This window comes from Mixophyes fleayi, chromosome 2, assembly GCF_038048845.1.
Source record: "Mixophyes fleayi isolate aMixFle1 chromosome 2, aMixFle1.hap1, whole genome shotgun sequence".
Classification (NCBI taxonomy): domain Eukaryota; kingdom Metazoa; phylum Chordata; class Amphibia; order Anura; family Limnodynastidae; genus Mixophyes; species Mixophyes fleayi.
Genome location: NC_134403.1, coordinates 253,208,293 through 253,280,381, shown reverse-complemented (window position 1 = coordinate 253,280,381; position 72,089 = coordinate 253,208,293). Strand labels below are relative to the sequence as shown.

At 41.0% G+C, this 72,089-nt stretch overlaps 1 protein-coding gene across 1 annotated transcript; it reads right to left on the bottom strand.

Annotated features, from left to right (window-relative positions):
- Positions 1–34,372: 34,372 nt before the first annotated feature.
- On the bottom strand, positions 34,373–71,580 carry LOC142138848 (cAMP-dependent protein kinase inhibitor beta-like). The gene is made up of 3 exons (XM_075195884.1): positions 71,349–71,580; positions 45,205–45,355; positions 34,373–38,623 (listed from the first exon to the last, which is right to left on the bottom strand). Exons 2-3 carry the CDS (start codon positions 45,347–45,349, stop codon positions 38,541–38,543), a joined length of 228 nt encoding a protein of 75 aa, XP_075051985.1. The 5' UTR covers positions 45,350–45,355; positions 71,349–71,580; the 3' UTR covers positions 34,373–38,540.
- Positions 71,581–72,089: the final 509 nt, after the last annotated feature.

Sequence of the window (72,089 nt, the reverse complement as noted above, 5' to 3'; positions counted from 1 at the left end):
GAGTCCCCATAATGATAAAGAAGAGCCCCTGATAGTAAAAAGAAAAAAAGAAAAAAGGAGGGAGGCAATAAAGAACTGGGGTCGCATCCAAAGCAGTGTGGAGCCAATTAATAGTGGCAGAATTGAGCAGTTGCCACTTAGAGCCCCCATGTCTGAGGGTAGAGCATGTAAAGAGACCATATGGAGAGGGCTGGTGCATGATGTAGTGTAGCAGGGGCAGATCCAGAGTGGGGAGTAATTGGGGCTATAACTCCCTAGCACACTGCCATGACCAGTGCTGGCTCAAGGTACGATCAGACAGTGCCTCGCTTACATTTCTGCATCCATTGGTGGTGTGGGCTCCGGTGATCTGCTCCCTCCTTCTCACTGACTGTCAGGCATGATGTCATCATCACATCCAGATGAGAGGAGTTGCTGACATAAGAGAAGAAGATAGAAGGAAAGAATGTCATATAAAGGTAAGCAAAGAATGGAGGAGTACAGTGTGATTAAGGGGCACAGTGTGATGAAGGGGGAACGGTCATATGAAGGGGCACAGTGTCATGAAGGGGAAATAGTTTGATGAAGGGGAAGTAGTGTGATAAAGGGGGAACAGTGTGATGAAGGGGGAATGGTCAGATAAAGGCTCACAGTGTGATGAAGGGGGAATAGTGTGATGAAGGGGAAGCAGTGTGATGAAGGGGGAGCAGTGTGGTGAAGGGGGAGCAGTTTGGTGAAGGGGGAGCAGTTTGGTGAAGGGGGAGCAGTGTGATGAAGGGGTTGCAGTGTGTTGAAGGGGGAGCAGTTTGGTGAAGGGAGAGCAGTCTGATGAAGGGGGAGCTGTGTCAGGACAAGAAGAGATATTTTATTAATTGGAGAGCTGTTGATGTTGCCCAGGATAGCTTCTCCAGAATCACTTTGGTTCTGGTATTTCTCCATTCTGGGAGCACTGCCTAATAAATTGATTTGGTTATGTTTTAACTAAAATGACATTATCATGTAGTAGTGCTTTTCCATTCAGGTGAGCAGTTATAGAACCTCATACTAAAAGTATAAGGTGAAGGTAATTTACAGATATCAGAAAACATTCCTTGTATCTACATATCGGTCATGGTAAACAGCTATGTTTCACAAGAGGTTTGTGATATGGAATGATAAAATTATGTCTAATATTCCATTATTGTTGCTGAAAACTTCTAATCTATATGCACTTTTCCTGACTTGATCCTTGCCTTTTTCATATCTAAATTGTATGTCATAATATGACACATCAGCAGAAATATATTATAAGGTGTTGAGGGTTGGTCTTGTGATCTTAAAGGTGCATTAAGGTGGAACTAATCCAATATATGCTGCAACATCTCAAAAATAAGTTATTTTGATATGTGCAGCTGAAAACAACACTTTACTCCAAAAATCATTTAAAATTTGCTCACAGATTGCTGCCATATTTACATGAAAGTTTGTCCCTTGTATATAATGCTGCAACAGGCTTTTCTTAATCTCCTATACATGTATAAATAATACTTGCTCTTGGGAGACGCAGTGGTAAAGTATTAAAAGAAGTGGGTGAGCTTGATGATTTCATTCATGTCAAGTGTGTAGGGCAAAGTGTTTGATGACACAAAGTGGAGGTGGTCACCAAGGTGGACAGGGCTTGATTATACCATTTGTGTCACATCTCTGCCTATCTTGTGGCAGTAAGCGAATTCTCGGGAGTCTGAGAGATTTACACCCAATACAGTAGGCTCCCTGATATTCTGTAATAGTGGGCACATATGGTATAAACATGACTAAGCTTTGGTATTGGAGAAAAGAGGTGGATTCTGCGCTCCCCATCAATGTAAATAGGCTGCCTATAGGATATGTGAAAAGGAGGGGTGGGCTTCATCCCTCCATGATAATGGTAAAACAAGGGGTTTCCAAAAGCGCCAAGGTGGTAATCAATGTACAATTACACAATGATTTTGAATATGGTATAAGGATTTATACAGCATATATAAATCAGTGCACTGATAATAAAACCATAACAATAAATCACATGTATACATATACATCAAGTCCTAGAAGGAAGGACAGATAAGCATAATATGTAGCACGCCACTCTTGGTGTAGTCCGTGATATATTGTATTAGTATCAAATTAAAGTCCAAAACAAGCAGCTTGAAAGTTATTCCACAAGCAGTGCTGGTCAATGGCCGGTTAGTTGAATCGGTGTCCCGATAAACAAAGTGCCGCCTTTTACTGGTATGACTAAAGATAGCCTCTGGTAAAATAGTCACTCTGATTGCAGGGCTATATCCAAATACAAGGGTTTCTAATGTCTCAATTCAGGCTAGCGTTTGTGTAAATCCCTCACTGTAAGCTCCATGTATACAGCAGCTTAGGCTGTGGGATGAGCTATGGGTAATTCCCGAACTACTTTGTAGTAGAAGTTGATCCATATGCATCAAAATATCTAGGCATGCACTCCTAAGCATTCTGGGGGTATCCCACTTTGTTTATTGGGACACCGATTCAACTATCCGGCCATTGACCAGCACTGCTTGTGGAATAACTTTTAAGCTGCTTGTTTTGGACTTTAATTTGTTACTAATACAATATATTCTAGGACTTGATGTATATGTATACATGTGATTTATTGTTATGGTTTTATTATCAGTGCACTGATTTATATATGCTGTATAAATCCTTATACCATATTCAAAATTATCATGACTAAGCTTTGTTTCCTAATTTTACTAGGATAACCTGTTTCTGATTGTGGAAATTTGCATTTCATCATTATCATCATCATCATCATCTATTTATATAGCACCACTAACAGTGTTGTACAGAGAATTCACCCACATCAGTCCCTGCCCTATTGGAGCTTACAGTCTAAATTCCTAACACACACACACACACACACACACACAAGCTAGGGTCAATTTGATAGGGGAGAACATACAAACGCCACACAGATAAGGCCATGGTCGGGAATTTAACACATGACCCCAGTGCTGTGAGGCAGAAGTACTAACCACTAAGCCACCGTGCTGCTCGTGGTTTATATATCCTAGAAGTAGGAGGCGTGGCATGGATTCCATAAACCGTTCATTAGCGTGTGAACTAGTCTTGGACTGACTCTGCTTGCCGTTGTTTTCAGGTTGTCAGAAGAAGACTTTGTTGTCAAATATCTCTCTCCACCATGTCCTAGGGGCCAGTGAAAAAGTCAAATGTGGTCAGCAAGTGTATGAAGCCATTATTGTACAATCTGATGCTCTGCTTCCACTCGTGCTTCACTACATGTGCTCTGAGGAAATACTGGGTGCAGGCAATGCCAGAACTATCACCATTAATGCCTGCACCCACTAATAATAACTACTGCTGTTGCAGGGTGTGCAGCAGCTAAGAATTCTTCTCACCTCCAGGCCCCATAGCTGCTGCAGCTCCTGCAATGATGCTGTGGATGGCTAATACTTTAGATGATACTTTGAAATCCACAATCAAAAGATATATTAGGTGATAAAGGGAAAGTAATTGTCACAGAATTTCAGAGATGGGCGCTAACCGGTATTAGCGCAACTGAACAAGGAGGCACATAGTCTAATGTAACCCCGGTATTCACCAGGACCCCTGAATGGGAGTTTGGGCTTAGGTGCAGAAAGTACGCAGGTCGCGGTTCTCTAAGACAGTCACCGATGTAGCGACAGTAGTAGACAGGCGTAGTCAGGCAGTCCAGGTCAAATCCAAATGACCGGTGCGGTACACAGGGAGGTTCCAGAGAGAAGTCAGGTTAAGCCAAATAGTCAAACCAGCCGGGCAGCGGGGTACTAAAACGAAACACAGGAGAATAGTAACAGGAAGCCAAGTCAGAACTGAAGAACTACTGGATAAGAAGTTCAGGAAGTGCTGGGGCAAGAGTGAACCAATACTCTGGCACCCAACATGCATAAGAGGTTGCTCTATAAACCATAAGGTGCATTCTGATTGAGTGATGAAGATTTAGCGGTCAGACACGCTGACCGCTGACAGGTGAGCGGAGATAGGCAATGGGACGCAACTGAACAGAGCAAGCGCACGCATTGCGTGAAAGGAATAAGGAGCTAGGCAACGGGATGCGGCTGCCGAGAAGGTACAGGCGTCCGTCTACTGCACCAAATGTCAGTGCGGAGACGGTGCCTGACAGTAATGCATAAATATGGGCAGTTTGTATCAGTTTATAGCCTTCCTGATTCACTGATAGCATATACTGGAGTTTGTGAATCCCGCTTATTGAGATTTCTTTATCTGGAACCAGTAAATTTAGAGCCTACCCTCTGTTCATCAATTATTGTGGTGAGACATTCCATATCAGTAATTTTAGCTAGTAGATGGGCATTAGCAGTATCGGACTGGAACATGAAGGGCCCACCGGGGGATGTCATGGTAGGAGGGGGTGTGGCCAGCAACCTGAGTGTGTGACTAGAGGGGTCATGGTCATCCCACCCAGGACATGGCTGGTGCCATATTGTAACATATAAAAATGCAGTATATGCAAAAGTGCACAGTCTGGGCCCCAGCCTCTAGATCGGTACAAAGAGGAATAGTCACCCAAAATCAGGACTGCGCCACTATCCTGATCTCTCCTACCTGTTCTTTCAGCTTTCACTTCCTGGTGTCTTAGGCTCAGCAGTTGCTTGTCTTGATTCTGGAATGTTGGGCTCCTATTTGGGAAAAAAGAATAGGTAGAAGAAATATGAAGAGACGAGCCATGAGTGAAAACTCTAGCCTCCACTTCCCAACCAGCCCAGATGTTAAATCAATAGCAACACACGGACACACACTAATACATTTCTCATGCACACTGACACATCCTAATGCATTTCTCATGCACACTAATAAAACTCTCAAACACACTGACTCACACCCCTTCTCTCATACACACATTTGTCATACAAACTGATTCACACTCTGATACACACAAACTGAGTCACATCATCATCATCAATTTATATAGCACCACCAATTCCGCAGCGCTGTATAGCGAATATTTTGTCATTCACATCGGTCTGCCTTGATATTTGCCGATATTGCCGGCCAGATTTAAAATGGCAATTTAATTAAAGGCAGATATTGGGCCTGAGTCATTAAGGAGAGCAAATCAAATAAAGGAAAAAATGTTAGTCGGGACAAACCATGTTGCAATGCAAGGGGTACAAATTAGTTTATTATTTTGCACATAAGTTAAATACTGGCTGCCTTTATATGTAGCACACAAATAATCGATAGCTTTATTTTTACACTGAAATTTAAAGTTGATCTAGGACATGCCCTATCCCAACTATAAATCTGACCCCACATTTTACATTTACCTCCCCCTCCAATGCAACATGGTTTTGCCCTGGTTCAAAGTTAATCCTTTTTTATGCTTTGCTCTCCTTGATGACTCAGGCCCATTGTCTAAGTCTTTAATCAAAAATACCATCCTAAATCTAGCTGGCAATATTGTTGAATATCAGTGGTTTGCCAGAATCTCACTTTGATACATTTTTCCCTTCTTTTGCTCTCAGTCAGTTTAACTGTCATTTGAATATACTTAATAAACAGGCAGCTTAACTTGTAAGTAATAATTGATATAATGTAATACAAAACAATGAGTTAAAGCAAAGTTTAGAAAATTTGCAGTTTTTGGAAATGATAATGAAATCAATTGGATTGCATGAGAACCTGCCAAAAATGTGGGGGTGTTGTATAGGTATCTAGAACAATATGGTGAATGCCCAGTTCACATCACTGTACACAATGTAGCTCCCAAGTAGAATTGTTCTCCTTTGATGATAATGCTTGGAATTTGTACACTACTCTAGTGACAATAAAAGTTTTATCACCTGGATAACATCAGTGTGATAAAAGTAAAAAGAAAAATAATATCTTCAAAACTATAAAATATGAACAAAAAGTGCCTTTAAAGTACCTTCTTAAAATACTGCAAGGTTCAAAGCACATATATAAAAATCAAGGCACTGTGAGAAAAATGCTATTGACAACTTGTTTTGTGTATGTTCAGCAGAAACAATTGATGTAACTGTCCTGTTATTGAGCAGTAGCCTTACAATTGCAATATCAGTTATTATAAATCAGAACAAGTAATATATTTAATATTATTTATTTAGTACATGTTCGACTGCATATGTGTCTTCTTTTACAATCACGGTATTAATAATATCCTTAGGGTATATCTGCCTTGGCTATATTTTGCTTTTATAGTATTACTGTTGTAATAAAGTGCATTTTATGATGCCAGATATTAAAATATGTTCCCCCCATACGGCATTGGATGATTCTTTGCATGTCTCATTGCACATTCACTCTCATACACACTGACACACATTCTCTCACTCATACACAAAGTCATACACACTGACACACATGCTCTCACTCACACACACAGTCATACACACTGACACACATTCTCTCACTCACACACACAGTCATACACACTGACACACATTCTCTCACTCACACACACAGTCATACACACTGACACACATTCTCTCACTCATACACAAAGTCATACACACTGACACACATTTTCTCACTCATACACACTGACACACATTCTCTCACTCATACACACAGTCATACACATTGACACACATTCTCTCACTCATACACAAAGTCATACACACTGACACACATTCTCTCACTCACACACAAAGTCATACACACTGACACACATGCTCTCACTCACACACACAGTCATACACACTGACACACATTCTCTCACTCACACACACAGTCATACACACTGACACACATTCTCTCACTCACACACACAGTCATACACACTGACACACATTCTCTCACTCACACACACAGTCATACACACTGACACACATTCTCTCACTCACACACACAGTCATACACACTGACACACATTCTCTCACTCACACACAAAGTCATACACACTGACACACATTCTCTCACTCATACACACAGTCATACACACTGACACACATGCTCTCACTCATACACACAGTCATACACACTGACACACATTTTCTCACTCATACACAAAGTCATACACACTGACACACATTCTCTCACTCATACACAAAGTCATACACACTGACACACATTCTCTCACTCATACACACAGTCATACACACTGACACACATTCTCTCACTCATACACACAGTCATACACACTGACACGCATGCTCTCACTCATACACATAGTCATACACACTGACACACATTCTCTCACTCATACACACAGTTATACACACTGACCATACTTGCCAACATTGGCAAGTTGTTTACCGGGAAGTCTGGGGGCAGGTGGGTGTGTGGGGGCGGTGGTCGATAAATCGCGTCATTACCCCCTTCTTCAAACTGCCATCAGTATGTTCAATCAATAAAAATGGGGCGGGGCCACAATGATGCATGCACGATGTCACTAAGCCCCCTCCGTTTAAATTTACAGAGCTGGCCGGGATGACTTCCAGAAATTCGGGAGTCTCCGGGACATTCCAGGAGAGTAGGCAACTATGACACTGACACACATTCTCTCACTCATACACACTGACACACACTAATACACACTGACACACGTTCTCCAATCACACACACAGTCATGCACACTGAAACACACATATAAACACTCACACACTCTCTCACTCACACACACAGTCATACATACTGACACACACATATAAACACTGACACACATTCTCTCACTTATGCACACAGTCATACACACAGACACACACTAATATACACTGACACATTCTCCTACTCATACACACTCTCATACATACTGACACATACACTTACTTTTTCCTGCAGTGCTGCCTCTAGATTCCTCAATGGCAGGATTGGTAACGGGGGTGTCTGTGCTCTGATTGGCTGACACAGTCACTCAGCCAATCAGAGCGCTGCAAAGACAGGAAACTCCACTGCATTGATGAGCAGCACAGGCTGCTATTACACATCTACATCTTAGAGGGCCTTGGTAATCGCATTCTGGTTCGGCCCTTAGCAAAAAGGGGGCGGGGCATTGAGCAGTAGAGCCAACCGGGGATTAGGGTACTAGTACGAGTAAACTTACATGTTTTACGGGTCAAATTGAAAATTAGTCAATATGCCTAGATCCAGATACTGGCTCGCGAATGGCCAAGGTAAAATCACTGTCACTGTGTATTTAAGTTAAACAATTTGCAAATGTTGGAACTTATGAAGAGTTTAATGCATGTTTTTTCCCCCTAAAGATATGCATTTCCTTACTGGTCAAGTGTTAAAAGACAGATCAAAGATTTCTAAACAGACTTCTGATAATGTATGTGGATGCACTGAATAATATATTTCTTCAGAGAAGACATAGGATCAGGTTATTTTAGACTTTTGAATCTACATCCAGGAATAACAGGAGAGTTAATAACTCTTCTCAGCTTTTTTATTTATTTATTTTTTTACTTAAAGAGTCTTTATTAAATTTTATAAAATGTTACGGAAGTGTACAGAAAAAAGAGAAGGGTTGCTGGCAGAGGGTCTCCAGTCTCTAGGCACTCATAAGAGGTCTACCAAGGGGAATTCTAAATTACACGTCGACTCCAGGTCGACCCATGGCTTCTTCCCCTTTGGGAGAGACCAGTCTCTCATCTGGGATGGCAGGCATGCTTCATGGTATTTTCTCAGACTGGGAAGGGCTAGTCCCCCTTGTAGTTTCGCTCGAGTGATACGTTGCATTGCTATGCGTGGAGGCTTGTCTCTCCATATATATGACTTCACGCAGTAAGGCAAACGGCTGCATGCGGAACAAGTACATCAGCTTCGGGTAGAGGATCATCTTGAACGCTGAAATTCTGCCCAAACAGGACACCTTGAAGCACATCCATGTAGCCATTAATGTGAAAAGTTGCTGTTGAAGTAGGGAAGAGTTTTTATCTATATGATAGTTCAGTAGATATCCATGTATAATTAAATTTGTCTTTCAAACTCTGCACTCTCTCTGGAGAAATGTTAATTTGAAGTGTCTCTGTCTTAAAGGTATTACGTTTATATAGAGGTGCTCTGCTAAATTGAGACAATATACTCTGGATCACTGGCAACAAGGTTTCTGGGTATGTGATGAACAGCATGACATTGTCGCCGAATAAACATAATTTGTGTGACACTCCCCCCAAAACCATGCCTCTACATCTCCACTCAAGCCTCACCGTGCGGCTAATGGTTCTATTGCCCATTGGTAACCAGAAGGGTCAGTGGGCAGCTGAGGCAAAGTCCCTTCGCCATCGTCTGGCTCTTCGTCCCAGTCATCCCTTGATGTTTCTTCTGGCCCTTGGTCTGGCCTTGGGCGGAGCTTGATATGGGTTCGGCCGTAATCACATACGGGTTCAACTTCCACTTGGGATCCAGCTTACTCCGGGGTCGATTATTCTTCTTGAGGACGATGCTCCTTTCTGGCAGCCGACAGGCCTGCGCATCCCGGTCGTAGTCTTTCTTCTGCCGTTTGTAGAATAACGGAGGAGGGCGCCTGTGCTGAACAGGTCTCTGCTGAGGGGACACTTCCTCTGCTCTCACTCCCTCGCTCACTTGCTCTGCACTTACTTCTCCACCAGATTCTGCAGCATTCTCTCCTCTTGGCCGGTAGAAACATCTGCGGAACCTTCGTTGGTAGGGTGCAAATCTGCTTCCTTTTACTGGTACACCACCAGGGCCAGTTACGTTTGCTGCCTCGGCACCCTTCTCTCCCTCCACATCATCAAATTCCACAGTCTCCAACACTGCGCAGAAACTTCCATGGGTTATTTCGCTTTATTGCTGTCTGGTGGACAAAGACATCTTCTTTGGTGTCATTTCTGTTGATGAAGCCATATCCATTCCGCACATTAAACCACTTGACAGTGCCCAAAACCTTTACATGGGGACCAGCGGACTTTTGATGACCTTGTAGGAGCTGAACAGTATGTTGAAAGGCCTGATGACCGGGGGACGCCGCTTAGGTTAATTTACCCTTCAAAGTTGCCACTAGCTTATCCGGGCATCTTTGCAGCACATTCATCCCCAGGATGATGGGGGCTATGTTCGCTTCACAGGGGGCGGTGACAAGACAGCCTTGTCTTGGCAACAAGGTCGCTCCGATCTGGATGTCCGCTTCCCAATACCCTTCACACGCAATCTCGAGGCCGTTACTGGTGGTCAGCCGCAGCCAGGTTGGGGGTGGTGATAACAGCTGCTCTTTGCCCCAATACTTGTGGAATGTAGGCAGCCGGATGATCGTAATCTGCGACCCCGTGTCAAGCATAGCCAGGGTCTCCACTCCATTAGTTGTAACGGGTAACGTGGGACATTGTCCGATGAACTGGGGCCACCAGTTTTCTGGATCCGGATCTATTCCCGGGGCTCGCCCCGAGATTCGGCCCTCAATCTCGGGGTGTCGGAGTTTAAATGTCCGTTTTGGTCGCAGTTTCGTTCTATGTGTCCTATCCCATGGCACTGGCGGCATATTGAGCGCCCTTGACAATCGCATTGGTTGGGCGATCGCCGTACATACTCGCGAGGTGGTTCCCACCTGCCTCGGGCTGGTCTTTGTCTTTCGGGCCTCCACTCTGGTTCCCCGTAGGTCGGTGCCGGTGGCCTCGCCATTTGGCGCATCTCTCGCTGAATTTCTGCCATTCCGACGGCCAGCTCCTCCATTTGCTCTTTGAGCATTTACATTGGGTCTCCGGTGGGATACTGACCGCTCTGTATTACCGATTCTTGGGCCGTGTTAATTTTTCTGTGCTGCTTGCCATGGCTCCCCTCGAGCTTGCGCTTTATCTGAAGCCCACCAATTCAGGGTATTCTTCCTCCCTTCTCCGTTGGTTACCGACAATGGCGATGGCGGTCTCTTTAAACTCTCGGAAGGTTTTGCCTGGCATCTGTGCCTTCATCAGTCATAGCTGAATCTTAACGCTTTCTTGGGCGACTCCTTCTACGAACTGTACGGTCAGGGCTTCATCCGCGTTTCATACTTCCTCTTTGTCCACTGCCTGAATGGCTCTTAGCATCTCTTGTAGGCTCAGGGCATAGTCCCGCAGTGTCTCGTTCGGTTGTTGCTTGCGAGCATATAGTTTCATCTTCAGCTCCGGAAGAGTTCTTGTCTCAAACGTTGTGGAATTTTTTTTTAAAACTTGTGCCGCTTCTTTCTTGTCGTCCCTCGGCCATGAGATTACTTCTCTGAGCGCCGACCCTGTGAGTTGCCCTATTACGATCTCCACTTTCTGCTGTTCATTCCAGTTTGTTCTTGAATTCTGTGAATGAAGTCGTCTGTAGCTTGTCGTCGTCTCCGCTGTACTTCGGGAGCCATGGGGCCCCGAAATAGTATGGTAGGGTTATGGGCATATTTGGTGTTGCTGCTGGGGCGGCCTGCTCTGGGTTTTGTGGCCCTGCTGGTTGCTGATCCATTTTTCACTGAGGGTATTACTCTCCTGATGCACTCGGATCCTGTTCGTGACGCCAAAGTTTATGTGGTGGTCGAGTACTGATGGGAAATCCTTCCCTTACCTTGTCTTCTAGATACGAGTCAGATTCTTTTCTCTTTTGGATATCCGTTGGTCAGGAGGTAAATACTTCAATGAAAGGGACAAAGATTGGTCAAACAACTTGATTTTATTGAGAATGCGGTAAGGATAGTTTTGGTAAGCCACCGCGCCACTGACCCCTTCAGCTCAATAGTAATGACAAAATAATGCGTCTGATCAGCATAGAGCACAATAGCATTTAACATATAACATACACCTGGTGAGTATAAGGCAGAATAACGATAACATCTTCAATACACATTGTCTAATAAGGCACACTGGTAATCACAGTTACTACTTTCACGTTAACAATATCTGACTGGTGATGATGCAATAACCATCAATAATAACCCACTAGAGGACTACTTCTTATTCAGGTGTTTGGGGTACCGTGCTATTCCCTATGGGTCAGGCGCCCCACTTTTAGCATCTACTGCTGAGTTAACTTGAATTGTAGCGGTACCACTAACACTGAATGTCACACCTTCAATATTAATAAATCAATTCTTAGGTAAATCACATAACATTAACATCATCTAAAACATTTGGTGCACCAATATTACCATATTTTCTACTCAGTCCTGGGCTGACCTGTGCGCAGAAATTTGGGTAGTGTTCCAATGTCCTGCAGAGGTTTCCATCAAGTGTTAAGTATTATAGTAGAAAGCAGGGCTGTTGCTCATTTCAGCCACAAGATGGCGCTGTTCTCTCAACAGTCAATGAATCTCTATCAGCACATGTGCTCTGCAGCAGGGTATAATGTCCAGATATCAGCACACACACACACACACACACACACACACACAGGATATAGCTGAAACGACCGTCTTAATTGTTCCCTGCAGCCTGTGTATAGGTATGATCTGGGGAAAAGCTCTCACAATCCTTCCTGGTACAAGAATGCAATGTCAGTTTTGGATAGATTCTCTCATCTCTCTTCCCTCTGACACTGGGGTGTGTGCAATACACTGCAGGCTAGGGTTTTACCTGGAGACAGTTCTGCAGTTAGTGGAGATTGTCTTTGGCGCCCCGCTGCGTGTCCCCAGCTGTTCTCCGTCCGCTTTGCTGGCAATGTCACAGTTCTGGCAGCAGCTTATCTTCTCTCTGCTCGGCTGCACATCCTCCCCCTTGTTCCTTCTACCATGCTGCTCTCTCTCTTCTCCTTCCTGCACAACCTCTTCCTGTTACTCCCCCAGCCAATCAGGGCCTTCATCCTCCTTCTGTCAATCACTCCTGGGCACAAGTTTTCAGGAGCACAATTAACCCCTTGTAGCCCTGCGTTTTAAAAGCGTTTATGCACTCCTCTGTGCTGTTCAACAGGGCTTTGGGGTACCACACATATTCAGTTTCCTGTATTGAGCACATTAATAAAGAGAGAAATAGACTTTTCTCTTGTAGGGTTTTTCTTTTCCACTCCCAATTTTTCAGCATGTCTGAGAGAGGTCCTGATTGTGAAAGATATAGATTAGATTTCATTAGGTCTGGTGATTGCTGATGTAGGTGTGGAGGAGCTCATCAGGTCCTGGTGGGGATGTTGTCACCAGAACCACTTGGTTTCCAGGTCTTGTGAGAGGTCTGTGTGTATGCACTGTAGAAGTTGTGGAGACAGCATTTAAAGGTGTGTCTCTTTTGGAGGGAGCAGGCTTCAGGATGCAAGCATTCTTACCTCTTAAGCTTGTCCTTCCCTACATCATTGCTGTGATATGTCAGTGTACTGCCAAACTGATTCTGCTCTTAAGTGGGGAAACCGTTTCAGTGCTCTAATCAGCCTTCCACTGTACCCCTAGTTTGATATACAGCTTGGCTCAGACTATGCTCTCTGGATTGTATTATTAAGTGTAACCCAGTCACTTCTGTTCTGCATCCTTGTGTTTCTATGTCATCCAAGACTACTGCTGCTTGCAAATAAAATAGATATGAAAGAGCAAAAATTGCTACCTATAAAATCGGCATTAATAGATCATCAAAATCTGGACTACTAGGAAATGCAAAATGTCCCAATCCTCTGCAAACCTTGTGTGTGCAGCTTTTCAGCTGTTATTATTTGTTTATTTAAATATAAGGCTCCACAGATTCTGTACCACTGGATACAGTAAGCAAATCACAAATACAAAAGACATGACAGGATATATGAGGCAGATGGACAGTATACAGATATGAGACAATGGGTAGAGAGTACCTTGCCCGTGAGGGCTTACATGGACCCTGCACATGACAGCTTATATTCTAGAGTGAGGGGTGGTGAGAGACAGTAGGATCAGGAGATGGTGGGTGAAGAAAGAGGAGGTGATGGAAAATATAATCAGGGATAGAATAGCCGAGCTTGAAAAGTTGTGTTTTGAGTGTATGTTTGAAGGTTTGGTTGGGGGAAAGTAGAGTAATGTGGGGTAGAGAGTACCATCTGTAGGGAGCAGCATGGAAGCAGTTTTGGAGCTGAGCGTTGGAGGAGGCAATGGGAGGTGAGTAGATGCAGAGTGAAGTGGATGGTTGTGGGGGAAGGGTATCTTGAGACAAGTTCAGAGATGTATAGGGAAGAAGAATTGGTGAGGGCTTTGTAAGTGAGGGCAATGCTTGAACTGAATTCTGAAATGGATAGGGAACTAATGAAGGTATTTACGTAGCAGACCAGTGGAAGAGGAGGCTATCCGCAGCATTCTGGATGGACTGAAGGTGAGAAAGGTGGGAATCAGGAATGGCCTTCCTGACTTGCAACTTTGAGAAGGAGGTTGCAGTAGTTGAGACGAGAAATAATGAGCGAATAGACCAGAATTTTGGTTGCTTCCTGAGAGAGGAAAAGGCAAATGTGGCTGCTTCACTTATAAATAACTTATGGTATAAATTTATTTAAAGGAAATAGCACAGGACACTTATTTAAATATCATTGCAATGTACTTATTTTACTATACCGTGTGGCATTTTGCATAGGAAATGCATTAGTTTCTGAGGTTTTGATTTCTGATGCAATAAGCATTTGTTAAGGAAGTCTATTGTGCAGCTTTGAGAGGAAGTCCTCGTTAAGGCTAATTAAGTCTATTCATGTGAGTAACCAACATGTCCTTTTTAGTCTAAATGTACCACAGGAGGTTGTTAAAGTGTTTCTGAGTGGCCTTTTGTCCAGTGTGTTAGAACCTGTCTGAACATTGTAAACAGCACGTGATGTATGATATCACAGATAAGTGTAAATTTTGTTAAGTATAAAGTGCATTTAAATCCATCTTTGGGGAAACATATTGCATCCTGCTACTAGATACAACTCAGACTTCTTGGGGCCAATTCAGGGGGCTGGCTTACCCTCTGCTAGGCTGTGTCCAAAACTGTATAAAACAGCACTGGTTTGTACTGAAATGTATCATTATTGTTCCATCTGACTTTCTGATCACTGGTACCCTCAACCACTGTCCTTGTCAGGACACTTGGGCTAAAAATAAACATCACTTGCTTCAAGACCTGCTTGACAACTTCTGTAATCAATTTCTGGCTGTTCTGAAAATTGGACCCAGCTCCTAGTACCACCGCTCTGCCCGCTACCCAGCAGCTTTGGTCAGTGTGATAGGCCGGGGGGAATCTATCCGCAGCAACCCTGATCTATAGGAAGAGGTCAGGGTACAAGTCCAGGTGCACCAGCAAAGGGGTGCACTAGCAGTGACAGTTACCTGGAAGGAACATGGCTCTGGATGCAGTTAGGAAGTCCAGTGGTGGCAGCATTGTAAGCCCCTCCTATTATGGCGAAGGCATAATTGGGATAAAGAAAGGGAGCGGTGGCAAAGTAAGACCAGGCAGTTCCCAGCAACAACAGACAGGGTGGCATAGGTGGTCTAATCTATCAAAGCGGACTTTAGCAATATTACGGAGGAGGTAACAGAAATTGATCTGCATATGGGAAATAAAGCTGAGAGCAGAGTCAAGGGTGACTCAAAGGTAGGGGACTTGAGTGACAGGAAAGAGAGTTATATTATCAGCCGAGAGGAAAATATTCAGGGGGATAGCAACATGTCAGGATCTGCCTTTGCTTGTACTACAGAATCACCTTAGGATGCTTCTTTGTCCCGGCAGCTCCTGTCTCTTGGACTATGTTGGACTTGATATTATTTGTATTTGGCTTGCAGTACCGCTGACACACCAGAAGTGCTGCTATTGTATTCTTGTCTCTTCCCTCACTAGCAGGAGTTAACTGGCTGCTCCTGCTAATTACTGCACCTATTCTCTGCCTATTTATACCTGTTTACCTCAGTTCACCTTGCTGATTATGATGTTGTTATTGCATTGCTGCTGTTACTATTGCTCTTGTTTCCTTGCAAGTTGCTAACTCATCCCTGATCCTGGTTTCATCTCACTCAGCCAGTTCACCTGTACCAGTCATTTTCTCTGTTATTTTACTTGCTTTCAGCCTCACACAGAGATTCATTGTTCAGTCTCAGCAACATCTGGTGTGTACATTTTACTGTACTATTCTGGACTATGATTGCTCAATAAATTGTTATATTTTCACCATACTCTGGCTCAATAGTTGTCATTTCCAGCCTTTAGCACAGAAGGGTAACACAACATTGGCAGGAGGAAAGATGATGAGCTTGGATTTGAAGATGTTTAGTTTGAGAAAGTGCTGTGACATATCTCTAGTACCAGCAGAGAGACAGCTAGATACCTGGGATAGGAAGAAGGGAGAGAGGTAGGGAGGAGAGATAGCTTTGTGTGTCATCAGCATAGGTTGTATTGGAGGCCAAATGATTGAATAAGTTCACAGAGAGAGGTAGCAGGGCAAACCAGCAGAGGCCAGTTTCACAAAAACCTTGTGAGTGAGTGGTGATGAGGAGAGGAGAATGGTAGATGGTATCCAAAGCAGCAGAGAATTCGAGGAGTATGAGAAGACTTATCTTTGAGTAAGTCATTTGTCACTTTAGTGAGGGCATCTTCAGTTGAGTGAAGGGGATGGAAGTCCGACTGGAGATGGTCAAGAAGACAGTGGGAAGAGAGAAAGTTGGACAGGCTATTGAAAAGGTAGTTCAAGAATTTTAGAAACAAGGGGAAGCAGAGATATGGGGTGGTAGTTGGAGAGAGAAGATGGGTCAATGGAGGGTTTCTTGATAATAAGGAAATTTAGAGCATGCTTGATGGCAAAGGGGAAGACACTAGTGGAGAGAGAGAGAAGTTAAAGAGGTGAGCAAGGTGATGACAGGCATTGGGTGATAGGATGCGGTGAAACTTGGAGGAAATAGTGACAAGGGAACAGGTTGTAATAGAAGAGAAAGAGAGAAGGATTTCAGACACAAATACAGGAGGGACGTAGCAGAGGGAGTGATAGGATGTTCAGGGAAGGTAAATCTGGCAAGAACATATTTAATTGTGGATAGAGTCAATTTTGTCTTTAAGGTAGGTGGTAAAGTCAAGAATGGTGATGGATGTTGGGGGGGGGGGGCTGAGGGAGGACACAGAAGAGAATTATTGGTAACAATGAGACATTGGGGGTTGTTGGACATGGAGGAGATGAGGGATGTGAAAAAGTTTGTTTGGCAAAAGAGAAACCAGAACAGTAGGAAGAAAGAATGAATTTAAAGTGGATGAAGTCAGCGTTGGAGCGGGATTTATGCTATTTTAACTTATGGATCTTCTACTCTCCAAGGATACAGAAATCATGAAGCCCTCGCTCTATATAATTCAACTGATTATTTAAGTAATCTTTCCAAAAAACAAAATTATTACACCAGCAATAATATACATTTTTGATATTATTTGTGAAACAATGCCCCTTTAGATAAATATTTTTTTCATCATTCAGTTTAGTTTCTGGTCATCTAGGTAATCAGAATTGATTCAGATGGAATTTGCTTAGCCAAAAAGAGCTGTGTAATTTGCAAGCCTCCCTCCTGTATGCCAGCCCTCCTAGAGCTTCTTCCCATTGGGAGAGTTGACAGAGGAGGTGGCTGGCTCAAAAGAACGCTGCCCATTTATTCGGTCTGTAAATGGTCAGTTCCACTCCTAGGTGAACAGAGTGAAAGATTTTTTTTTTTTTTAGAAAACACATTAACAAATAATAAACTTTATATTAAAGGGTGCATCTGTATGCATTCCAAATGTGTGGGATGCCACAGAACGCCTGGGAGGACTGCCAGCATGGTCACCGCAGAGAGGAGAACCAACAACTATGGCAGACATAGAATTGCATATGACACATACCTGTCATTCCAGGTATTCAGATTTCTTATGTAAAGTTGCTAAAAATGACTGAAAAATTTAAATGGAGTTCATAAAATGATATATTATATAACATGATTTTTTGGGAGGTTGGGGGAGTGAATTTCTTAATATGCCCATGACATCTGGATACTGATTGTTGACACTATATAATACGTGATTAGGGGATACTATGGCTTAAGTTATGACTAAAGTAATTAGAGATGCTCAGGCTCAGTTCCCCGAGAACTGAACCCACCCGAACTTAGCAGATCCGAGTTACGAGCTGAGCCGGCTCGGTACATTCGCATGCCTTCGGAATTGAAAACGAGGCAAAGCTTCATAGTTATATCGTCAGATCTATCCAGGACTACTCAGAAGAATCCTTGAGCGTTAGGCCCACTGCTGCTTCTCCTGCTGCTGGGGTGGATCTTCAACCCAGAAGCAGACCAAGAAGAAGACTACTAGTGGTTTACAACAATTGACTGTTAAACAATCCTTAGCAAGAATGAAAGCTGTCATCCAGTCGCAAAGCAGATCACAGACGCCATGGCGACTATGCTAGCATTAGATCTGCGTCCAATATCCACTATTAATGCAGCTGCTGTTAAACAATTACTTGAGGTCTTGTGTCCCCATTACCAAATTCCATCACAACATCATTTCACTTGAAAAGCTATTCCTCATCTCTACCAGAAGATTTGTAAAAAATTAATTATTGGGCTACAAAATGCCATTCTACACACTGTACACTTAACCACAGATATGTGGACAAGCAGAACTGGGCAAACTAAAGATTATATGACTGTGACAGCCCACTGGGTTGGTAATGCGCCTTCACCAGCAGGAACAGCAGCAGCATGTACCCAAGAACGTCACATTTTTCAGAGGCAGGCTACTCTGTGTATCACCAGCTTCACTAAGAGGCATACAGCTGACAATCTGTTACAAAAACTAAGGGATGTCATTGCAACATGGGTTATCTTGCTTGGATTCTCCTCAGGATATGTCATTTCTGATAACACCATCAATATTGTGAGAGCATTACAGCTGGGTGAATTCCATCACATTCCCTGTTTTGCTTACACAATAAACTTGGTGGTGTAGAGCTTTTAAAAAAAATGACAGGGACGTGCAGGAGATGCTGTCTGTGGCCTGTAAAATATCCGGACATTTCCGGCATTCGGCAACAGCATGTAGGAGATTGCAGCAGCTACAAGAGCAATTTAATTTACCCTGCCACCAACTGAAGCAAGAGGTGGTGACAAGGTGAAATTCCACCCTGTATATGCTTCTGAGGATGGAGGAACAGCGAAAAGCCAGCCACGCTTACTCCACAACACATGAAATTGGGAAAGGAGAGCGGATGTATTTTACTCAAGTACAGTGGAGAATACATTCCGTGTTGTGCAAGGTGCTGAAACCATTCGAAGTAGTCACCTGTGAAGTGAGTTCATACACTGCTTTCTTCAGTTAAGTGATTCCCTTAATTAAACTTTTGGAAAAGCAGCTCGAGAAACTGAAGGAGGAGAATAAACAATGCAATTACGCTAAGTATGTCGGACTTGTAGATCAAGTACTCTATTCGCTTCACCAGGATTCAAGAGTTATCAAAATCTTGAAAATCGGATCACTACATTTTGGCGACTGTGCTTGATCCTCGGGTTAAGAGCTATGTCTTCACTTTATTTCCAACTGACACATATCTCAAGAGATGCAAGGAGCTCCTGGTGAGCAAGATGACAGCTCAAGTGTCATATGACAGGATGGCGTCTCCTCCTTCAGTTTCTCACTCAACTGCTGTTAGGAAAAAAACTTAGCTTTCCCAAGAGACCCAGGGATGATGCAGATGGCTCAGCACAACATTTTGACATCTGGTCTGGTCTAAAAGTATTGACCAAAAAATGTGATACCTCTGCCGTAACTCCACCTGATCCTACTATCAACATCCAAAGAATGGTGGAGGATTATTTTTTTCACGACAGCATAGAAATAGACACATCAGACAGTCCCTTTACATACTGTGAGAAAAAAAAGGGAATTTGGAGACCCATGTACCAACTCACTTTGCACTGCCTTAGCTGCCCACCCTCCAGTGTGTACCTGAAAAGAGCTTTCAGCACAGCCGGGAACTTTGTCAGCGATCGGCGTAGGAGGCTACTTCCTCAAAATGTGGAAAAGATGATGTCCATAAAAATGAACTACAATTTCCATGAGGAAGACCTTCTGTAACGGTGGATTCCAGTGGTGATGAATTAATAATGTGTTATTATGCTGTACACACTGAGGAAGGTAAGGATGAGGCTGAGGATGATGACAACAACATCTTTCCACAGTAGAGTTCATTAACAGCACTGTTACCTTAGGTGCCTTAAGCCCATTGTTAGCTTGTTTTGTGGGGGCCCAAACAAACCAATCACATCAGCCACTCCTTGTCTCTGTAGTGTTTGGTTTGTTAAAGTGTGCATGTCCTTTTTAAGATCCAACATAAGGGTGGGTGGGAGGGCCAAAGGACAATTCCATCTTGCACCACTCTTCCTTTCAGCTACCGCTGTGTGCCAATGTTACCTACATGTACTATATATTGTTGTGTGCTTTGCAACAATCAAAGACACCCATTGATGATGCAGATGACTCAGCACAACTTTTTGACATCTGGTCTTGTCTACTGTAAAAGAATTGACCAAAGTTAGTGACACCTCTGCTGCAAATCCACCTGATCCTACTATCAACTATCAACATCCAAAGAATGGGGGAGGATTATTTTTAATTTTTTTGAACGGTATAAAGACAACAGTTGTATTAACAAATAACAATGTTGCCTGCAAAAGTATTGTAAGCATGGTTGTATAAATAGACTTGTATATCTATTACTCAAACCTTCCACTTTGCTACTGTTTGATCAGTATTGTACAAAGTGTTTGTAATCTGCACTTTACGTCAAGGTACCTAACTATATTATATTTTTTGGGGAATTGGGGCGTATTCGAAGCTCAGTGATGACCTTGCTTTTGCTGTGAATTTCAATGGCTCTTTTTAGTGCATTGTTTGGAACACGATCCGATATACTCATGTCAGAGTGATCAAAGCCGATTTTTGGACACCTGATTTACTTTTCTGAAGTTTGTTTTCAATCATTCTTTCAATTGCTTGTCTCTCGTGCTTCTGACCACATACCTTGTTTTTCAATGGGGTTCACCATCTCCAACCCACCGAAGCACCCTAAATTGGTCTTGGTCTGATAAATGCACGCATCCCGGGGAAGATGTCAACGCTCGTCGCCATGTATTAGCTTTAGAATTACCTTACCACAATTATCCAAGGTACGGGTGGAGCGATCAAATGAACCAGAACTGATTTCATGAGCCATTCTCAATTTCACTGTATCGGCCGTGGGCTCAGGGTGACGGCGATCTCCTCGTCCTTATCTTCCAAAGCTTAGTCTCATTTGTTTTCTCAGGTCTCTTAGCTGTTCTTTAAACTGGACATATTTATCGTCCTGTCTCTGGGCCTCTTCTGTATTATTCATCTGAGTGTATCTCTCGTGTACAAGCTCTCTTAAATCCGGGATCTCATTTGGTGGGTCACGTTTTAAGTTAAGTACGGTCTCCTCAACTGCGTCTATATATTGCTTTAAATCTCTGTTCAATGCAGCGTATTCCAACATGACAGATTCCATGCTGCCCACAAATTTCGTGTCACAGTCTGTCTGAAGCAGATGTAATGCCACTCCAGTTGTAATATTCCTGTGTCTACATAAGTTTGGCAGTTCTTCAGGGATGAGAAGGAGGTATGCACAGAGGAGAAGGAGATTAAGTGGCACTGCCTGTCGCTAGAGTGCTTGTTTTGTTAAACTGTACATGTCCTTTTCAATATCTTACATAAGGGTTGCTGGGAGGGCCCAAGGACAATACCATTTTGCACTACTTTTCTTCTCTGCCACTGCTGTGTGGCAATGTTTCCTAGACGTGCAATGAACTGCCGTGTGTTTGTGTCGATGCTCTGTCGCTTAGCATCCAGCCAGGTCGCAGTCTTTATCTGAAAATGTATGAAAATAATATTGTAACCTGTGAGGTGGTCAAAATTGACTGCAAATGACTTGAAATTAGTGTTATTGAGGTTAATAATAAGGTAGGAACAAAAAAGAAGTAAAATTATGTGATTTTAGCATATTTTAGCAATTTTTCTAAAAAATACAGATCCAAAGCCAAAACCAAAACACACAAAAGCGGTTTTGCCAAAACCAAAACACAAAGTTAATCCAGATTCAAAGCCAAAACCAGAACACGGGGGTCCGTGAACATCTCTAAAAGCAATATAACTAGGTTAAAGTGCAGATTGTGGTGTGCTCCTCCAATTAGCAGCTCTAGATGTGACTGACCGAGGTCTCGGCTATATGTAACTGCTAGGACCCTGTAGAATATGAGTGATGGGGACAACACAAAAGTACTATTATCGGTAATGGTGACATATGGGCAACATCATTTGTAGCAGTGAACATGCACCCAAGCTCTTTTTCACTAACAATTAATTTGTGTTGTAATGGACGCAAGTCTTTGTTGTTTTCATCAATTTTAAATCAAGTAACAAATAATAAAAATAATAGCTATTTGAAACTTCCATGTGCTACAAGAATAGATTATTAACAGACAAAAATTGCATTTGTGTGCATGAAAATATGAAAAATATATAAAACATTGATGCTCTCACTTTTTAAATACTGTATCTAGGAACACACATATGTATTCCAACAGGGTGCGTGAGAAAACAGCTGTGATCTTTGCAAGGGCCTCTAATGTTTATAGCTATGTTCACTTTTCTATAACTATAAATGGTAATTACCTACCTAATATAAAGAGTATAATTCAGTCTGTAATTGCTACCCTTTATAGCATCTGTCCCACACTCGCAAGGCTCCCAGCTTTCTTCTTCTTCTTGTTCCTGGTTGCCAGTGACTACTGTATACCATGTTCTTGGCAGGGTGAATGTAATTCTGTCCCTGCATCATTGGCTGACTGACAGCCCCAACTCCATACCCTTTATTTTATTAGATGATACAATGAAAACTGATTGATACAATAAATTAATGTAATATCAAAATGTCTGGTAAAGATAAAACTGACAGGTATCATTTCTAGGCAATACTGTTGAGAATAACCTGGAAAAGACCTGTAGAGCCACATTTAGACACCATGGGGCCATAAGCAAGATACTGGTTTCGGACCCCCCTCCTGAAATCCATCTTGTCACGAACAGCACTCACCTGAGTCTGCGTGATGCTTATGTGACACAGGGTTAACCAAACAACAACCACCTGGTCTGTCTAAAATGATTAAATCCTTCCCTATCTATGCCACACACTAGCTTTGCAATACTAATTACCACCACCAAGGTTTTTCAGACAAGAGCTGACACTCTTATTTAGGAAGCCTTCAGTTCTCCCTAGCATTAATCTAGCACAATTTACTTTAATCAGAGTTCACATAAACCACAAGGTTTGCACAGTTTCAATTAGGTAGCGTCTGGACCAAACTGTCGCGTGAATTCGTAAGAACACAGAGACTAGAACTTATTAAGTGTAATTTAATATGGAAAATACATCCACAATGCTTAAGATAAAGATAATAAAAGACATACAAATATAGTGCAATTGTTTCTTATAAAATAAAAAGGATAAAACACAGAATTGATACCTCACTTAGAATCAAGTTTCTGGTGCTGGGAGACGCAGAAAAAATGGAACCTCTTCAATCAAATGACTCCCTCAGAGAGAACCCCCGAGTTACATTTTCAATACAGTTTTAAAACCAAGCTACATGCCCCCCCCCCAGCCCCCCTTCCTGTGACCTTATTCAGCTTGAATCTGTCATTAACTGTCACGGGCACTAGGAGTCTTTACCCAGGGATCACCAGGTGATAGGCTTACCAGAGCAGTATAGGTGGTAATATGGTACTCTGGTAGCAGGGTGATCACGGAACAGGAAATAGCAGATGATGAGATGCTCAGGAAAGTCTATGACTAGCAGCACTGGCAATATGGAGGTAGTAATACACGAGGAACTGTATGGACAAAGGACACGTGAAGGTAGTCAGTGGTCTGCGGTAGCAAGTTGTACCACTGCTATAGTGAGGAGGAATGTCCAACAGAAACGAGGAGGTGATGAGAGTCAGCGGTCTGCGGATAGCAAGTTGTACCGCTGTCTGAGTGAAGGAATGGAATCCAGGTGGAGGTATCCGGGGAGTCAGTGGTCTGCGTTAGCAAGTTGTACCACTGCTATGTGAGAGGATACTGGAGCAGGTGAAACTGGAAACAGGGGTCAGTGGTCTGCCACTAGCAAGTTGTACCACTGAATATATATGTGAGGAGGTGCACGGGGAGAGACTGCAACACAATATATACACGGGCACCTTGACTTTGATCCACAGTAATATGCACAATATAAATGTATAAATGACTGAACAACACTGCCAATATAGAAAGTCTCTTGAAGTAATCCAGCATGAGATAACACAGTCAATGATGGCAATAGACTCAGCGGATAGTACACTCCAGAGGAGAACCAACACAGTCCAGCAAGGTATGCAATACACAGCACAGTCAATGGGAAGTATGCGTACCGTGGTTCAGGAGAAGGCAGTCAGACAGAAGTGCAGAGATACCTGAACGGCAGGAGGCCGGCAGGATGCAAAGTCCCTGGATGGGTGAAGCGGTGGTCTAGCAGGTGCAGCGCACAGGTAGGTAGACCAGCAGGGAACCCAGGAAGGCGTGGAGAGCGGATCAGCAGTAGATGGATGCGTAGCGCTGAGAAGTAACAGCAGCGGGTCTCTGCGGGAACACGGAGGTAGCCAATAGCAACCAGCAGGTGCAGTAACGATGGGACACCAGAGCAGAGTTGAACTGGAACAGTTGATCACGGAGAGTAGCGGGTAGCAATAGTGGCAGCAGACTCAAGGAAACACGGGAGAGTTGACCAGGGCTGAAGACTGAAGCGCACAGAGGCGGATAGGAATCAGCTAAACAGTCACGATGAAACACAGACGGGTTGCAGGTTGAAGACTGTAGTGCACGGAGGCAGCGGATAGGAATCAGCTAGCAGTCACGATGATGAAACACAGACGAGTTGCAGGTTGAAGCCTGTAGTGCACGGAGGCAGCGGATAGGCATCAGCTAACAGTCCCAATGATACAAGGTAGAGTTGAAGTGGTTAGAAGACTGTAGTGCACGGAGGCAGCGGATAGGAATCAGCTCACAGTCACGATGATACAGTAGATGGTAGAAGTGGTATGGGAACCACAGTAGTAGAAGTGGTTTGGAAACCACAGAGGTAGAAGTGGTTTGGAAACCACAGGAATCAGCTGGGCTGAATAAACGAGGAAACACAGGAACACCTTCAGAGACTCATGGGGAATGAGACTCCAAGATCAGGCCATGTGGTGATGGCCACAGGTGCTTAATATAGGGAGGTTGCCTGATCTACCAATTAAGTTAAAGGAACATACACTGGAGGTATAGAAAGGGCTGCGCATGCGCAGTCCCTCAGGATGGAGGACGGCCACGGTTCCTAAATGTCCGGGAAGAAGCACTCACAGTCCGGTGAGTGACAGTACCCCCCCTTTTAAAGGTGGGCACAGAACGCCTGGAACCGGGCTTGTCCGGATTTTTGGAATAAAACTTCTTCAGAAGGGCAGGAGCATTAAGATCTTCAGCTTTGATCCATGAACGCTCTTCAGGACCAAAGCCCTTCCAATGAACGAGGAAACGGAGGACTCCTCGCGAAATTTTTGCATCCAATACCTCAGTAATCTCGAAATCCTCCTCCTGATGAACTTGAACTGGCTGCGGTGCTGAGGGAGGAGTCGAGAAACGGTTGATGATGAGAGGTTTGAGCAAGGACACATGGAAGGCATTGGAAATCCGAAGATTCTTAGGAAGAAGAAGTTTAACACATACTGGATTGATAACTTGAATGATCCTATATGGACCAATAAAACGAGGGGCGAATTTCATAGATGGAACCTTCAAACGAATATTTTTGGTAGATAACCAGACACGATCTCCAATTTTTAGTGGTGGAATAGCCCGCCTCTTCTTATCTGCGAAAGACTTATATTTATTAGATGTCTTCTTTAAACAGGTTTTGACCTGAGACCAGATATTTTTGAAGGTTTGACAAGCAGTCTCCACAGCAGGAACTTGGGTGGGCGGGAGGGCAGGAAATTCCGGAAAAGACGGATGGTGACCGTAGACCACAAAGAATGGAGTTTTGGATGATGACTCATGGTACATGTTGTTATGGGCGAATTCAGCCCAAGGGAGCAATTCTACCCAGTTGTCTTGGTTGGCTGAAGAGAACATCCTAATAAAAGTCTCAAGATCTTGATTGACTCGTTCCGTTTGTCCGTTAGATTGCGGATGGTAAGACGATGAGAGTGCTAATCGTATGCCCAAGGTTTTACAAAGGGCCCGCCAGAATCTGGAAACGAATTGTACTCCTCTATCCGACACAATCTCAGATGGACATCCATGGATGCGGAAGATTTCTTTAATGAAATGTTCAGCCAGAGTAGACGAGGAAGGTAAACCGGACAGAGGGACGAAATGGGCCATCTTCGAAAATCTGTCTACCACTACCCAAATAGTATTGTGATTCTTACTTGGTGGCAAATCAGTAACGAAATCCATACTAATATGGGTCCAAGGCTTGGACGGAATGGGTAGTGGTCGCAGCAACCCTGCTGGAGTTCTGCGGGAGGATTTGAACTGAGAACATAAATCACAGGAAGCAATAAACTCTTTGACGTCTCTCCTCATTGAAGGCCACCAGTAACTACGAGAGAGAATCTCAAAGGTCTTGTGTTCACCGGCGTGTCCAGAAAAACGAGAGGCATGGAACCACGAAAGGATTTTCCTCCTCAGAGTAGGAGGCACAAGGGTCTTCCCAAATGGTAGCATTTTGGTGGATGAAGCAGCCAGAGAAATACATTTGGGGTCTAGAATAGCATGGTTGGGAACCTCTTCTACATCAGAGGACGTCACAAAAGCTCGAGATAGAGCGTCAGCTTTCTTGTTCTTAGCGGCTGGTTTGAAGGTTATAATTAATTCAAAACGGGAAAAGAAAAGAGACCATCTTGCTTGACGAGGGTTCAAGCATTGAGCAGATTGCAAATATGACAAGTTCTTATGATCCGTGAAGATCGTCACCGGATGGCGAGCTCCTTCCAACAAGTATCTCCATTCCTCTAATGCAGCTTTGATGGCCAGCAACTCCTTGTCCCCGATAGTATAATTTTTCTCTGCGGGCAGAAGACCCCGAGAGTAGAAGGCACAAGGATGTAATTTTTGTTGCTCCGAGCGTTGGGAGAGAATAGCTCCTAAGCCCACATTAGAGGCATCTACTTCTAGGAAGAAGGGGAGTGTCACATCAGGCTGTCGCAGAATGGGAGCAGACGAGAAGGCCTCTTTGAGGATTTGAAAGGCTTGGAGAGCCTCAGATGACCATTGCTTAGTATTAGCCCCTTTCCGAGTTAGGGCCACAATGGGAGATGCAATGGATGAAAAGTCTTGAATGAAGCGTCTATAGTAATTGGCAAAACCTAAAAAACGCTGGATGGCACGAAGAGTAGTTGGCTGAGGCCAATGTAGTACAGCATTTACTTTGTCTGGATCCATCTTCAGGCCAACTCCGGAAACTATATACCCCAAGAATGGAATCTGGGGTAACTCGAATGAACATTTTTCCAATTTACAGAACAACGAGTTTTTCCGTAGTCTGGAGAGGACCTCTGCCACATGTTGGTGATGAGAAGGCAGGTCCTGTGAAAAGATCAATATGTCGTCTAGGTAGACAACGACACATACATATAATAAGTCCCGAAAGATCTCATTGATGAAACCCTGGAAAACAGCGGGGGCATTACACAGCCCGAAGGGCATTACTAAATATTCGTAATGCCCATCTCTGGTGTTAAACGCGGTCTTCCATTCGTCACCGGAACGGATTCTAATTAAATTGTAGGCACCACGAAGATCCAACTTAGTAAATATCCGAGCTCCCTTGATGCGATCAAATAGCTCAGTGATCAGCGGAATGGGATACCGATTCTTGATAGTAATGGCGTTGAGTCCACGAAAATCTATACAAGGGCGTAATGATCCATCCTTCTTTTTGACGAAGAAGAACCCAGCTCCAGCGGGAGAGGTGGAAGGTCGAATGAACCCACGCTGGAGATTCTCCTGTATGTACTCAGATGTAGCTTGAGTTTCAGGTAACGAGAGAGGATAGACCCGACCCCTGGGAGGAGTCTTGCCAGGTAGAAGGTCGATCGGACAATCCCAAGAACGATGAGGAGGAAGACGTTCAGACTGAGCTTTATCAAACACATCGGCAAATGAAGCATACTGAGGAGGGAGTCCCGGGGAGGAAGATGAGATGGAAGATCGCTGTACTTTAAGAGGAATAACTTGAGAGAGACAACGATGGTGACATTCAGACCCCCAAGACGTAACTTGAGGGGTGCGCCAGTCAATCTGGGGAGAGTGACACTGAAGCCATGGAAGGCCTAAGACAATCGGACTTGTCGTAACTGGAAGAATTAAAAACGAAATTTCTTCATGGTGTAGTACACCAATCTGAAGGGTTACTGGAGACGTACTCTGGGTGATGAGACCATTGATGAGGCGTGATCCATCTATAGCCGTCACAGTAATGGGTGTTTTTAAAGTGATCACTGGTAGGGACCATTGATTCACTAGTGATTTAGAAATGAAATTTCCTGCTGCTCCGGAATCAATCAATGCCTGTGACTCAAAGGATTTGGTAGCAAAGGAAATCGTAACATCAAAAGCGCAGACTTTAGATTTCATAGACAATGGAGAGGACTCCAGGGACCCTAACTTCACCTCTCCAGAACTAGTTAGGGCCTGGCATTTCCCGATCTCTTAGGGCAAGAGCTGAGCATATGCGTGGAATCAGCACAATAGATACAGAGTCTATTCTTTACTCTTCGTTTCCTTTCCTCTGAAGATAATTTAGAACGTCCTATCTCCATGGGAATCACAGAGGATGGAGCTGGACGAAATTGAGGGTTTAAACGAAGAGGTGCTTTGACAGCTGTTGTTTTCTCAGACTCTCTTTCACGAAATCTCATATCTACACGATGGCAAAGAGAGATCAAATCTTCTAGTGACGAAGGAAGCTCTTGGGTAGTCAGTGCATCTTTAATTTTATCGGAGAGCCCCTGCCAGAAGGCGGCAACTAATGCTTCAGTGTTCCACTGAAGTTCAGAGGCTAAGATCCTAAATTGAATGACATACTGTCCTACTGTATGGGAGCCTTGTCGCAAACGAAGAATGCTGGAAGCAGCGGAGGTCACACGACCTGGTTCATCGAACACACTTCGGAACGTGGAAATGAATTTGGCACTATCTTGTAGAATTGGATCGTTTCTTTCCCACAGGGGGGAGGCCCAAGCCAGGGCTTGACCCGAAAACAATGAGATAAGATAGGCCACTCTGGAACGATGGGTAGAAAAATTTTGAGGTTGGAGTTCAAAATGGACTGAACATTGGTTAAGGAAACCTCTACAAGTTTTGGGGTCCCCGTCATATTTTGACGGAGTAGGCAGGTGAAGCGTAGGAGCTGTAGACACCTGGGATGGCACTGGGGAAACGGAGGAAAGCACAGGAGCTTCAATATTAGCTGTAACAGTCTGTCCAGATGTTCCTTGGGAGGTTAATGATTGGTAACATTGAAGTAACAGCTGTTGGCGAGCATCCTGTTGCTCCACACGGCTGACCAGATGCTGCAGCATCTCTTTAGCGGTAGGTTCCGTATCTGGGTCTGTCATGGCCTGATCTTACTGTCACGGGCACTAGGAGTCTTTACCCAGGGATCACCAGGTGATAGGCTTACCAGAGCAGTATAGGTGGTAATATGGTACTCTGGTAGCAGGGTGATCACGGAACAGGAAATAGCAGATGATGAGATGCTCAGGAAAGTCTATGACTAGCAGCACTGGCAATATGGAGGTAGTAATACACGAGGAACTGTATGGACAAAGGACACGTGAAGGTAGTCAGTGGTCTGCGGTAGCAAGTTGTACCACTGCTATAGTGAGGAGGAATGTCCAACAGAAACGAGGAGGTGATAAGAGTCAGCGGTCTGCGGATAGCAAGTTGTACCGCTGTCTGAGTGAAGGAATGGAATCCAGGTGGAGGTATCCGGGGAGTCAGTGGTCTGCGTTAGCAAGTTGTACCACTGCTATGTGAGAGGATACTGGAGCAGGTGAAACTGGAAACAGGGGTCAGTGGTCTGCCACTAGCAAGTTGTACCACTGAATATATATGTGAGGAGGTGCACGGGGAGAGACTGCAACACAATATATACACGGGCACCTTGACTTTGATCCACAGTAATATGCACAATATAAATGTATAAATGACTGAACAACACTGCCAATATAGAAAGTCTCTTGAAGTAATCCAGCATGAGATAACACAGTCAATGATGGCAATAGACTCAGCGGATAGTACACTCCAGAGGAGAACCAACACAGTCCAGCAAGGTATGCAATACACAGCACAGTCAATGGGAAGTATGCGTACCGTGGTTCAGGAGAAGGCAGTCAGACAGAAGTGCAGAGATACCTGAACGGCAGGAGGCCGGCAGGATGCAAAGTCCCTGGATGGGTGAAGCGGTGGTCTAGCAGGTGCAGCGCACAGGTAGGTAGACCAGCAGGGAACCCAGGAAGGCGTGGAGAGCGGATCAGCAGTAGATGGATGCGTAGAGCTGAGAAGTAACAGCAGCGGGTCTCTGCGGGAACACGGAGGTAGCCAATAGCAACCAGCAGGTGCAGTAACGATGGGACACCAGAGCAGAGTTGAACTGGAACAGTTGATCACGGAGAGTAGCGGGTAGCAATAGTGGCAGCAGACTCAAGGAAACACGGGAGAGTTGACCAGGGCTGAAGACTGAAGCGCACAGAGGCGGATAGGAATCAGCTAAACAGTCACGATGAAACACAGACGGGTTGCAGGTTGAAGACTGTAGTGCACGGAGGCAGCGGATAGGAATCAGCTAGCAGTCACGATGATGAAACACAGACGAGTTGCAGGTTGAAGCCTGTAGTGCACGGAGGCAGCGGATAGGCATCAGCTAACAGTCCCAATGATACAAGGTAGAGTTGAAGTGGTTAGAAGACTGTAGTGCACGGAGGCAGCGGATAGGAATCAGCTCACAGTCACGATGATACAGTAGATGGTAGAAGTGGTATGGGAACCACAGTAGTAGAAGTGGTTTGGAAACCACAGAGGTAGAAGTGGTTTGGAAACCACAGGAATCAGCTGGGCTGAATAAACGAGGAAACACAGGAACACCTTCAGAGACTCATGGGGAATGAGACTCCAAGATCAGGCCATGTGGTGATGGCCACAGGTGCTTAATATAGGGAGGTTGCCTGATCTACCAATTAAGTTAAAGGAACATACACTGGAGGTATAGAAAGGGCTGCGCATGCGCAGTCCCTCAGGATGGAGGACGGCCACGGTTCCTAAATGTCCGGGAAGAAGCACTCACAGTCCGGTGAGTGACATTAACATACAACCCAGTCTCTGCAGTCGGCATGTCTGGGGCCTCCCAAACATGTGTTAGATTTCATTGTCTTGCAAGAGATATCCTCAAAGGCTTTCACATTTGCGTCCTGCCATAAATGGTATAAGGTGCTACCCTTATCTACCAGCCCCCTCTGGGTAGCTTAACATACACAAAACCCATTGATCTAACAGCTTCAAAAAGAACCATGTCACACTAATTTATCAATGGATTCATTTGATACAACCTATTTACACTGCAGTTATGAATTATCCCTTATAAATAACTACAAGCTCTCTATGTTCACGACACATCTATACCACACTATACACAGGTTACAACAATATCACACACCTGGTACACATAGATCATTATACACAGATCACACCTGATAAACACTGAGTAGTATACACAATTCACACAATTACCATACACCTGATATACACTGACCTCTATACACAGGTCACACTGACATCACACACTGATCTATATACACACAAAGATGGAGGCACCTTGCATAGATATTAATATAAAATATAATTTACAGCACTCCTCTAGAGGGAATGGGGGGCAGCTTGCTTCTCTGCTTCAACGGTCAGCACTGGGAGGTAGTGGCAACTGGATATGAACAAAGTTCACCCCCTGTCTGGCCAGATTCCTGGTCAGCACTGATCTCTGTATACAATAAATGTCTTCAACTTTTACTGCTGCACCAATGCTTGCAGTATTCTTCATTTAAATAAATATAACAAAATATCAGCGCCAGCCACCCATATTACAAAACATTTGTGGTCATTATAAGACCAATCGTCAATCTACTTGCAGGTGCATCCACTGGTCTGTGGTGAAAATGAAGATATGACCTGCTCAGGTGACAGGGCCTGAAGGAGTGTCCACTGTGATGAGTCTTTCTTTCAGGGATAGGTGTTTGATGTAGTCCAGAGTTAGCGGTCAGGAAAAAAAGTTCAATATCAATAGCCAGTCTGAGATCATCGGGTAATCCACAACAAATGGAAGGGAAGAAGGTCAATCAGTGGAGACTGGAAAACGTTACTTGACCTGACAAACTCCCCATAAAGACAAGTGGACCCAAGTGCAAGGATGTGCTTGGAAAACAGGACTTAGGAGAGCCGTAGGAGAACACTTAGGGTCTTAATTTCAGAACTTGCACGTAAGTTGCGTTTCTAGAAAGAGCACAGAACTTTGCATAGTTCCGACTGCATTAAAATCCAAGTTTATGTCTAGATACATTTTGAATTGAACCTGGGTGTAAGTACGCACTGCCTAAAAAGTACTTGCTTTATGTAGACACATAGAATAGACTGCAACTACCTCCCAACATTTAGAACCCTGAAAGCGGAACAAAATAACCTCCATCCCCATCCCCGCCTACAAATGGGCAACTTTGTGAAACTCTACCCACTATTCTCCATTTTACAACCCGTGATTCCGGATATTCTGTCAATTCCCACCATGGCCTTATATGAGTGGAGTTTCTATGTTCTCACTGTGTTTGAGTGGGTTTCCTCTAGGTATTTCAATTTCCTCCCAAAAACATACTGGTAAGTTAATTGGCATCTGACAAAAATGGACCATAGGATGTGTGTGTTTAGACTATAAGCTCCACTGGGGCAGGGACTGATGTGAGTGGTTCAATAGAATAGCAGCTGAGAACACCCAAGATGGCTGCCTCACCCTCTGCAACATTGTAAAGTGTTTTGAGTCCTATTGGTAGAAAGGGCAAAATATACAGTAAATAAAGAATTATTATAATTCTTATTATAATTAACCAATGCCTGAAATCCACATTAAAAATATGATGGATGTTTTTTAGCCTTGTTCCCATCATTCCTTTCTAATTTTTTTCTCATGCTTTAACACACAGTACAATGGAAGGACTGAAAAAATTGTAAAGTCTTGGAAAGAATAAAATCATGTTAAGTGAAATGGGTGTTTACCTGTTTCCATGTCACAGGTTGTTTGAAGTCATATCAATACATACAACCTTTTTTGTGCTGCCATTCTTGCATATTTAAAACAATACTGTCATTTTATTGGTCAATCCCAGCTATGCAGATAAGTGAATAAGCTAGCCAGTTGTAACACAAAAGGAGGATCCCAAATAAATTACATATATACATTAAAGCAGCACCTGTCAAATAAATGGACACGCTACAATTTGAAATAGATATCTAGAATGTCCACAGCAGTCTTGTACTTCAGTTATACTTTAGGTTACAATAGATGTTGTGCTAATTTATGCCTTCCTTGACATCTCAGTGGCACTTACGAGACACACAATGAAAAGTACCAGGTTCCTGTAAACATCTAACCAGCGAAGGGATGAAGTACTAGATATATATGCTTTAAATAGTAACCACTCAACCTCAATCGCATAAGGCAGAGCACCAGGGGTCAGAGAAGCATGTGTTGAGCCCCTACAATTAAAATATGTCTAACCTGCTGTCAAGTGGCTGGACCTATGTAAAATTTGACCATAGAGATGTGGGACACTACTAGCAGCAAAGAATAATGACTACAGATACAGACTAAAATGTCTTGTTGGCCATCAAATTTGCAGAGCACATAGACACCTTTAATTGTTTTCTCCCTCTGACCAGTCTGGAGGTAGCATCTGGTGTTCGATGAGGGTCTTAATATGTTGTTTCCATCTTTTAGAAGGACTATATGTATCTGGGAAATTTCCCTAAAGCATTATTTGTAGTTTAATATTCCAGTGACTGGGTGGGACCCATAAGGAATGATCTATTTTACAGAGTTGATATAGAATAGATTACTAGTTTTAAAAACTGGGTTAGCTACTTCTACATGAGAGATACTGTCAAGCTTTACACCGAGGTATGTTCCAGCTGATTTTTTTCAATGCGCTCACTAAACATTATGCTGAAAATGGGAGTTTTGTACATTTCCTCTCCCTAATTATGACAAGGATCTTGTCAGACATGTTTTAGTGCCTTGACTATGAAAGAAGCAAAAGGAAAAGAGAGAGGACTGTTAAAACAAGTACAACCCAGCATTGTAAATAATGGTAATCATTACTATCATGATAAATAAACACACAAAAAATTATCATTTATTTTAGAAAATCATTATACTGAATCACACATTTTGTTACACATTTGTACACTTTCATCAGAGTTTTAATCACACTATAAAAGGAAGGAGGTACATATTTTGCTTAGACAAAGTGTTAAAAAATATAATTATGAGGTTTATTGTCAATAATAGATCCAGTTCCAAGGGGATGGCTAGTTGACCAAATGACTATATAATTAAAATTTTAATTAAAATCATTTGAGTGTCTCAGAGGGGATCAAACTGACCTAACTGCACAGTCTGATTAATAAAAAATGGTAAAGACTTGATATAGTTCTACCAATATTTTACATACATTCTCTTTTCCAGGAGTCCTAAGGGTCCTGCTGCTTGAGGCAGCTAATGAAATGACATCCTGTCATTCCCACAACTAACTCATATGTTTGTTTTATTGTTATGTGTTTACCAACAAGAGGGAAGCCATTTATTTTGAGAAAACCAATAACTTGCCTACATTTGCCTCATATAAGTACCTAGTGGACTTATACCATCTAAAGTTTCATATCTGCTATGACACAACCAAGCGATGACCAAGTGTGAGATTCAGTTCAGAAGATACTTTCTCCATAGCTCAATGCATTCTGTGCTGTAACAATATGGGGAAGTGTAACTATAATCAACACACTGTGAAGATGAAGGGAAGACGGTGGCTGTGAAAAATGTATTTCATGTGGGCATCGTCTTTAAATGCGGTCCTACTCCTTTTGCACACAGCTTTATCAGGAAGAATAGATGGCTATTTAGTTAGGATGACAGGATGTAATGCCACTAGGAGACAGAGGTGTGCAACCAAATGGTATTCAACAATCTGTTTAGAAAAAAACCTGTGCAGGAAATAAAATTCAACACAAAAATAACTGCTTGTGTGCATTACACCATTGACTTTAATGGATTGTGTCTCTACATGCATTTTTTTAAAGAAATGCAGAAAAAGCAAATTACAGTAATATGAAGAGGCCTAAAGAGGTTTGACTTGGGGAAGAAATACAATAACTAAATCCAAATGAAAATGCAGTAGCAATTCCTAGGCGATGTGAATAAAACCAAGATTTGTATGTCCATTAAAAACTTGAGAATATAATCACAAGCCACAAACAATATATCAACCCCTTTAGGTTTGTGGATAGTTTGCAGATTGTGATTGCTCTATCTAGCTTGTAATGCAGATAATATAGCTTTCATTTTACTCACATCACCAAGAATTTGCTGTTCCTTAGCACACATATGGCAAACATTTCCGTTTCCCAGAACCCCCCACTGTGCTCAAATCCCACTGTTAAATCACCATTCTACCATTAACAGTGATGTTTTGTGAAGGCCTTATTTTCACTCACTGGACTCTATATGGGGTGTGACTGCTGAAATAACTGTCACGTGGCACTGGGGTCTTTGTGATGGGGCAAGGCGGTACTAAGCTCCATTGGTGCAGTCTACTCAGCAGTGGGGGGAGAGATGTGACAGCATACAGCAGTGTCTGGGAGCAGTGGAGCCTTACACCAATTTTGGGACATATAGGACAGAAGGGGACTGACAATCCCTAAACATTTGGGGGTGAGCTGGAACTTCAAAAAGATTGAATGGGTATATATATTTTTGTTAGTAGTAAGCTGGAATATCCGAATGTTAGCAATCCCTTTCAGATAAGTCTGCAGCCAATACATGTGATCCTAAGCGCAACATTACTTCCCTAAAAAATCTAAAACTCATCAGCGCAGCATTCTGGGGCACAGTCGTCTGAATGATTTGCTCTTATTTTTATACATTATAAAACCCCTCCTGCTATACATGAATATGGATAGTTTATTTGACTACATAAGCATAGGCTGGATTTTTTCAACAGGGAATTGTTGAAATTTAAAGTACTGAATAAATGGTTAATCAACAGAAGTTCAGTCCTTATGTATTTTTGCTTGGATTCTGTTATTGTATTAATTGGCTGAATCACTGTGGAGCATTCAACTACATACATACAGCAGCCAGCTTTAACCAGCATCGAATAACGACTATGTTTTCAATTGACTATTGAGGACTTGTTGATTTAAAAAAAAATGCTGCTATCCTTGGCTCAGATGCTGTATACCCAGGGTACTGAGTTCTGTCAGACCCCAACCATTTACAATTAAAGTGAAAGATACTCCTTAGACATGCCAAGGGACTCACCCCATACTCATCTAATTCTAGCACTGTAGAACAAGTATGTATTATCAAGGAAAAAATGTTTACAAATACCTTTATGAGGTACAAACATAGGGCTTTTAGCTATATTTTTTGCTTTCATAAAGAAAATCCTATGTAAAATAAAAGTATCACTTAATGTAGCTCCTGTGTTTTGTCTTCTCCGCCAACTAGGAGAAAGTTGCAGAGTCCCATCTGGCGCCCCTGAACTGTATTATCTACCCTGGCATGTAGAGGGTGGGGTACAGAGACTTAGCATCAGAGGAAACAACATTGGGATTCAGAGGTTCAGTGGATCAAACTATGCTATGCAGGCTCAGAGCTGCTTGTTTGTATCATGTTTACAGAAGAACCATCACTGTCCATTTTAGCAGAGTACAGTGACATTACTGCACCGAAGCCTGCTGCATTCACTTGTCCAGCTGTCACAGTAAGCAGCCATTAGCCATGCCACTGATGGGATAGTCTTTGAGACAGGAGCCCTGTATTTTATAACAGAGTAAAGATACCCAGACAATGCTAAACCAAATAGTTACACACGTGTGCTTGTACAATACAGAGTACACAATTCTGTTCTCCATGTTTACACGGAAGTTTTCTTTTCCAAGTTGTATGTGTTTGTGCTACATTCCCTTAAAGAACAGTTATATTTCTAGCAACTTGAGTTTTTTTTAGGAAAATCAGCAACTTTAAAGCACTATATTGCATGAAAACATTGTTGATATGTCTGAAAAGTATATATTTAACAAATATATACATTCCTATCAATGAAAAAGCTGAATGACATCAAGATAAAGGATCATTCATAGTGGAAAGCCAATTGAAGTAATGGACATAGTATGATTGCACAGATTCCACTAAGTGTCAGATAATCTACTTATTATTACATATTTGCTAGGGTAGAAAAGGGTATTCTTCCTATGGCTATCAGCCTTTATGATACATTAATAGCCTGTATGGTACATCAAGTCTGATTTTCAACTTATTGAGCCTAATTTCAGAACCTATTGAGCCTAATTTTCCCCTGGTTAAGGAACTCGATTCTTTGGGGTACTAAGTGTCATATTGTTGATTTTATAGCAATTTAAACACTAACATTGGAGGGCATAACCATTTCCCTCCAATCGCCTCTCACAGACCTAATGGTGATATACTACAGTATGAACCACTTACTTCTTTACAATGAACCCTGTTTTACCGATGGTATCACAAAGCACACACTCTATACCATGTGCTCGTTTCTAGTCTTCTCATTCTCTAGTAACACTTCCAGGCTTATATTTGGGGTTATATTGGGTTCACTTTTACTTGCATTCTGCATATCCTAAATGGCAGCCTTTAGTCTCCTTTTATGCATATCAAGCCTGGAGTACTAATTGTATAGTCCTCGCTCTGCCCAATTAGTGCACTCTGCTCCTCAATTCTCATTATCTTACTGGATTGCCCTCTTCTGCTTCAGTGTATCCAGAAGTACATTTTCAACTAAGGAAACACTGTTTATGTGCATTCCTTTCTTGCTACAAAATTTTTCAACAAATGCAGAACACACAAATATTATAATAAATAAACATATAGGACTACTCACAGGAGTTGTACTGTATATATAAATATACACACATATTTTATATGTATATATATACACAAATGCGGATATACACCGCACATTAATTCCTAAAATATAAGTCCAACATGTTTCTTCTGCAAAATGTTTACTGAAATTCTTGAAATCCTCCTATTGACGTTTGTGTGCAAAAGCCACAATAGCTTCACTTACAGATTTCTGTGGGAGAGGGAAGATGTCTCTTAATTTCTTCTTCTATTCTTCCCCCTCTCTCACATAAGAAATTCCTCCACAATCTAGCTGGTTTGCTGTAGTATTAAATGGCCGGTTCCCTTGTCCAAACCTTCTCAGACGTCTGTGTTCCTGCCCAGCTTTTATGCGGGAAAAAAAATGCCCTTTGTGGTACAAAGTTTCAGTTGTTTAGGATGTTCCCTTCAGTTCAGGGCTATGAGATTGCTGCTGAGGTAATTCATTGGAGGGGGACTGCAGGTCTGGACCTCGATCTAGGAGGAAAGTAAAAATGATAGGTACACTTAAATTTCTTGTCTGTGTAAGTATAGAAGCTTTTGTAAAAAAACTTTAGATACAAAACCATGGGCTAGATTTACTAAGCTGCGGGTTTGAAAAAGTGGGGATATTGCCTACAGCAACCAATCAGATTCTAGCTGTCATTTTGTAGAAAGTACTAAATAAATGAAAGCTAGAATCTGATTGGTTGCTATAGGCAACATCCCCACTTTTTCAAACCCGCAGCTTAGTAAATCAAGCCCCATGAGTCAAAATTGACTATGACTTTGTTTGCTGCAGATTATTGGTATGCCAGACAGCTCTGTCTTTTACAATTTGAGGCTACACAATGACTGGGTATATCAGTCTCTAGTTTTTTTGCATTGAGACAAACAAGTTCCCGCATGTACAGTGGAGAGCACTTCTGTCATCAGTATTTGCTAGCAGGTGGCATACTTCTCCTTAAGGGGAACAATGTGTTTCACATTTAGAATACCAGTAAAACTGTATTTAAAAGCACAGTTCTTGTGAAGATAAATAGCAACACAAGTTCTATGAAACACAAGCAGCATATAGGATAGTAACAACTATAGTATATGCTTATCTTTTTATCAGAATGTACCAGAAAGATTAAGTGTAACCCCATCCAATTTGTTACCCAATGTCCTCCTTTCTCTCAACTAGCAGAACTGTGAGGGATTTTAGTTTGGGAGAAGTTATCCCCACCCCCGTGGGGCTGCACAGTTCTTATCCTGATGTTGACAGCAAGGAGCAGTTCAAATTGAAACACAGTTGTACCAGTTTGTGACACATGTATTTGCTCTGTACAGTCAGTGTTAGTGTTAGATACTAAGTACTGCTATCTGACCTCCCCCTGTTCACTGGTGTGAACACTTGGAGAAGAACTGTTATTGTACTGAGATGGGTGAGTTCTACTGAACTGAAATGGAACACTCACAGTTCTACAAGTAGAAGTTAGGGATGCTGGGTAAAAATGTAATTGTAGGTAGCGTTACACTTTAATAATTATTTAGAAGTTGTCTTATTATCATTTAATGTCAATTTAAAATATATATTTGGAATTCACTTTTAACATTAGGAGAGAGTTGGCAACCAACAGCTTTCCAGGGATAGTCCCACATTTTTAAGATTTGTCTCTGGTTATGTCCAACAATATCCCTGATGTGTTGCTAAGAAATTAAATGAACAAGTTGCTGTTATTTGAGACAGTCTCATGACATTCTAGAAAATACATGATATACAAGAAAAAGACAGTTTTGTTAAACAATTTTCTAATATGTTCAAGAGCGACAGAAAGTCAAACACATCGAGTTTTTATTAACCATTTACCTTGTTCTAGATGCCTTGTTTTGGTTGGTGTATGCAGATCTTAGTATATGTTTTATCTGGTATGCAATACATTTTATGCTCTTATACTAATAAAAATAATGATAATTTTATTAAATGGAAGCTAAATTTCATTATATAGAGTTGTTAAGTTGTATTGAGAAGGTGTAATGTCCTATGCCTTTAGTTAGTGTTTATTGAAATGTGTTATGATAGTCCAGTGGTTATGTAGATTTGTATTATGATCATGTTTGCAAATTCTTAGAAGATGCTGCAACGTTCTTTTGTCTAGCATTTTCCTCACCCATGTATCCTCACTTCAATCTATTTTAAATGTGTTACGGCCAGTGCTGGATTAAGACTCTGGGGGGCCTGGGGCACTTTAGACAGGGGGACCCCTATGATGTAACATGGTTATTATTTTAGACAAATTCACAGGAAATACTGTGTGCACTACTGTTAGGTACACGCAGCTCTGCCTTCACAAGCAGTATGTTGTGAAGCGGGACATACCTCCCAACTGTCCTTGTAGTCGGACCCAATCCTGACTACGCGAGACATATACGAGTTCAGGACTGCCGGACCAGATTCAGGACAATTGGCAGACTGTCCTTCTCTCTCCTACCTGTTATCACTTTCACCACCTGTGAATGCTGGTGTCTTTAGCTCAGTTGCTGCTTGTCTGGATCCTGGAATGTTGGAGGCCCTATTTGGAAAAAAAAATGGGTACATGAAATTTTGAAAACTCCAACCAGCCCCAGCATTAAAACAAAAGTATTCCCATTTAATATATAAACACATTCCCCTCCCTCCAAACTGCCCTATCAATAAATTAAATGGCATTTATGTCTAAAAAATATAACCATTTCCCACAACCATCCACTGCATTAAATAATTCATATTCACATTTAATAAAAAGACCTAATTATCCCCAAACAGCCCTACATTCATTTATGAGCTTCCAAACCACACCAGCATTAAATTTATAGGTCCAATCACCCCATCTTAAATTGATAGACCACACTATTAAATTAAATTGCCCCACCATCACTCCACAAATAAAATAGCACCCAATAAATAATTAGCATACACCTGCAATCCACCATTAAATTAATACCCTACCTCCCACATTATATTAAGAACCCCCCTTCCCTCACACATTATATTAACATACTACCCCCACTAACTTTGTTCTATCATATTAATATGTATTAATAAAATAGAGGATCCCATAACATATTTGTTGTGTGTATGTATATGTATATACATACATTATATATATATATATATATATATATATATATACACATATATATATATATATATATATATATATATATATATATATATAGATATACACATATATAGATATACACATATATATATATATATATATATATATATATATATATATACACACACATACATATATATATGTACATACACATACATATATATATATGTACATACATATATATATATATATATATATATATATATATATATAAAATCTCCAAGTGAAAGTGTGACTTACCTTACCTCGTTCAGCACAGCACAGCATCCCCCGTCTCCTTTGGTGTGGTCCATTCCTGGGAGGAGCTGCTGCAACTGCACATGCGCAGCAGCTCCTTTTCCTCCATCTCAGAATGTACAGCAGCCGCGGTGCTGCTGTACATCACGCCGACGCCAGCTGTCAAATCCTGTGAAGGGTAGGTGCGCAGCCGCACAGCCGCTCAAGCAGAAATTGGATCACCAGGTGATCCGAACAGCTTGCGGCCAGCAGCGGGGGGCCCTCGGAGAGCGGGGGGCCCGGGGCACGTGCCCCCCCCTTAATCCGGCACTGGTTACGGCTACCAGTACTGTCATAAACCTTTAGAACAAGTTCTACACACTCACAGGTACCCGGGTGCCTCCAGGACTTAACTCTTAGTTAATAGAAACTTATGAGCAGGCACCAGTAGCACAGAGATAGGAGGTTGGGAGACAGGCGATCAGTACTCGGATAATCGGGAGCAAACCAGAAGTTGTGGATAAGTAGCGAGCAGAGAGAGTACTAAACTGGCCAAAGTTTCAGGGCTGGCAGCATACAAGAATAGTCCAGAAAAGCAAGCCAAAAAGTCAGGGGAAAAGGTTACAACAGGTATTCAATCAGAGATTCACAGCAGGAAGCTCAGGTCAGCTAGTGAAGTACACACACGCAGTAACCGGCAGGGAGGCAAAGCCCTTTCTGCCTTTGATACAAAAGGGGACCAATCAGAACTGGAGGAAAGACACATACTCCCACACTAACACAGACAGCTGTCATTAGGAACTACCACATGAGCCCTGGCTGTTAGAAATCCGTCATGACACGGTAACAGAGAGAAACCGTCCCAGTTGCTGTAACTGTAAACACTCGAGTCATCACGGCTAACATGGCAGCTCATGACAAAATGTTGCAGCTAGACTGGTCTTCCTCTTTTATTGTTCCACATCTGCTGCACCACTTTGCAAAGCCCTACAGTAGCTCCCAATGCCCTCCAGAATCCATTTCAGATTACTCACCCTTATTTACAATGCCCTCAACTATATCACCCCTTCTGAAATCTAATATCACAATACTCTCCCTCTCGCCCTCTTAGATCCTTAGTCCTCTGACTTGTGGTTCACCTCATCTTTGGTAACCACCTCTCTCTGCCTTGTTCCAGTTGGAATAGACCATGCATTGGTGGAACTTCACTAAAAAGTCTAGAACAAATTATACACCTGTGCGCAAATTAGACAGAACAGACTCAGCAGTTTCTACATGGTGGGATCATCAAACACTTCTCCAAATAATTGATGCTGTAAAACAAATCAACAGGGGATCCTGACTTTCTAGCCCAGGCCAATGCTTCACCTTAAAGCAATGTAAAAATCATACCCACTATCAGTGGCTCAATACTATAAGTTATTGGGGATATCAGGAGAACAAACCAACACTGGACCAAAAAAAACCTATACTGCATACAATCTCACCCAAGTTGTTCTAGGAGTTTAATCCATGATTCAATTTCTGCATGTAATAGTGAGAGTGTAATAGTGTAGAAGCAAAATACATGCCATAAAATGTTGTTTGTAGCTCCTCCAGACGAATCTACATGACAGACTTTTGGGTTTGCAAGGTTTGAATAGCTTGCACCAACATTAACTATTTAGGGGGTACAGAAGTCCCAGCAGGACCCATGTTGTTTTGACCTGAAAATTCTGTCAGGAATTTGTTAATAGCTACATACAGAATCAGACTCCAGTGACTGGTACTTTGTGATACCCAAAAGCAGTCTCTGTAAATACAGCAATACACTTCACTATCTATAGCAGGTATAACAGAAACAGTTATAAAGATGTTATAACATTGAACTTCACCTATGTTTCCTTTACCCGAGTTCAGTTGTCAATCTACCAATGTCTTTCTCTCTGGGGCTTTTGTGCCCCAGAAAAGGCTCACCTGACACAGCCTGTGACAGAATCCCCGCTTCTCAAATAGCAACTTCCAGGTGCTCCAGGCTTATAAGGATGCTCTCTTATAAAAGGTTTGAATCAATCTAGGAGCATGAATATAACCAACTGGTTTCTATAAACTTTCATCTAATGTGTAGTGTTTCCATTTGATAAGGTACTGTAATCCATGGCAATTTCGGGAATCTAATTTGTTTTCCACACTGAATTCTTCATGCATCTGAACTTTGACAAGTGAAAATGCAGAAGCACATGAGGGTAAGGATACTACAGATTTCCTTTCAGAGACATGAAATAAAGGGTGTTTCCTATGTATTGAGGCTGGAATACAAAGGTTGAACACTGAAGATTTTGGATTTGCAATCATTTAAACAGACCTAACAATTTATCTGACAATTTAGCAGATGGGCACCCCAAGTACAAAATTTTAGTTAATAACCATACTTGGGGCTAGATTTACTAAGATGCAGGTTTGAAAAAGTGGGGATGTTGCCTATAGCAACCAATCAGATTCTAGCTATCATTTTGTAGAAGGTACTAAATAAATGAAAGCTAGAATCTGATTGGTTGCTATAGGCAACATCCCCACTTTTTCAAACCCGCAGCTTAGTAAATCTAGCCCTTGGTCTTCAATATAATACTACTCAGCAGGTCTACAATGACTTTCTGCTTGTCGTTAAGAATCATGATACTGTAGAATAACTCTCTGTTTTAAAGTACTTGTAGGAAGAAATATTTTTTAAGATCTAGTAAGGTAGCCTGGAGTACATGGTTTTTGAACTTCAACTTAACACAGTCACATGGTCTTTTAGTGGTTTTAGCAATCTTTTATAATGTGGCAATATAAAAAGTAGACATCGTGCCCCAGTCTCCTCGATGTGATGATTGTCTTGGAAGTGAAGTATGATTCAACCTAAGGTACGGTTTAATTGAAGTCAGCATGCAGATTCCAAGCATGTATATGCTAACATCATTAAATCAAAGGTAAGTAAAATAAATTTTCTATTTTATGTTCTATTACATCTTTTGCGTCAGTTGTCTGTCTTTCTTTCCACTAGTATTTCAGGACTGTGATCCTGATACAGGTGTATAGTGTTTAGTAGAATTATGTCATTATCGTGTCCAGTAATCAGGAAATGTTGACTAGATTTAGGGGTATATTTATCAAGCTGTGAGTTTCCTATAGCAACCAATCAGATTCTAGTTATCATTTATTTAGTACATTCTACAAAATGATAGTTAGAATCTGATTGGTTGCTATAGGCGACATCTCCACTTTCAAACCCGCTGGAATCTGGCAGCTTGATACATTTAGCCCTTAGTGTCCCATGTCGGTGAGTCACAGGATATTATAAGTCATCGAGAAATTACCATTATAAGGTCACAGAAATCATTTGTGACTTGTAATATCCGTAAAAATTTACATTTAGGGGTTGCCTTACGTTTTTTAATACACGTAATGGACCCTGAAAGTGACATCAGAGCTCAATGATAATGTAAGCAATGATATGAAAATGTACCATTTATACAGATATTATATACAGGACTTTATACATATATTAACATCATTTGCGTACTATATTATTACATCCAGTGGTGAGGCTTATTTGTGTAGGTGTAGTGTCCTTTGTATGCAAATAGTGTAATAATCGGTTGCTACAATTTACAAGAAGACAGATTGACAAAAACATATAAGCTATGACTTGTGTTTCTGTAGGTGTCATGCAGATATGTAAAACCCATATTAGCTTGCCTGTATTTAGAGACATTTCGGCTAGTTTGAGAGGGAGGTCAGAGGGTGTTACGCCAGCTGGTGAGCCTAAAATGTCAGGCAAAGCATTTCTACGTCCAGTCCTTGCTGAAGAAGCAAAATCCAGTACAGGTTCCACCTCTGTCATCTTTACCTGTGAACAAACAAGAAAGACATTAGCTGTAGTTTTTACCATAGATTAATATTCAGAATACTTGCAGCCTTCATATCTTCTGCAAGACGATTGGCATGTTTATAGGTATCCTGCATTAAAATGAATAGCTAAACTGGTGATGTATTTTGGCCATAATATTTCGAATAAAATAAATTATGCATATTATATATGAAGTTTTTAGGAATAAGAATGATTATTGTTGTTTCTGTTATTATTTTTGTTTGTTTTTATGCTATCTGTCCTCCTTATGCCTAAAATGTGCCTGCTGCAGCTAAATTGTTTACCTATATAGGAAGACTAGTGGTTTCATTTAAGTTGTTTACTACTAGTATTGATAAAAAATAAACTATTTAAACATAAAAATATATACAGTACATCTAAATGTTGGTCTGTTAATAATTTAGAAAATAAATCTATGAACTTATTAGCGCTACAGTATATGATTTAAATGAACTCTGAATAAAATAAGCTTAAATTAAACTAAATGGTTGCAAGTGTACAAAGACTGGCCTTAAGCTTGCTACACATTGGCAATACTGTTTACTTTGATTTTACAGTGTATGCTGTGTTGACTCCTGGTAAGAATTTCTGATGAAACCCATTTTCAAGTCATCATGTAAGAAAATAAAATGTAAAAAAGGAGTAAATATTTTATATTATCACCAGTTTAGGCTCAGCATTTTAAATTAGACTTCATATCAGATAAGTGTTATACAAGCCAACAAATTTGCCTGAGTACTATTAACTAACCACAAGATATGGGTTAAACATTATACATTAGCCACGAAACAAGGCTTTAGCATTGTAAACTAGTCACCAGATTGGATTTAGCACTATATACTAGTCAACAGATTGGGCTCAGCGCTATATACTAGTCAAAAGACTGGGCTCAGCACTATATACTAGTTACCAGACTGGACTCAGCACTACATACTAGTCAACAGATTGGGCTCAGCGCTATATCCTAGTCACCAGACTGGGCTCAGCACTATATACTAGTCACACAGCTTGGGGCAGCACAGTGGCCTAGTGGTTAGCACTTGTGCTTCACAGCACTGGGGTCATGAGTTCGATTCCCAACCATGGCCTTATCTGTGTGGAGTTTGTATGTTCTCCCTGTGTTTGCGTGGGTTTCCTCCGGGTGCTCCGGTTTCCTCCCACACTCCAAAAACATACTGTTAGGTAATTGGCTGCTATGAAAAATTGACCCTAGTCTCTACCTCTCTGTCTGTATGTATATGTCTATGTGTGTGAGTGTGTGTCTATATTAGGGAATTTAGACTGTAAGCTCCAATGGGGCAGGGACTGATGTGAATGAGTTCTCTGTACAGCGCTGCGGAATTAGTGGCGCTATATAAATAAATGATGATGATGATGATGATGATACTAGTCACCAGACTAGGCTCAGCACTATATACTAGTTAACAGATTGGGCTCAGCACTATATACTAGTCACCAAACTGGGCTCAGCACTATATACTAGTCACCAGACTGGGCTCAGCACTATATACTAGTCAACAGATTGGGCTCAGCGCTATATCCTAGTCACCAGACTGGGCTCAGCACTATATCCTAGTCACCAGACTGGGCTCAGCACTATATACTAGTCAACAGATTGGGCTCAGCACTATATACTAGTCAACAGACTGCAGTCAGCACTATATACTAGTCATCAGACTGGGCTCAGCACTATATACTAGTCAACAGACTGGGCTCAGCACTATATACTAGTCCCCAGATTGGGCTCAGCACTATATGATAGTCACCAGATTAGGTTTAACATTTATAACAAATGCTTTTGATATAAATCACCATATAGGCCTCCACATTGCATAAGAGACATTGAATGAAAATAGCTTTGCTGGGCATTATGTATACTAGCACTTCTGGACATATGGAGGCTCATGAAGAGTTGGACGCATTTGCGCTACAAACAAAAGCAGGAAAAGATGTAGGTGAACAAACGCATTTATGTGCATATGTTCAGTCTGATAAATCTCATGATAAGTCCAGCTCTACAACACCTGCATATGCACCAGATTTACATCTGGAGTAAGACGTGAGAAAGTGTATGGCAATAGCATAGAGATAAGGCTTCACAGTGTTAGTAGTAATTTCTAAAGTTCATATTTCCCTATTTGTATACAATATAGCAATGTAATGATGTGTCATATACATAAGAGAAAAGTGTCTAAACAATGTTATTAATAAATGCTTATATATAAAATATTATTAAATACAAATTAATTTATATACTAGCATCTGTTGTTTTCCACTTCAAAAATCAAATGAGAATCTTCTTTCCTACTATAATCCATATTGAAATATCAATTAAGTAATGCGAATAGATGACAGTTTCTTCATATGATATAGCAGTCAGACAGCACTCATAAGAAATATAACTGACGTATTTATACATTCAGGTCTATCTCAGTCACAAGTACGTGAACACACCTTTACTGTACTTGGCCTAAGCTTGCCTATTACTTCCCTTCACCATTCTGCCTCTTCAAGTGTAAGGAGTCATAAGTGTAAGATACAACAAAATCTGCATACGGAGGATGCATTTCTGGTGTACACTCGTAGTATTGAAATGCATATTTACGCTGAGCATAATGTACTAGAACAATAATAAAAGGGAGGTTACATAGGATTTGGGAGTGCTCATAGACAGTAGACTTAGCAATAGTGCTCAATGTCAAGCAGCAGCTGCAAGGGCAAATAAAGTATTGGAATGCTTAAAAAAGGGTATAGATGCAAGGGAAGATAGTGTAATTTTGCTAGTGTATAAATCGTTGGTAAGACCTCATCTTGAATATGCAGTACAGTTCTGGGCACCACTCTATAAAAAAGATAATTTGAGCCTAAACTTAGCAATACTGTAGTAGAAAATGAAAAAATTAAAAAAAGTGAGGCTTCACTCTTTCCACCATGCACATTTCCACAGGTCCATAAACCGGCATCACTGGACAGATTGATTTTACAGAGCAGTTCCAAAACCAAGAAGTGGCGTGGACCTGGAAATACGATTGGAAAGCAAACCGAACTTGTGCAAATAAAGAAGCATTCCCGGTGCTCTTTTTTGCAGTCTGTAAATAAGCCCTAGCATCTTGGTGGGGCAGATTTCAGTAATATCCTATATATTTAGGTAGCTGGAAAGAAATTTGTATAGAGCAGTGACGAGATGTGAGCCCCGTGGGGCCAAAGACAAAATACTAGTTTGGGCCCCCTCCCCACCCCCTCTATTTGTGAAATAGCACCCACATAAAAATGGATTTGAACAGTGTCGGACTGGGGCATGAAGGGCCCACCGGGGGACTGCAACGCTAGGGGCCCACCAGAGGGGGTGTGGCCAGCCATCATAGAGGCGAGACCAGACACTAAAGGGAGAGTGGTCAGCCCACGAAGGACAGCTAGCACCATAGTGTAGAATATAAAGAATGTAGTGTGCTCATCCTTCTCTTTTAAAATGACAGGCTGACTGCGCACTTAGTTACTAACCTGCTCATGCTCCTCTGGGCGGTTGGATATCCGGAACTCCTACTCTCATCTGCCCTGCTCAAAGTAAAAAACACACTACCACGCAGGTTCAGAGAGCCCAGACGCGACTCTCTACACCTGTGTGGTAGTGTGTTTAACGGGAGTGTTTGGCAAAAACGGGGAGGGGAGGGGGAGGAGCTGCGCTCTACCCCTACTGTTGCAAAAGCAGCATTAACACAGGTTATCCCTCTCTACGAACTAATAATATACTGAAAGTTAAGCACTCATTGACTTATGTATTATTCCAAGTGTAACGCTAATAATAAAATTTGTATTCTTTTATCTTGAATACAATTCGTATTTTTCTATATCTTGTATAAGGCTGTGAGCAAGAGGCTCGGTTCAATTAGTGGGATAACATTTAATGTTAGTTTTATCACAATTTATTGAATCCTGGTTAAAATACATAAAAATACATTAATATAGACAAATAAAATACTCCAATTAATCCACAGTATTTATATTATGAGGCATTGATTTCTATATACATACATATGGTATGGCATCAATTGAACATACATAAAAAATCAGACAAACCTAGGTATATAGACCTGGACTAGTCTAGCTACTGGGAGGCAAATGGCAGTGGGTATAAATGCTGCATTGATCCAGATATAACACAGTCACTGATATCTCAATAAAATAATGTTCATAGCATACAAGTCCAGTAGATGGGAATTGGTATTTCTTTAGGTCTCTGCTAGTGCAATATAAATATTCAGATCACTGTCCACATATATCACATGGTTATTGTTGCGATGCTTTCAAATTTAACTTTGTTTACTTGCAGTTTTGATGTATATAGAGATGGTGGCCGGGTACCCAGTGTGTTCAAATCAGAGGATGTTTCTCGTGGTCTGTGCTTGTTACTGTTGGAGAGGAAGGTGCCTGCGTTCCACTGTGGAACGCATCTGTCCCTTCCTGTTCTCGCGTATGTCCAAAAGATGAATTGTATGCAAGTCGGGAGTCAGCTGTTTTCTTAGCTCCTCCCTAACCATGGAGGGGGGCGTGGCTATAATGTGGCGGGGCCTACCGGTGGATAGTCCTGCTGCCCTGCAGGCCAGTCCGAGCCTGGATTTGAATAATATGGGCCCCTCAGTGCCCACGGGTCCCTAGGAGGGAGTCCAGGTTCCCTAATAAATAGTCCTGCTCTGGTATGCAGTGGAGCACATAGAACATATATTACAGAAAGTCCAGGGAATTTAACTGTCATGTCTGTTTCAACAGAGGTGATTTATAGGTTAATGATTAGACCAAATGTAACATTTTTATCCATTTAGGCTAAACGGGGGATTTGTTTTTATTTGTAAAAGCATCAGAGCGAACTTTATATATATTTTTCTTGACATGTAGGACTCGTTTGTGTTAGCATTTTAAATATAGTGGTTTGGGCGTACCCGGATATTTTTAACTACTCTTGCGCACACATGACAGGACAGGAGGAGAAGGTTTGGGAAAAATCTCCCCAGCTGCTTAGAGTAAAAAGAAGTGATTGTGGAATAAGTAAGGTTAAGACTTGGGTGGAGGGGTGGGAGATAGTGGACAGGAAAATGTCACTTATGCATGAGAAGAATGGAGGTGGAGAGAAGAAAAATTGGACTTGTGTTAATGTTAATGGAACCATTATCCTTGCATAAAAAGCAAGAAAAGTAAATTCTAATTATCAAAATACTATTTTTAAAAGTGTAGCAATGGCTGAAGTTAACCAAAATAACACATTTACAACATGTGAAATACACCTTTCTAAAATACTGTACCAAGCAGATCAAATTAATTCAAAAGTACATTTTTTGTCTTTTAGCACAATATTGCCATCTTCTGGTTACATGGACGTATTCTTGAGACACACTTTTTCATGCATTTATTAACATGTGTGTGCAGATACTGAAACCAAAACTTTTAAGCCAATAATAATGTACAGTGTCAGATTCTGTAAGAGAAAAATATATGAAGAGTTTCCATTTTATATCTTGAGTTCTTATTAGCATAGTTTCCATTTATTCAAATTAGCTTTCTACTCTCTCACACCCATGCTCTCACACCTATGTCATAATAACCAATACTTCCAGGTGTTGTTCTTTCAAGACCATGCAAACATGCACCCAAGCTCAGTATCCATCATTGGGCCATCTTTCCAACTGGGCACGATGGGCAGGTGCCCAGGGAGAAAGGGGGCCCCAAGGCAAGACTGCTGTAACAAAAAAAATCCTGTATTAAAAAAACAAAACAAAAAAAAACCATTCACTGCAAGCACAGCAGAACAGAGACTCAGCGAGGAAAAAAGAAGAGAACGGGATCGGACTTGGAGAACAAGGCAATTGAAAGGTAAGTTAAGGGGGCCCCTATATATGTAAAAGAAAACTGATTTTATACATATACATACATACATATTTAATATATATATATATATATATATATATATATATATATAAAAATAAATCACTTTGTTTACATATATATATATAGAATCACATATTTACATATATATATATATATATATATCTAATATATATAAGCCTAGCGGCGTGTGTTAGTGTGTGTGTGTGTGTAAAAAACTATTTTCTCAGAAAGGGCTCATCCAATTGACCTGAAATTTGGTATACTGACATTATTTGACCAAAAAATTATAATAGTGAAGTCAGTTAACTTCCATCACCCCCCCTTCCCCCCGTGGGAGGGGTAGTAAAGGCTAAATTTACCAGTTGAGGGCTCAAACTCTTGACCGTGTGGGTATTTATTTACCAGAGCCTGTGTTTGGTCATGGACAATTGTATGTCGCATTTTCACGAGTACGGAGAAGCAGTGATGTGAAAGTGCAGGTTATGAATACTGCCCTTCAAGGAAGACTGATTGAGCGCAGCGATAAGGTGTTTAGCATAAACGTTGTGTATCGAGAGGTTTTAGAACAGTAAGACGATGGAGATTAAGGATGTGGCGATGAAGATGAAGTGATGGAGAAGAATGATGAGGTGGTGACATGTGGACAAAACCATGTTAAAAAAGGGCGCTTACGTCGGGAAGTAACGCTCTTCCCCTGAGGAGGCCTGGCCTAACCCCAAATGTATGACAAGAACCTTTTTAACACCTTAAGTAGCTTGATTTGACTAGAATGCATAAGTATCATGCACAGGTTAACTTGTATATATATATATATATATATATATATATATATATAGGGACTCCGGTGCACTGCTTTGCCTGGGGGCCCAAATTGTTCTTAAGATGGCCCTGCATTGTGCTTTTGTTGTAGATGGGTATCTGAATATCCATATCAGATACTCAGCTAGTGTTAGCATCAATAAACATAATAGCGGAACATATGCTCACTAGCAGTGGATATTGGAGCAGAACCAGGAATGTATAAAAGATAAGGAATAAAAAAAAGTACTACATTTTCTATGCTTTAATGCTGCCTTTTATCTGGTTTTACACATGACATTTTTTTTTGAGCCAAATAGTTTTGTGACTGAATGCTCATCATCATCATCTATTTATTTATATAGCGCCACTAATTTAGCAGCACTGTACAGAGAACACATTCACATTATCCAAGCAGATGTACAGCTTACAAAAAGGAAGGACAGATGGGAGATAATGCCCCTCCAAGAGAGGTAACATTGAGAGGCATATCTTTATTGGTGCACTCTTTCCTAATTCGGCATTTGGATCAGGATTTTATTATGGAAAGATTCTTTTGCTGAAGATACTGGAAGTGTGATTTTTAATATAGATTTTATAGGGATAGTAGTTCCTAATGTGAAATGTCTCCACGCGTTTCGCTGTCAAGCTTTGTCAAGGTCTTGACAAAGGCTGTCAAGCTGTTGTTTTGTGTAAGTTATTTAACATCTTATCTTGCAGGCATTCAGTATTTATTGCCTGACATAAGAAAATCTTTTACGCGACCTCACAGTTTGGGTATGGAAAATAAAAAGCTATAATTTTAAGCTCTACACTAACGATAGTATTTTTTTTTTTTTACTACTTAGTTGTGATCTAAAATTATATGATACAATGCTACTATATTTAACATACAAAAGCATTCCAACTTTCTACTTTATGGGGCCGATTCAATTCTGACACGAATAACACGGCGTTAGCAGTACTATCTTTATTACGGTAATACTGCTAATGCTGCGTTATTCGCGGCAGAATTGAATTTGCCCCTATAAGTATTAATTATTCACTGCCTGACATCAAAGCAGATCTCTCATGCCACTTTGCAGTGTGTGTGCTGTTATAGATCATACAACACACGCAAATATAAAAGACAGATGAATCCTAAATCTAAAGAAGTTATCTGAGGGATTATTATAATTAATATTACACAACTAAACATTTATCAAACACTGAGTAACTATGAAGCAGTGATAGCTTAAGTTATACTTATTATCGATGCTGATCTGAGTTAAACCCATATATATATATATATATATATATATATATAAAACGATACCCTTGCTCAATTTCAGATCATAGATAAGTTCTTTAAAGACAAGAATTAAGTGGATCAGTGTGATTTAATAATAATTATTATAAGGGGTACTATTATTTTTTATTGATCAAATTTAGTTCCTAGTGTTTCTTTTAAAACACTCCACCTATACCTACATATTTTAATCATCATTTCGCTGGCATCATGTTTTAAAATTTTGAATAAACAATAAATTTAGTCCGGATCGTGGAAATCGGATACAATATGTCAGTTATTTCAACAATGCTCTTACAAGGGATCTCCAGATATGTGCACCGCTGACATATACATACTTTTCTCTCTTTTCTTTATGTTAATTTATGCATTTTGGTAACACCTCCTGAAGATATTTGATGGATATTATATTCAACATATTATTTTGAATAAGGAGCATCTGATTTAACCCTTATTATTTCAATTTATTCATTCTGGTGCAATAGTTTTTTCTTTTTTTGTTGATATGATTTATCTGTAAGGTCACATCTGTCGGCCTTGTGTGGTCTGTCCTAAATGGTGTCAGAGTTGCTACAATTAACACCCCTTCTCATCCCCCAACATTTCCCACCCACTTTGGCTGAGTTCACCCCTTCATGACTATGGAGTTAAACTTACCCTCCTCCCCTGCAAGCCTACCACCAACCCATTACAAAAATTGCTAATTTTTTTTGCACATTTTACCAGTACTACCTGGTCTTACTATCTAAGGTAACCCCTCGTTACCAGTTTTGTTTTCAAATTCCCAAAGGCTGTCCATGGGAGTCCGGAATATTACATATTAAAATAAAAAAGTTAGGAGGTATACACAACATGCTATATTTAGAACAAATCACAACACAATACTAAAACTGCATAATAAAGCACAGGGTTAATGTTGCCATTAGACAACAAGCACTTAGATGTCCAGTGGAGAAGTTTATCCATACAGGACAAACATATATAACGTATAAAACAACCCAAAAAAAAGAGGAACAACCTACAATGTTCATTACTGCTGTAACAGCTTGCTAAGGGACAGTTTCTGCGGAATACTTTGCATACCATACTTCTAATGAATTAATTAATGTGCAGTGCAGGGCCGGTGCTAGGGTCCTTGGCGCCCTAGGCACACTTTCACATCCGCGCCCCCCCAGGCACACTTTCACATCCGTGTCCCCCTTCTCCCAGGCACACTTTCACATCCCCTCCCCCCCCCTCCCCACGTCTTTCCTTACCTTTACTTGCCGCCATAAAGCTGCTCCTCTCTGCTCCGTCTCCTCCCCTCCACTCACTGACACTGTTGGGCCGTGATGATGATGTCACGCCTGACAGTCAGTGAGTGGAGGGGAGGAGACGGAGCAGAGAGGCGGCGGTGGTGATCCATAACCCCTTCCCCCTAACCGTGGATTTATCGGAAGCTATGCGGCGGCCGGGCTATGTATGGTCAGCGGTCGCCGCACAGTTTTAAAATTATTTTTATTCTGTGGCGCCCTCCAGAGACCGGCGCCCTAGGCAACTGCCTAACCTTGCCTAATGGGAGCACCGGGCCTGGTGCAGTGCACTATATTTATCACTTTTTCTGTAAAGGTCAAGATCACTTCACTGTTTAGTTTAAATACATCCTGCAATATGTATTGCCAATGTAAAACTTCCCGATGATCTCATCCCCCCCTCCCAAGTTGTCATGACTGCAGATGAATGAGTTGATTTCCAGCACCAGTACTGATAAGCTCATTTTCAAATTAGCCTTGTGCCTTTGTGCAATATTCAGCGAATAAAAACATCCATAGCACGTTCAGACCAATTACAGCCAGTCAAAAGAAAATCACAATCACAAAGCAACTGCCAGCATCAGTTAACCATAATTTTATAAAAGTGGCAAGTAACCAGTTAACACTCAGTCTTCCTAGCTGTCTGAGAAGACAAACCTATCTTCAAGCTCACTGAGTCTCTGAGCATATTCTTCTACACACTTCTACATATTGCACCGCCTACACCTACAGTGCTCAATCTGCATACTTATACTGTACTGTTTTATAGTTTTTATACTTCATATGTATGTAATAGGTTCATTGGAGTGTAATAGCTCTGTAAGTGTAATTAAACAAATTGTGATTTTTGTTGTATTGACAGAAATTTGTACCTCATTTTACCTGTCCTTCCAAATGTTTTATTAGTCAAAAAAAATAACACAACACATTGCAAGTTTTTGTAATATACTCTATATTATTTGTGAACGAATACTCATATAATTACTTTTTCAGTCAAAAGTACTGTATTAATAAAAAGTTGGTTCACATTATTGCAATATTCTTATGACCAATTGCAACAGACAATAATATAAATGTTATTTTGTTTACACAAACACATAGGTTTCCCAGGACTCTGGGAGACCTGCGCGGAATTCAGGAATCTCCCACACATTCCGGGAGAGTTGGTATGTATGACTTTGAGTTAGGAGCAAAGTAAAGAAAAGGAGTAAATTTGCACCTGGACAAACTATGTTACCATGCAAGGGGTACAAATTGACTTTATATTTGCACCCAAGGAAAATACTGTCTGCACTCACTACCTCCCATATTGACTACTGCTTACTTTCATGAACCAGATTTTCAGCTCTACAATCTATTTTGCACACAAGCGACTAGGCTTATTTTCCATTCAAAACGTTCTTCCACTGCTGCTCTGCTCTGTCAATACCTACATTGGCTGCTTGTTTTTTACCTAAATCCAATATAAAATAATTTTCTAACATACAAGACTATCAATAAAACTGCACATACCTTCACCTTTCTGAAAAAATGTCTCCCAATTTGACATCTCTATTCTACACTTATTCTGTGTATCTTACCCACACTCATTACCTGCTTCCAATTCCGGGTTACACGGTGGCAAACACAGGATTTGTAGAAAGGGGTTTCCAAGCCACGCTGCCAGTGGGCGTGACCCAGCATGCATGGGGGTGTGGTTATAATTTTAGAAAGAGCTTGGCTGTTCTCCAACTTTTCCTATCCCCATCATATACACTTGCAATGTTGCGTGCACTACTGTTAGGTGCATGCAGCTCTCCCTATTCGAGCAGAGCCATGTGGACATATCTCCCAACTGTCCCCACAGTCAGGACAAAATCCTTAATGAGTGTGTCAGTCCCCAAAATCGGGACTGCCCCACCAGAATCAGGACAGTTGGCAGTCTGTCCTGCACTCTCCTACCTGTTCTTGTTGCTTTCACTACTTGTTGCTGCTGCTCGTGTCCTAAGCTCAGTGGCTGCTTGTCTGGATCCTTGAATGTTGGGTCCATATTTGGAAAAAGGACAGGTAAATGATATAGAAATCCCAGCAATGAGTGAACACAGTAGGCCTCCCTCCCACGAAGCACCGCGATATTAAATGAAAAACACCCACATTTAATAATTAGGCCTCCTAGCGACAACCCTGACAGTAAATTAATGTCATTCACCTTTAATAAAAAAAATCCATTTCCCCTCAAACAACCCCAACATTAAATTAAAAGTATTTATATTTAATAAATAAACCTATTTCCTCCCAAACATTAAATAATTAGCATTCACTTTAAGAAATAGCAATCCTTCTCCCTCAACTCAGCCACATTCAATTATAAGTACCCAAACCAACCCAGCATTGAATGAATAGTCCCATCATCCCACCCTTAATAGGTCCGCCATATCCCCACTATTAGATTAAATATCCAGAAACTTCGCCCCACCAATAAATTAATAGCTCCCACTCTCAACCTGCTATGAAATTAAAATTTCACACCCCATCCACATCACATAAAATACCCCCCCTACACTTACATTAAAATCCCCCTCCCCCACACTTATATTAATAGCCCCTCCAAGCCTATGTTTATGAAGAAACTATTGTACTTATACATTAAATCCCCTCACTTACATTAAAAGCACATGAGAAACCCTCACACACATTCACACACTCACAAACTTACCCTCTTCATCTAGTGCTGTGTCTTGTGTCACATCAGACATGCAGGCAATGGGAGAGAGGGGGGACACACATGCTGATAATGTTATGACATAAGAGGAAAAAAGGTTGAGATAAAATAATTTGCAATTTATCCAAAAAATCATCCAGCAAAATGTGGTGGAGCTGTTCAATGTAATATGAGAAGCCAAACTGGTGTCTGATCTTGTTGTACAGCAGTTTTTCATTTTGTGTGTTTGCAACATCATACAAGCTAATGACAAATCAAATCTGGATTTGTAGAGATTTGTAGAGAATGCAACTTTCACGCAAGTTGCGGTTTAGAAAAAAAAAAAGAGCACGGAACTTAGTCCCGATCCGTATTCAAATCACAGTGAATCTCTAGATATGTTAATATTTGAATGAGGGTGCAAGCACACACTGGTTGTATAGTATTTACCATATGTAGACAAACACAACAGACTGCAGTATATGCACATACGTATGTAAAATAAAAGGTCACATCAGAACACATAACAAAAAAAATTGTAACATAATAAAAGAACAACTCTTAACCAAATAATCGTTTATAGAAATATTTGTTTTCAAAAATGTTTTTTTATTACATTGAATACATAAAATGCTTGCAATACATACTGTACATACAATGCATTTTTATAGTCTATCTTAATTGCATAGTTAGTTACTGATGCATACATCTACTTTTTAATTCAAAGACTATTTTTTATTATTATCTTAGATTTGTAAGGCGCCACAGAGCTCTGTAGTATCGTACAGTGGGGAAAACAGGACATAAACAAAACAGGGACATACAAGGCAGACAAAATAAACACAGACATGAAAACAAAGGGTATGGAGGACCCTGCTCATTAGAGAGCTTACATTCTAAGTGGAAGAGGGCACAGCTGAAGCAAGAGGAGCAAATGTGGCTCATAGTGGAGAATGGGAAAGTTGTGAGAATGGATTAGTGTGAATAGTGTTATCAGGCATAAGGTCACCCCTAAAAGAGATGGTTTTTCAAAGAGCCTCTAAAGATTTGAAGGCTGTGGAAATGTCTGTTTGAGCTTGGTAAGGAATTCCATAAGTAGGGAGCAGCACAGGAGAAGTCTTGTAGGGAGGAGTGAGAGGTGGTTACCAGAGACTATGCCGTGTCAGTCATCACTATCAGTCACGTGGTAGCTGGTGCAAAGGATACAGGTGAAAACAAGTGTACTTACTAGTTGAATCGACCGCATCTGCGTCAGAACAACCTTACTGTACATTGCCTACATTAGTCCACCCTTTCCCTCGCCTGTTCCGCCTCTAATTTCATAGGCAGTCGTATCGTATTTGTCACTTGCGATCGAACATGAATTGCATGCAATTGCATTCATTGGTTTAAGTTTTTTCCTCATAAAACGCCCAAGAAAAGAAAAAGTAGATGTACATTCCATTAATAATGTAGGTGACCATAGGATTCATCGACACAAAAGGCCTCCTCATCAAACCTGTTAGCACAACACTCAGCAGCATCATTATTGAGTGAAACAGATAAAGCGCTCAGAAAGAAATGCATTTTGGGAGCATGTGAATTCTTAGGTCCACAGGTATTTAGAGGTTAGTCACCATGGTAACACCAGCATTTTTATACAGGGCAGCAGAATACTAATATCTCACACAGGAACATCAAAGCGAAGTGAAGTAGGAGAAGTGTTTGTACCAGCATGGTTTGAAGTATGAACGTAATGTGATTGTCATGATAAATACAGTTGCTTTTGCCAATGTAAAGCAGAAAGATATTGCTATGCGTTTTACACATGGTGTTTAATGAATTACAGAAACTTGCAGGCAAAAAAAACAAGTATTTGCTAGTCCCCTTAACCCCTGCAGCAGGGAGGTGGTTTTCATCTTAGAGACTAGAGCTAATTTTATACTTATGGAATGTTATAACATATACTGGATATATTGCTTTATTCATAGCTTTGCCCAAATATTTATTTTGGAACTAGTATTCGAATTAGTAAACAGTTAATATATTAACTAATATGAACCCAAACACTTAATCTGCCAGGGTGTAGGGAATTGTTACCTAAAGTCTTAAAAATTAAATAGTGGAGTAAACATGTACAACAGCTAAAATCATTCGTACCAATTAAAGAACCTCTAAAAATTGCTGGTTTCAAGCCCATGGAGGTAAAATGCATTGTTTCCTACATTCAATTGCAGGGTTACCTCCCCTCTCCATTATAGATACTGAAATTGAAGCTCCAATCTTATCCTCAGTACAGTGTCATAATATAATGTGAAACAGGTAAAATGCTGAAAATGCAGTAAGTTGAGCCAATTCAACATCACCCGCCCAGGTTCTGTGTAGGAATTTCATTTGCAATACTGGTAAAACATGTGTGCTAACAGTCACTATGCATGCTAAAATAAATAAACCAATATAATCTATAAATGTGATATGAACATATGAAAATGTTTTAGCTCTTTTGAGAACATGCGAGGACAAAACATGTTATCATACACCAGATGATCTTTTTGCAACCAATGAAGATAATGGAGAAGCAGCTACCTACAACAGCTACACATTTCGATCTGGATTCATCTTTAATCACAATGTGAATGCAACTAAATAACGCACGTAACTTGCACGCACATACACCCGTATTCAAATACAAGTGGATCGGTTCTATTTGAATCTGGGTATAAGCAATGTTTCTCTCCAGCACCTATTTCCCGGGTGTTCCACCTGGCTGTTTTTACTTACAACCCAGAGCCCAACAGACGTATTATAATAGAATAAACCATTGTTTCTCCTAGTATAACAGGCATTATATGATCACTACAGTCAGCAGTGTGTGTTAGACCACTGACCATCAGTGCTGGCAGGTGTGGGAAATAACCTCCAACATTTTTCATTAGTATTGCAAAGTATTACACTGCCCCCACCCAGCTGCTTCTTAATGTCACCCGGCTGGCAAAATGCTCTGGCTATACGTTACTTGCCGTATGTAGACAGACAGAGCACAGTGCAGGATAATCACATGCATATGTGCAACATAAAGGCCCATCGGAAGGCATGCAAAAGAAATGATAAAACCAACTCACCTACTCATAATACTAGAATCACTAATAAAAATATGTGCTTAAAAAAAAGTTTGTCTTTTTTTACATTAACTACATAAATCCATATGTTGTAATGTGTACTGTGCATACAATGCATTTTTATAGTCTATCTTCCTTGCATACACATGTTCTGTGCTAGCTAGTGGCATGCATACTTGTAGTCTTCACTATCGGTTGGCACTTAAATATACCCTGTAGCTGGTGCAAATTATATGGCCAAAAAAAAGTATGTACAAGATGCTTGAATTGGCTGCATCCACCTGGCGCCCTACTAAACAATGTTTGCATTCATCTTCCCCTTCCTTACCCGATTCCGTCCTAGCTAGTCATGTCATTTGTGTTCAGACAGGAAATGCAAGCTATAGTGTTCATTGGCGTAAGGTCCATTTATGAGCTTGGGCAAAGCGATTTCATGCAAGATATGGCACGCAAAGGGACTTATGTCCGAAGATCAATCAGGTCTTTCATATTCAGACCGGAAAACATCAGGTGGAAAAAGAGTGGCATAAGGGAAAGATTGCCACTCTGATCCACATCTTGAGCCTGTACTGCTGGCTGCAAGGAGGCGATCAATAGCATAATCAAACGTTGACAAAAGAGCTAAAACATTTTCATATGTTCATATCACATTTATAGGCTATATTGTGTAAAGACTGTTCCTGTCTTATTCTTGCATGAGTACTATGTATTGATTTAAAGCTGCAATAATACATACATAGAGAGCGCAGACTTTTTTACTGTTTTGTCAGTCACTATGCGTTTGCTCCTTCCCAATATTTCTACCTGTTGCAGAGGAATCAAAGACACTATGATATACCTATTAGTATAAACCATCCAGTTATTTCATATATTTAGCTCAGTAATACACAAACTTTGATATGTATAAATGTCAAATATCACCTTTACTTTGAACACATAACAAGTTGACTTATTTGCACAAATACAATTTAATTATATTAATTACCGTACAAGTGAGAACATATGTGCTAGAATCTATTTAAACAAAACATGATTTATAATAATGCATTGATCAAGCCACTCTTAAATTCTGCTATAGTAGAAAAAATATGTACCACTATACATACACACATAATAATAACATAATCTATATATATATATATATATATATATATATATATATATATATATATATATACATATACATATATATATATATACAGGGCCGGACTGGGACTAAAAATCAGCCCTGGCATTTAAAGCACACAGGCCCACCTCTGTTGACAAGCAGGAAAAAAAATGCGTGCCGCAGCGCATTTGCGGCGTAGCTACATTATGTTGGGGGCGTGGTCAAAATGGTGCGTTGATACATACATTATAATAAAACATTACATTTATCAGGTCCTCCCCATCCACATTACACCACCCCCCCAGATACATTATGACACCCCCAGCCCACTGTACTTATCTATGCTTCTGATGCTGCTGACATTCCTGTAGAGTGAGCAGGGAAGCTCTTAGTCTCACGAGATTAATAAATCTCATGAAATTTAGAGCTCCACGGCTTGCTCTGCAGTCTGTGTCCTGCCCTGGACTGGGAGCACAGATTCCTCCTGCTGACCAGAACTGGATTAAGGCTTGGGGGGCCAGGCACTTAAGTCAGGAGGGCTCCTATGATGTAATTCGGCTATTAGACACATTTTTGACAAATACACAGGCAATACTGTGAGCACTACTGTTAGGTGCACGCAGTTCTGCCTTAACAAGCAGTACAGTGTGAAGCAGGACATATCTCCCAACTGTTCTTGTAGTCAGACCAAATCCTGACTAAGCGGGATAGTCACCCACCAAATTCAGAGCAGTTGGCAGACTGTCCTGGTCTCTCCTACCTGTCTTGTCATGGTCACCACTTGTGGCTGCTGGTGTCTTTATATCAGTTGCTGCTTGTCTGGATCCTGGAATGCTGGATGCCCTATTTGGAGAAAAAAAATTAGTACATGAAATTTAGCCCCGGTGTTAAATCAATATAGCATCCACTTTTAAAATTAGGCCTCACTGCAGCCACAACATTAAAATACTTGTATTCACATTTGATAAATATATCTATTTCCCTCCAACTAGCCCTGACATTAAATAGTATTCCCATTTAATAAATAAAACTATTTCCCTCTCTCCAAACAACTCCAGCAAGAAATTAAATAGCATTTACGTTTAAAAAATATATCTATTTCCCACAACCACCCCAGGCATTAACTCATAATCACATTTAATAAATAGACCTCATTTTCCCCAAACAGACCCACATTCAATTAATAGCTCCTAAACCACCCCAGCATTAAATTAAAAATCCAATCACCCCATCTTAAATTGTTAGGCCCCACTATTAAATTGCCCCACCATCACCCCACAAATAAAATAACACCCAATAATTAGTCCCTACCTGCAATTCACCATTAGATTAATAGCCTACCTCCCACATTATATTAAGACCATCCCCCCTCACACATTATAGTCATACACCGGCAGCCACACACACACATTATAGTCATACACCGGCCCCCACACATACACACACATTATGGTCATACGCCGGCCCCCACACACATACAGTAGTCATACCCTGTCACACACATATACACACTATAGTCATACCCTGTCGCACACCCAAAACATACTATAGATACTGTGTCACACACACAAAACATACTATAGATACCCTGTCACACACACAAAACATACTATAGATACCCTGTCACACACACAAAACATACTATAGATACCGTGTCACACACACAAAACATACTATAGATACTGTGTCACACACACAAAACATACTATACATACCCTGTCACACACACAAAACATAATATAGATACCCTGTCACACACACAAAACATACTATACATACCCTGTCACACACACAAAACCTACCAGAGATCCCGTCACACAAACTACCCCCCCCCCTTACCTTGTGCGCTCTGCGGCACGCTCTGTAGTCTCTTCTATCACATGGGACGGCACCTATCACATGGTGCACGTCCCATGTGACACTCATTGCCAGAGCCATTCAGCTGAGGGGAGGAGGGGGGGAGGAGGAGGGGACGCACGGCCACACCAGGAAGTAAGTGTAGGACCGACCCCATCGCTCAGCGCACAGACTGTCATGCCGAATTCCGGCATGACAGTCTGTGCGCTGAGCGATGGGGCCGGCCAGCTAACAACCGGCCCATCTGGCCATCGGCCCTTCTGGCATTTCCCAGAAGTGCCAGATGGCCAGTCCGGCCCTGTATATATATATATAAATTTGTTTTTAGCTTTGTTTGTTGGGGAATATATTCTATAGCTCTCAATGTAAATCTTAATTAGCAATTTAGTATCGAAAAAGCAAGCTATTGTATCACATAGCAACAACGCGACAAAGCTGAAAACATAATTTTTGGGTTGTAAACAATTGTTTGACTGCTGGAAGGAAACCTCCTGACAACGCGATAAAGACACAAATCTCGCAACAATTGCATATTTTAAGTGAAAGTATAACTGTAAAATAAAATAAATCATAATGGCAATAAAATTAATTTCATTTTACTGAAATAAAATGTTGCTTATATAAAAGCTTTTGTATATTTTCTAAATAGCATTTTTGTTCTATTTACCACATAATTTGCTTATATATAAAAACTGCTACACATTACAAATCGGACTTGTGCAATGCCAAGTGACCCTACTTGTTGTTATATAAATGCTAGTGCATGTATATTCATGTAGCATGGGGTCCCAGCTTTATATCTCATATCTAGTGTAATTTAAGCTATAAAGGCCCATTAGATAACGTGTCCAAAAGCAAAACAATCCACATGCTTAAGTCAGCATATCAAAAAATTGTCTGCATTTAAAAAGTAATCATTAACATGCTTATGTAGAACTTTCTTTGTAGAAACACAACATATTTCTCAAAAGCCACTTTTTAAATATTGCCTATGATTTAAACTGAAATGATTTTATGATTTTACTTTTCGATTGCTGAATATAAAAGTTGGCCACTGTTGATGAGCGGGTACCCAACAAAGAATTTCTGCTGAAGAAACACATAGGAAATTCATGGGCATTAGGCTGCATGTCTTCCACTTCTCTCTGAGATTGGCACATAGTAGCACACCAGTATATTTCTCCGAAATGGAGTTCTGTAGGCACTTGGTTACCAGTCTGGATACACTCAAGCTTCATATGCTACCAACTGGAGCCTATTGTGTTTTCCTGATTAAACCCACTGCTCTGAAATCCTCTCTTCAAACTTCAGTTCAATAAACTGACAATATATTCTCGGTAAACAAACTTTTAACAAGTGATATACTGATACGAGAATTCAATTTTATGCACATCTAAGCACATAGATTTATTGTTTTTAGATTAATTTTCTGAATCCGGAGTCTAATACGCCCCTGGTGTTCACTAGCGCCCCCAGCAGTTTGGTCTTAGATGTGAGGGACAAGCAGGTTGCGGCCCTCAGAGCCTGTCGTTAGCGAAATAGCTAGAATCACAGGTAGGGCGTAGTGGACAAGCTGGGTCAGAACCATTGCAATGGAAGTATCAGGGAAAAAGAAGAAGAGTGGTCTAGGCAGCCAAGGTCAGAACTAGGAACAAACACAACTAATTCTGGAGGCAAAAGAAAAATCAGGAACAGGCAGAAATTAAACTAAGAATTCAACAAGGCCATCAGAACCATGTGAGAACAGGAACTGAAGATGCTCACCAGGGAGAACCAGAGTCAGACTGCTTAGGATGTGATGCAATAATTTGGCACTGGTTCAGTGCTAGAGCCTGCCTTATATAAGTTGTCTAGTGATATTTCTGGCACTCAGTGACTTCACACTAACCACCAATGTTTTTTAAAAGCTGTGTCCTGTTGCCTAACAAGACAACGAGCGCGCAATGCTGGAAATTGAAGCGATCCGTTCCCGCAGCAAAGGAAGATAAGGGGACGACGCCTGAAAGGGAAAATTATTGGTACTAATCACTTTTAGTGCTGTTGTACTAGTTTATTCTTAAAAATAATAATTATTATTTTATTTGGATTGCATGACGAAATACAGAGAACAATGATAAAAAGTACTATATCCTTAGGGTAAATTGGGTGTGGTTGGGTGAATCAAGAAAAGAGCCATGACACAAGTGGAGGTGGTCAGGCCAGGAAAGAGCACAGGGCATCCATCTAAACTCAAAAGCCAAAGTTGACAACACTAGCTCCATAAGACATCTGTCAGAAAACAATTCACAATGCCAGCTACAAACACCTTCTACCAATTCCTGTAATAAGCACTCTGCTAAGAACAGCAATCTAGCTAATCACTTTACCTGGACTACAGCACAGCCTTCTTTACTCTGCAATCACCCCTTCAATGAAAAGGTCAAGTCAATGTAGCCTTTATAAAGTCGCTCAGTTCTACCAAACCTTTGCATTTTTGTTCTATTTACCAAATAATTTGCTAATATATAAAAAACTGCTACACATTACAAATCGGATCCGTGCAAATTCTTGTTTTGGATCTCTCTGCTTGTGCTTTGAAGAATACTTGTTGTGTTGGACTGTACATCACAATTCTACCTTCTCCAATCCTTTGTTCTCGTGATTGTCCCCCACTAGTCTACCTTCTGCAATCCCTTGACTTTGGCTTCGTCCATCATTATTCTACCTTCTCCAATCCTTTGACTTCAGCATGTACTACACAACCAGTCCTCCCAGGACTAGGCTGATGGTGTGTCTCTGATAGCTACCCCAGCCAAGTGGTTCTTTCCTGGGAGCTGTTAGCACTGTGAACACCATATTTTCTTTACTAGAAATTAGCAAAATCCACATATATCCTCCTGAAGAAGACTAACTTTAAAGTACCATACAATGTGTTATAATAAACAAGTTATGCTAAAATATATACAAATTATGGGAAAAGTGTTGTGACTTTATTCATTATAGTCAGTTCTGATGGCATCACTTCAATGTTTACTTGTATAAACATATGGTAAATTGTTGCATATATCAGAGGTCACCTTTTTCATCCTGCATCCTTGTACATTTGTATTTTTCAGTGACTTCTTGGGTTATAGCAGTGGTTCCCAAACTTTTTCAGTGCGCGGCACCCTTAGTGTCTTCATAATTTTTTCAAGGCACCCCTCCAAAATAATTACCAAGCAGTCCCGTTTTATAAGTAGTTGGGTCAAAATAACGTAATAAGTATTTAGGTCAGGACAGAAATACTTAAGTTGTTTGCAAAAAAAATACACATAAATCCAAGGGAAAGAATATTTTTATATATTTTTTTGAATAATATTTCTGTCAAAGAATAATTTACAGCTAATATTAAGAGGAATAAGATCAAACAAAATAAAACAACAACATTTACAAAAATCATGACACTGTGCCCGTTCACGATCACACTGTGCCCCTTCACCTTTACACTGTGCCCCTTCACCTTTACACTGTGCCCCTTCACGATCATGCTGTGTCCCTTCATCCTCACACTGTGTGCCCTCCTTCATCCGCACACTCTGTGGCCCCCTTCATCCACACACTCTGTGCCCTCTTACATCCTCACTCTCTGCCCTCCTACATCGTCACTCTCTGCCCTCTTCTGTCTTCTCTTCTGTCTTCTTACCAATCCGGCAGCGCCCGGGACCCAGCATCCTCCTCTCTTCTGCCGCTTCTCCCTGAATATGATGGACATGATGACGTCACACCCGACATTCAGTGAGAAGCGAGGAGGGAGGAGGATGCTGGGTCCCGGGCGCTGCCGGATTAGTACAGGGTTTTTTGGGGGGGTTTCCTGGCCACGGCACCCCTGTGACAGCGACACGGCGCCCCTGGGAGATGCACTTTGGGAACCGCTGGGTTATATGGTTATCGAAATCCTTGACATACTGGCGTCTGCAATGCATTTTTTAACATATGTTAATATGCATGTAAAAACAATGCACATTGTATAGCATTTATGTCTATATTTAAGATACATTTAAATGCTTCATCTGCATATTTTAAACATGCATCTGTGACTAAAACCAATGCACGGTGGAATGTAAACGGAAACACTTGTTATCCGCCTCTCATTGTGTATACATTACGCCACCATGAAGATGAATGTAAGTTTTTAACTGCATTGACAGACGTCAGATGCACTGAAGTGGAACAAAAAGCATAAAAACTCACTGTAGCACAACTAGTTAAATTCTCATAAAAAATGTATACTGCCTCTATTTATGCTATTATTTTTATTTTCCTATCTCTTTAGATACGCCTCTTAAACACCAGTGTGTGCATAACCTTGCAGTGGTGGGAGTAATAGTTACTCTTGTGGTTAGAGTTTCTTCTGCATGCTGCCAGCAGCATTGACAGCACCTGTTCTGTTTCAGAATGTCATTGCTGACCTGGTGCTAAGGCCACAGCATTTATATACAGTACCAGACATCTTCATTTGCCCGTCATGATTTTTTTTTACATATTCTGTTGCATAAGGCCTTCACTGTTCTTTGGGTCATTTATGAGTCATGGCACAGTGTAAATGTGCCCATGTGCTGTCATAGCATTGTAAAACAATACCTAAATGAACCAGCAGAGGTGAACGCTTTGTATGAATGAAGGCCTTCCTAACTTTAAATGGGAACACAGGGTGTTAAAGTCATACAAAGTTTACAAAAATAACACTTTGACGGCGGCAGAAACAGTACGTTCCCTCCTTTTACTGTAGGTCCAAATATAAAAGAAGTATGGCACAATGCACTTATACCTGCAGATATAAATCAATGTATTTAAGGACAATGAAATCATTGTAACATGATATACAAGCAATCCAAAGTTCCCTTACTTTTAGGGGTTATCTGAAACATAAAAGTGTCTCAGATGTGATTGTGGACCAGGCATGCTTAGTAGTATCGATCTTACTTATGCAAACGATGCTCTGTAGAGTTCCACCTTCCGCACTGCAAGGATTGTGCACATCGGGGGCCTGATTCATGTTTCGAGGTACTGTATCTTGCTTTACAAATGCTCAGAAATGGACATTACACCAATACATGCAATTCATGTCCGAATGAAAATACAACTTACAACTGCCTATGACTTGAAGAGTGGAATGGAGGTGGGAAGGGGCAGATGGATGTAGGCAATGTATAGTAAGGGTATGACTATGGCATGGAAACGCAGATGCGACCGATCCAATTCCTGGGTCTTTCTTAAGTATACTTGTTTTCAGAAGTATCATTTGCACTATCTACAGTGCAGGTGTAAGTGCTGATTGATAGTAATGACTGGCATGCAGGGGCAGGATGGGCTGGTCCCATAGTGGACTACCTTGGACTGGGTCACTGGGCCAGCTGCTTTTTTGTCCTTTAAAATATGGCATAATCTTTGTTTGAAAAAGTACTTGTATGCATGCCAGTAACTAGCACAGAACATGTGTATGCAAGTTAGACCATAAAAATGCATTCAATGTACAGCACACACTAAGAATATCTTGATTTATGTATTTAATGTTAAAATAATTATTTAAAAAATATACTATTTTAAACCAACCATATTTTTATTAATGATTATATTGTATAGAGTTGCTTATTTATTTTAGAATATTTTTCTTTTGTATGTGTTATGATGCGACTTTATAGTGCACATATGCTTATGCATATACTGTGCTCTGTACCCAGATTCCAATCGAAACGCTTCTTGGATATAAATACGGTCGGAGCTACGCTCAGGTTCCGTGCTCTTTTTGAAACCACAACTTGAACGTTCCTATTTGAATCAGGCCCAAGATGTGCAGGCGGATCATGATTATGATCAATTTTGGCATTAACAGATGTTCGCACTGGCTTGTATGTATGTACAGTTGCACATATATACATGTACTGGGCCCTGTAAGTCTTAACCTATCTGTTCTTTCTATTTGACAGCTATCACTACATGACTGACCCATGTTGCATCAGCATGCTGCAACCTCAAGCTGCTCTCACACAGTTTCCTAATGAGTTGAGGCAGCTTCTCTTCTGATACTAGCAGCATGAACTATGATAATGAAGCAAGCACACCTTGTTTGCAACCCTATTATGAAGTATCATAGTTAAAGAAAGACATTAAGGGCTAGATTTACTAAGTGGCGGGTTTGAAAAAGTGGGGATGTTGCCTATAGCAACCAATCAGATTCTAGCTGTCATTTTTTAGAAAGTACTAAATAAATGAAAGCTAGAATCTGATTGGTTGCTATAGGCAACATCCCCACTTTTTCAAACCCGCAGCTTAGTAAATCTAGCTCTAAGAATTCGATTATATAGGATGAACTTTTGACAGCTGATTAGACAGACTAGACCAGGTATGACAGAATACATCGGGGACTCCTTGACCAATAATTAAACGGATAAGCTGAGGCAGACATTGATGAACACATCTGTGTAGCAGATTGTCCAAAACTTTGTAAGCTTTAGCTAGGGGTAGATACCCTGTATACAATAAAACCATTTCAGAGTCAGTGGATATGACCAGAGGCATCACTAGAAGTGGGCAGCACGGTGGCTAAGTGGTTAGCACTTCTGCCTTACAGCACTAGGATCATGGGTTCAATTCCTAACCATGGCCTTATCTGTGAGGAGATTGTATGTTCTCCCCGTGTTTGTGTGGGTTTCCTCCGGGTGCTCCGGTTTCTTCCCATAACATAGTTATGATAGGGTACTCTTTTCACCATCATAAAGTCATACCCAGTGGCCAGATAGAAGTGGTGGCATTGAAATGTAGAAGTGGCAGTATGAAAAATGTAATGGAAAAGTAAGTGAATGGAATTTGATGATTTTACAGTGATCGCAGTAGGAGAAGTGGCAGTATGACATCAGACCGTATACAACCTCACTTCGACCACTGGTCAAACCCATCACAATGTATACTCCATACCCAGTCAGTATCTAATACGGCGGAGTACTGATTGAATTAGTAGTAATCTGACACATTAGTCTGAATTATATACACAGTCATTATAACTTAATTATGTTACAAATCATATAACTGCCTGGATAAATTTGTTATAAGGTCATATATATTTCATTTTTTATATACATTAAGGCACATTTTTTCTATGTATTGATTAAACAAGTAGATCTGTTCTGATAACCAATGAAATGTGAAATAGTGAATTTCACCCATTTAAGTTGCAAATACATCCCAGCTGAAATGTACTGTGATGGCTCAGTTTACAATGTGGGTTTTTTAAAAGGTTTTAAGTGAATGGCAATATTTTTACGTGCCATGTACAATACATCTTTACTTATGCAAAACTGCGAAGAAAATCTTTCTTTAAGACATTCACGGATATAGCAATTCATCAGTATATAGATTTATATGATTATGTTTGGGTTATCGATCTATTATAATACACGCAGGCTAGTTAAGATGTACTTGAGACGCAGGAGCAGGCTGGACTGGGGGGCAGGGGGCATATGCCCCCAGGGCCAGTCCCATAGTGGGATGCCTTTGGCTGTGCCACTGGGCCACCTGTATTTTTTCCCTTTAAAATAGGCTGCAGAGTCGAGCTTGCCCCCAGGGCTAAAATTTGCCATCCCTCCACTGTTGGGACGCATAGTAAAAGGAAGGTACATGGAGCAATCCTTAACAGACAATAATACCTAACAGATGTACTTTGTCAGTAGCATCTTTACCACTCTACTTTCTTTGGTGAGCATACTCCAGTCATAGTGTAGGACACATAGAATGTAAAAAGGTAAAGCTACAGTATGTATATTTCTTATGCACAAAAACACAGATTTGTGTGTGTACTGTAGATAAATACTTGGTGAAGAAGTATGGGAACGTCTGTTCTTATGGAAGGCTCATTTCACACACTATGACATCCAGAAACAGACATGTTGTGTAACAAAGATAGCAATCCACATTACAGCCTACACACCACCTCCTATTCCGAAGACCCCATCTTACCTGGGTGACAATGACCCCCCCTGCTGTGGTCAGATGTAGCAGCTAGCCGAACACACACCCTGCCACTCACTGACAATAGAGCATCCTTCGACCCTGTATCTCTCCTTTGGGTAGCAGAAAAAGAACATACCAAAACTAACAAGAGGGGAGCAGGGGACAAGAAACCAACTGACCAATCAAACTCTCCCCAGCTCATGACATGCGAAAAACTGCTGGTAATCCCCTTGTAATATTATTCACATAGCCAAATAAACTGCTAGGTATAAACCAATGCTCCTCATAATATCTGACTTCCTCCCCTTCGTCTATTCTGCAGAGTGGTTGCATCCGTTCTGTGCTTTATTAAACCAGCCATTCAGCCTGTTCATGGTTTGTGCAGATGATGGGCTGTACCAAGATCAGCGTACATAGCTCTCAATAGAATAATACAGGGGGTGAGCCACACATTTTGGGACAGGAGCAGTACCTAGTGGATTGTGGGAGAATATATGGGAGTGCTCTGCATACATTTAACCATTTGACTTCTGTAGGTGTACTAACTCGTTGTGAAATTCTTTAATAAAAAGTGTTCCACATATAATTGCTGCACAGACTGCACAGGGTTTTCATTGGTATGCATAGTTGATTTACAATATCATATTACTGCAATGTCAAACTGCATGCTGTGTAATATGCATACAACATTGTAGCCTGTTGATATAACCTATTCAGATAAATTGAAACTATTCTTTCCAAAGTACA

Excerpts from the sequence above, each read along its gene's own strand:
- LOC142138848 (XM_075195884.1), bottom strand. The coding sequence starts at position 45,349 with ATGACAGAGGTGGAACCTGTACTGGATTTTGCTTCTTCAGCAAGGACT. Across the intron at positions 38,624-45,204 it reads CGAAATGTCTCTAAATACAG|ATCGAGGTCCAGACCTGCAG; the intron begins GCAAGCTAATAT and ends CTTTCCTCCTAG.